Here is a 72,089-nt window from a genome sequence, read left to right as displayed (position 1 = left end):
CAGAAGTTACAAGTATATTCTGTCTGCACTTTTCTTCTCTCTCTCTCTCTGGTCTGCTGCATAACCTCTGTGGCATAGCAGGCAGTGTCCTGCAAAACCTCAATATGCAGGAATATCTCCCACTTTCTTCTAACTCCTGATTCTGCTGCACAGCTCTAGTGATTGTGATATTTAAAACAGCAATGGAGATCTTATTTCTTGCATATCAGAAGTGTATTAAACGGTCTTTTTAAGCACTCTGTTTCCCTAACTTCTAGTAATGTGCAGTCCAAAACACTGAGGGGAGGATGATGTTTTGATGAACTGAGCTGAGTGTTTTTTCTAAAACTGCTGGGTGGCGTGCAAGTGCCTGAAATTCCAAGGTGGGATTAAACCAACCTCCTTGAAAAGTGGCAGGGGAGGTTTCAGGGAAGGTTTTCATCTCCCTGAAACCACACTGTTGTACCTTTACGGTGTTGTTATTTAGGGCAGGAGCTGACCCATAAGTGTAAGAACATTGAGCATCTTGAAGATAGCTGATGGAGTACACATAAATAATGCCTAGGATATGATACAGTGCACAGCAGCACTGCATACACTTCCAAAAATAATGAAGTGATCATTTATTTTTCCAATAAACCTATGCTCTATAGAGGTAAAACTGATTTGTAAACTGCAAAGAGAGTATCATTAAAGAATACCTCTATAATTTTCTGTTTATAGAACATTAAGGCATAAATTCTTATGAGATTCAAAATGAAAGGCTTTTTTCTTACTTACTTGTAGATCAGGCTGCTTTAACCTGCATAAGTACTGTTGGAGGTTGATTTTTTGTTAAAGAACACTTGAGGCCATTGATGCCCAAAGATCCATACTAACATTCCCTGCACGTTGAAATATACCCATTAAAAGACTTCTTATCTTAATTTTTTCTTCACAGTATATACGAGTAGTTATTTGTAAGACACACTAAATTTCTCATCAGCATCAACACTCTGGAGTCAGAACATATTTACAATAATTGTCTCACATTTGTAGCATGTGAGTTGAGCAAGCCAAGCAGGCACTCCAAGGACAAAAGAGCATCTCATACCAATAACTTAACTACTTGACCGCCTTTTATTCAAAGATGATTGCTGGTGAAAAATCAAAATCTTCTGCAGTACCTCATAATAGGCATTCAAAATCAAAATTCCTGACTGCTTTGTAGCTGGCAGCCAAATATTGATCTATTTGATCATTGTATTAGAGGAATGTGTGGACCTATTGAATGGGTCAGGGCACTCCACAGTTTCAATATAGGATGGGGGATGACATAATTGAAAGCAGCCCTGAGGAGAAGGACTTGGGTTGCCGATTGGTGAGAAGCTCGACACGAGCCGGCAATGCATGCTTACAGCCCAGATAGCCAACCATATCCTGGGCTGCATCAAAAGAAGTGTGGCCAGCCGACCAAGGGAAGTGTTCAGGGCTAGGCTGGGTGAGGCCTTGAGCAGCCTGGTCTGGTGTGAGATGTTCCTACCCATGGGAGGGAGATTTGAACTAGATGACCTTTAAGGTCTTTTCCAATCCAAACCATTCTATGATTCTGTGATAACTGAGCAGAATGGCCCCTGGTCCAAAGAATTTAGTGGACCTTACATATTGCCCTAAAAAAGTGTGAAAGTTCCTGAATCTAAATGCAAAAAAAAAGGGGTAAGACTCTGACACCATGTTAGCAACAGTTACACTAGTGAAGTATGTGCATTTAGGCATGGGCTTCTTTTTCCTCTCTTTTTAAATACTTCAGTGTTCTGTAAGATTTCAGAGTTCACTGGAGTAATGCTTCTTTTTCTCCATCAGCAGCATTTATAATTCTGTTATTTCTCTGAGCCAAAGTAGGCAGCCAAGCTTACTCTTGTTCCTATTATTGTAACAACAATACAAAAGTTAGGGCATTTTTCAAAATGAAGCTCATTGGAAATAATCCAGTTTTGCAAGCAGAGAAAGATAAGAACAGGATCAGGCTGATTGCAACCCTGTAGTCAATTCACAGTCCTTAGAAAGCTCTCATACTATGCAGCAGTTTTCAATTAACTTCCTTCTTAGAAGTCAGTCAGCCTTCTTTTGGGGTGTGGTTAATAAACAGAGTGGCCTGTTTAAAAACCTTTAAACTAACAACCAGAACCCCTGGTATATCTACCAAGTCCAGTAAATAGATTAATGGTATCCAGCATCCAAAATCACTTTGCTGCTGTCTTTTCATGAACTGAAGACAGTACTCTGTTCAGCAAAATACAAAGTATTTCCTCTTGATTCAGAACAGAATATTATGAAAACCGAGTTCAAATTTCCAGCTGAGTAGGTGCCTACAGACACAAGCATCTGTCAAAACATTGAAAAACACCTAGATACTCATGCATGTTTTTTTAACATCCTGCCCCAAGGTTTTTTGTAATTTGTTTTTTCAGTATGGAAGTTGGTAGCTACTGAAAGAGTCTGTAATAAGGTAATTAAGGAACATTTATCCCAGACATTCTTTGAATTTTACTGGCTGCTGTTTTATCATTATACTCTTTACCAGAGGTTTAAACAGCGAAAGGTATGGGAAAAGAAGGAGTTTTAAGGTGCATTCACAGACACTAACATTAGCTTCCAGAGATCAATCGTAGAATCATAGAATCGTAGAAGAGTTAGGGTTGGAAGAGACCTTAAAGATCATCCAATTCCAATACCCTTGCCATGGGCAGGGACATCCCACTAGATCAGGCTGCCCAAGGCCTCATACAACATGGCCTTGAACACCTCCAGGGATGGGGCAGCCACAACCTCCCTGGGCAACATCTGCCAATGTCTCACCACTCTCATGGTGAAGAAATTCTTCCTAATTTCCAGTCTAAATCTGCCCCTTTCCAGTTTGTACCCCTTCTCCCTGGTCCTATTACCACAAGCCCCTCTCCAGCTTTCCTGTAGCCCTTTCAGGTACTGGAAGGTCGCTATAAGATCTCCTCAGAGCCTTCTCTTCTTCAGGCTGAACAAGCCCAACTCTCTCAGCCTGTCCTCCTAGGGAAAGTGCTCCAGCCCTCCGATCATCTTTGTAGCCCTCCTCTGGACCCATTCCAACAGTTCCATATCCTCCAATCTACCTCTGTTTCTTTCTGAATGAAGAAACAGGAAAGATAGAAGAGGGAAAAGGCTTGCCAGAACATAAGTCAGAAATGGGGTAGAAATTCAGTTGTTTTGACTTACTCCCTGGAGTAGCCGTGCCTTACTACAGTAATCCTAGGAGGAATTTAGGGAGATTAACTCAGGTCTCTAAATCCAGTTATGAATTTAAATCCTGTAAATCTACATCTCTGTAATTTTTGCTTAGCTTGGGCAATTCACACCTAATATAATTTATTAGAAAAACCTCACACAAACACCTCTGAACAGTGTCACTTGCCATATCCTGAGACAGTGCTCAGTACTTAGGAGCAAAACTTGTGTGTGTCTTACATCAGTTAAACTGTGGATAGAATTAGTCATGCTGGTTGACAGAGATGATTGAAACTCAGCCTTTTTCTCTTTCACTGTGTTACTGATTGATTTTGCTTTTCTCAGTCTAAATTATTCATGGAAGAACCTATGAAAATTAATTTCAGCCTCTTGGTTATTTGTGAAATGTCCACCGTGACAGTGTGCAGGTTATGATTAATTACTCGAATAGCTTTTGTTGCCTCTCTTCTTGAAATGACCATTGCAAACTTATAAGCAGGAGGATAATGCCAAATATAGGTCATTTTCAAACACCACTTAGTCCTGAGGGAAGGAAGAAATAATCACTGACAGGATAGCGTACATGCATATGTACAGCAAAAGAACACTGCATTTCTAGTGGAGATGTATGTACACAGCTTTGAGCTTATTGACCAAATCTTATGTGAGATCTGTTGAAAATTTGATTTACTCTGGACTGAGAGGCAAGAAGGATTTATAAAGAAATGTAAAAAGAATGAAGGATGAGTCTCCTTAAGACAATATGCAGCACAAAAATATTCAGCTGTAATTAAGAACCAATTTGAAACTCAGATCAATTTCTCATTAAGAAAAAGAAGAAAGGAAATGATCTTTTGAGTTCAGATGAGTGGGCTGTTATCACTCAGCCTAGATTAAGGCTGCTAGTAAAGCTTGATCATTTTAAAATAATTATTCACATGCTTGAGAAACATTTCTAGATATGGGAACTGAAGTAAGTTTAAAAAATTGTTAGCTAACTCATATCAGTATACTTTTTCTTCAACATAATGGTGTTTAGTAAATTAGGCTACTTTATCAGAGACAACCTGATAAAGGGTAAAAATCTTGAAATTAATATCAAGCCCTTGAGCTGTACATATACATAAACCAATTTAAACCTTAAATATCTCTAACATCCTTTTATTTGAGACATTTAGATATATCACTTTTCAGTGATGCCATTTACACTTACTGGTACATGTAAATGTAGTGTTTATATTTCTTCCTGTACTGGAGCTACAGAATTTTTGTTGTGATGATATTGTAGGGTATAAAAGACTGGAAAGTACCCATAATGGACCAAGAATCTACAGATATCTTAGCAAGAATTAATTGCCTGGCAAAAATGAATTGCCAAATGCTTTTGAGCCTTAATTGTTTTTCAGCAGATGGCACTGTAAGGACATTTAAACTAAATTCTAGAATATGTTTCATATACTAGATTGTAGACATAAATTAGTCCTTAAAATTGAAAATTGATGTTTCAAGGTAAAAGAATCCTTTTCAATGATTTTTTGAATCAGTGGAAGAGAGGATAGCAACTAAATAATAAAGTAATATATCACTTACTTGGGATATTTCATTTTGGATCACTACACATACATCCAATGACAACATGGTCATTTTAAATTAAACTAAAATGTAATCCAGACCCTTTCCATGTGTCCATAGCATTGATGTATAGAGTAATTTGTCCTGATGCTTAAACGTATGTTATATGCTTCATGGGAAGAGGTAATGTCAAACTGGAGATTGCATTTTCTCTCTGGATATTTGACCAGTCTTGTGTGAAAGTAAGAATAGAGTCGAGCCAGTCTATCTACCATTATCTCTAAGTACATGTTGGAAGCTATTTGCTATACTGTCTAAAGCTTTTATGCACAGGTACAGTGGATATTATCATTGCTTTGGATCAATATTTGTCTTTGTTCTCAATATTTCAAATATTAGTTTAAAGCTGAATACATTTAACTCCACCCTCCAAGCACCAACTCAGCAACCAGTCATGCACTTCTTATTCCTTTATGCCAGGGTCTGATTCCCTCTGTGATTCATCCCTTATACCTCTTCTACCTTTCTCAGCCACAAGCTCCCCAATTGCTTTGCCTTAAACACAGTGCTTTCTCCAGAACTCTTCCATTGTTAATTCTCACCAAGCCCTTCATTTCCACTGGCATCATCTGTTACTTTGCTGTTTTCTTCTTTCAATTTACATAGGAACTGCAGCACTGGATGCTGTTTTGGGATCCTAATGCACTCTGACACTCCTCAGGGCCCCAAAGTGAAAAGCAGACATCTCAGGGTTAAAGGTGAAGTGAAAGAATGATCATGCACAATATTCCAGTCACATAAAAACTGAGAATGGGTTATTTGAAAGAATTAAGGTCTGAGAAAAGCTGAGAAAATGGATGGCCTTTCTGTATCTTTTACTAATGCATTTGTTACAATTTATCACTGTGGAGCAGATCAGTGAATTATCTGGTCTAGATGATAGAGATTTTTGACAAACTAGAATTTGAAAACACTTATTTTCCAGGGGGTAAAGAAATTATTTTTGCATGTTCACAGTAGGTTTTTTTTTTTTTCAAACCTCAAAAACAACCCTAATCTTTCAAAGTTCTCTCTTTCCATATCATTCTTTACGGGAAAAAAAAGGAAGAAAAACTTGAAGCAGCTCAGAATTCTATATATATCATATTAGAAACAGCTCTTGAGAAAGAAGGTAGGTTGTGGCTACTGCTTTGAGTTGTATTTTGTCACCAGCTTCAACTGATAGAACAGTGGAAACTCTTTGAGCAGGAAACCAGACAGATGAAGAGAAAAAAAGAGTGACTCTCAAAGTGCACCTTCATGCTCTTTGAGGAATATGGGAATTAAATACTTTCTTATAAAGTGTTCAGGTTTTCATTTAACTGACATACTATCCATGGCTCTGATCCAGCACTGCACGTGGCTGCTTTCTGTGTGCCTTCACCGAGATCAATAAAACTACAAATATACTTGAAGTTCATTAATCACAGCAGTGATGAATTGCCTTCTGTTTTGCAAGGAGCCCATCACAGTTAAGAATTCAGTGCCTGAGTAGTGAAGCCTGAGTGAGTCTGATGAAATATGAGACTGAGAACTAGACATTTGTGAAGAAAGAAGACAGAGAGTTTAATGTCTAAAAGTCAAGGAACAAATCATGAAACCAAATGAGTGGATAATATACTGGGGGGGGGGTTGGTGTGGGAGAGCTAATAGAAGACTGTGCAAGGTGCCAGAAGAATTACAGCTAGTAACAGCTATATAGACCTGGGTGACGTGACAGGGACAGACCAGCTAACTGTCTAGCTGAATATAGAATGTTGATTGGAGAGTATGTGGAAATAGCTAAGAGCTCTTGGCACAAATAACCAGGAAATGGGAACATATGCTCCTTACAGAGAAGTCATATTTTGAATATTGATCACCAGCTTTTTTGGTTGACTATTTAAAGGTGTATAAAACAGTTATAGTGGAATATTTTACCAGATAAATTACTTATAATTTCATTTGGCTCCTATGAGGCATCTATCACACCTCTCAGGCATCTAAGAATCTGGGAATGACCTCATTCAGTGTGCTTGAATATGTCTCTTTTTAATGCAAAGGAATAAACTACCTTTAAGGTCAGATTTGTGTAACTTTCATTGTATCTATACAATGTCAGGAAAAAGATGCCATCCCTCTCCTTGTCAGGGAAAATTATTATCTGTTATTTAAATCTGTTCACATATTTCAGTTAAATGCATTCATCTTCATGTTACAGACACCAGAAGTACAACAAAAGATCAGTCCAGAATTCTATCTCTGGTCAGGTATCTAAATCTACTTCTGAGAAAGACATCTTGAATATAAGCAAACTGGATATGGTTTTGTGCTGGGGTGGAAAAGGATGAATCATATAGGAACTAGGAAGGCTGTAATGCTCTGTTTTCCAGAAGTCATTAAATGTACAATATTGCTTTGGCTTTTCCCACAGGAAACAGTAAGCACACAGTCATGCTACATAACTGTCTACTGGTCTTAAACCTTTTATTCCTGAATTTTTTGTCTAATTTCAGCTAAATTTGAGCACTATGAAGGGTGGTATGGGGCACAGAGTTGACGTGTTTCACGTGATAAACAGAGGAGTGGAAGGCAAAGAGTCCGGCTCACTGACAGAAGTCTGCAGTGTCAGATTAGTTACACTATTAGACAAAAGAGAACTTGCAACTCACAGTGTCAGGAGTAGGCTTACTTGGAATTTGCCTTTAATTGACTATCGGCTATTACAACCCATAGATGACATAATTATTACATAGATGACAAAACAAGCAAGCTTCAGGCCTCCTGCCCACTGGACTAGGTGCTTTTCAGAAGCTTTTCATTTTTTTCCCCTCTGTATCTGTCCTCCTTTGAAGATATAAGCTTTTTTACACATTTTAGAAACCCAATACTTTGTAACTAAGGTTATCTAAATGTACAATTATAATGGAAAATCTGTGTTTGAAAGGGTCAAAACTGGTCTAAACTCATTGGTTTTTTACAAACAAATTGTATTCCTTTGGCCCATAATTGTATATCAACAGCGTTAAAATTCAAGACTTGCACTTCATTTAGTTATCTCTGTATAAAGCTTTGCAATGAGTTGTCAACAATCACAAATGGCTTATTAGTTACTCCATGTAAGTGAGTGAGATGTTATTACTTGCCCTGATGTTTGTGCACATTTCCTTAAAATTTTAATAAAAATAAAATAAAAATGAATAACTGTGCTGCAGCTCTTATGCAAAAATCTCTGTTCCAGGGCAAGGCTGCAGTGGGATTATGCGGCAGAAGGAATCTCTAGAGACACTGTGACTGACTCACAACAGCAGTAGCTGAAGAGACTATATTTCCCTCTAAACATAAGAGTTTTCTTCAGATTAATAGGAAAAGTAGATGCATTTTTTTACTTGGGAGATTTTATGCACAAGCAGAGATACTGTTTCAATACAACTGTCAAAGTTTTAAGTTTTCTTGTCTGTGAAGTATTTTTCTGACAACAAAATTCCCCCAAATCAGTTCTTTGCCTCTGTTTTACTTATTCTTATGTCCAGAATCTCTTTGAAGGTAATGCGTATTCTCCTTTCTCTGCCTTTAATGTTGTGTCCTTTTCTGGAAACATAAACCTTTCTTCAAATATTTTAAATTACTTGTACTGAGAATAGAATAACCCCCAAACATACATCCCAAACTAGTAGATGTAACTGTAATAGCTCTAACTTAAATTGTTTTCTTATTTGCAGTGCCTTTTAGGCACATTCAGGTCATTTCTCATTGACTGTGTACTTTGCAGACATGCTTGCTTTCAGCAGGGTCATGAACAAAGTTAAGTGCATCATCATCCAGAAAATCTATTAAGTGTTTCTGACATTTATGTGAGGAAACTTATCCCTTTTCTGCAGTAGAACCTTTAGGATTGATTTAAATATTACCATAAAGGAAACTAGAAATCATACAAATCAGAGAATCATTTATGTTGGAAAAGGCCTCTAAGATCATCAAGTCCAATCGTAAATATAAATCTCGCAAATCCACTGCAAAACCATGTCTCACAGTGCCGCACGTTTATGTCTTTCAAACACCTCCAGGGATGGTGACTCAACCACTTCCCTGGGCAGCCTGTTCCAATGCTCAATAGCCGTTTCAGTGTAGACATTTTTCCCAATATCCAATCTAAATTTCCCCTGGCTCAGCTTGAGGTCACTGGCTCTCATCCTGTCACTTACTTTGGAAAAGAGGCTGACACTCACCTCACTATAATGTCCTTTCAGGTAATTGTAGAGAGTGTCAAAGTCTCCCCTGAGAGTAATTTCAGTTCAATACTCTTGCCTGTTTTTTTCAGCCACTCACTTCTTCCCCTATAAGTGAAATCAAATAGCATTCTTCTCTAAAAGGAGAGGACAATTGGAACACCACTAGATATCAGAACATGTCAGAGCAGGAAGCTTGGAATATGTGTATCTGCAGAGTTGGGGTTTTAAATGTTAGCTGTAAAATGTCCCAGGGTAGTCTTTGACACTCAATCCTTCTTACTCCTGACACTGTTTAGGTGGTCTGTCTACGCCTATTAGACATTAATTAATTAAGCTTCACATTTGTCCAGCATCCAGACTTTTTTACTGTGAATTAGCCCGTTTCCAAATGCAGCAAAGATTTCGGAATTAGCAGTTCTCTGCCTCTACTACTTACCAGCAGGTCTCCTGTGCAGAAGAAGAGGGGCTATATACAGACAAATACATATCACAAATTGCAGGAAAACAAAGAGAGGCTCACTGTGTACAAATACATATTACACACCATAAGAAACTAAATGCAGAGGAGGGAAAAAAAGTATGAAGGGACTGTAATGTTCTGGCAGAGCAGTGATTCACCACTAGAAAACTGTGCACGAATCCTCACCCACTCCCAGCAAGAGAGAGACCAGCATGATGGGAAACTTGAGAGTGTAACCCACAGGCACTGGCTCACAGCTCGGCTATGTATCAAATTCTGCACTAGGAAAAGGGGTAGGAAAGGAGAGGGAAAACCATCTCTTCTCCTGACTGGCTTAGGTGTAAACAGCCAGGCTGCTGGCAAGGCTGCAACCAAGGTGTTTCCACTGCTGCTGTGATTGCTGCTGGGAGGCTGGAAAACAAATATTGCCATTGATTTTTAGGCCAGCTAGAGACCTTTTTTTCTGTGAGGACATGGCATTTTAAGGAAGGATGTCAAGTCTGACAAAAGGTCATGCTACGTGTGTTTATGTAACCTGTAAATTATAGCAGTTTCTCTCACGCACTGCCTGGGAACTCTTCTCCAAAATGCCTGTCTTCCTCATCCTGTCTGTTTTTTCAGGACATTTTGTAAGCTACATATGAGTATGAGAACTTCGAAGGTTTCTCTTACAACTGCCTCCTACAATGTCTAGTAATGTTTTGTCTCCAGCTAAACAGATACTATAAATACTGCTTTAATCCTTTAATCCAGAAGCAGTGTAAGAACAACCTTTTACTGTACCTATGACGGGGAATAGAGACCTTATCCAAGATGTGCAAAGCTCAGCAGTTTCAGTTCACAGAAATGTAGAAGCCAATTTTCTTTTATTGCAAACTATATGGATATGTAGACAGAAATCTTAGATCATTCAAAATTTCAAAGTAAAACTCAGTTTCATGTATGCACCTTTCAAACTCATTTAAAAACAATTTAAAGCTCCACTTCTCATTTTTTTAAAAAGAGAGTATCTTGAAAAAACAAACAAGGCTTTGCCATAACAAAGACTTTATACATGTGCTTAACTATACACACAGCATTTAATCTCAATTTCAATAAAATACACAGTGGTGTGTAAAGATATACATAAATCTGCCGGCTTGAGGTTTGTTTAAATTTCAACTTTGTAAGGGAACTGTAAACTAGAGAATTTCTGCAAGTCACAGAACTTTCTGAAGCTCTTTTTTGAGCAGTGTAGTAGGGGGGTTGTGTGTATATGGGAAGGATTCTACCTGTAATGAACAGGTAGACTCCTTATGACCAGTATGCTTGTAGGAGGTAGGGTCAATTACCTTTAGCACATACATGGTTTTTATTTCCCTTATCCCCACTAACAATACTTGCCATGGTGTCTAGTCATGTAATGTCAAAGAAGTTGCATCACTACAGACTTGTCACGTGCTTTTCATACTTTGCTGACCTGGCAAACCAGGGTGGGTCATTGCGGATAGTTTGTTCCTTAAACCAGAATCATATGGAAGTGTAGCTTTTCATATGAGAGAAATGCCGAAAAAGCTATTCTTATCACGTTGAAGACAAATTTGATCTGAAAGTGAGCTGGAATATTAAATTTAAGTACCTTCCAATTTTTCTAGGGATCTGATGTCATTTGAGACAAGGAACAAACTTGTAAAAGGTTTGTAAGCCCAAGTCAAGCTTAAGAATACTTAAAAGTGTGCTTATAAAATTAAACATGGACTGTTTTGCATGCTCATTCTTTCTTTAATAAATGCCATTTAATTCTTAGAGGCAGTATCTCTCAGAGTACATTCAATACCAGTCTGCTTCAGGACTCCTTTTTTTTTACTCCTTTTCTGTACTTTGGTCTTTTCCCAAATGCATGGACCTCTCCCTCTCAGGCTCCACTGTCATGTATCTATGTTTACTGCCAGAAACTTCTTGACAACTTTTATTTTAACAAGGTAATTTTATTTTGCAGTCAGTGATGTTTTTCTTGACCTTTTCTTCTTTCTTTAGCCTGGATTAATATGTTGCTTTACAAAATAAAAAAGAGTGAATGGAAGATGGATACAAATAACTGTAGAGCATGTAATGCATCATATGATTTATTCAGCACAATTCAAAATTAATTATCCCTAACAAGCAACTAAGACTGACGGGGTTCATGTGTGGGACTGAAGCTAACAGTTTTAAAAGCAATGGTTTCTCAATGACCTGAAATTTTAGTACAATGACTTATTTGAAAGTAAGATCTAAAACCCCCCACAAGGAAAGAAGTTGAATACCATTCATTTGAAGAAATTATGCCTTTGGCTGATTTTTCTGGAATGTTTTTGTCAGAGTGCTATTATTTCACTGTTTTCTTTCTGAAGTGGGCCGGGGGAACATAGGATTTTTATTTGCTCTTTGTGTGGGTTTTATATGGAAAATTTCAATATGAACTGTGATTGACATAATTAAGTCCCTTTTGTATCTAAGATACCAGTACGACGTGAATATTTATGATTGAAAGTACCCCCTATCCTGAACAAAGTTCAGTTAATAACATATGTGGGTAGACATATTGACTCCAATTAGCTAAATTGGACTTTTTCAAATCCAACCTGCAAGTTGTGAGTGTAGTGTATGTATGTAGGAAGGAAGTGCCAGAAACATTAATACCACATGCAAAATAACACATTGCCTTAGAGCTGCATCAACGCTAACATACTCAGGATGTTTAAAGATGTATCTGTCTCAGCAATGGTTAATTTGTGTGCTGTATGCTGAAGACCACTGTAAAGTAGTGAAGAGAAATACTTTTTAAAGTAGGCAGTCTAAATCATTATATTGCTTAACTGAGAAAAGCCAGCTGTACCTTCTTTGTAAACTACAGTGACTTAGAGGAGATGAGACCAACCATTAAGAATTAAGTTAATACAAAGATAGCATTCTTTGCTTACAGGCTGTGATAAGCACTCCTGACTCCAAGATTCACAGTCCACTCTCCAACTTGCCAAGGTCAGTGAAGCCAACCAAACTAGCAGAGGTTGCTGAAGATCCGATGTTTTGTCTTCAGACAACCTTGACAAGCCTGGGACATTTTATTCACCTGCAAATTCATGACATGAAATAGAGTACAATAAACCAAAAACAGATGGAGAGAGAAAAGTTGAGAGTGAGTTTAAATATTTGGGCCCAGATAAAACCTCATACGTGTCTTAAATACATCTCAGCTGAATGCTGGAGTAATCTGTGCTCCACTTTCTGTGAGGCTACAAGTCTGTTCCAAGCATTCCCATCTGAGTACCTCAGTTCCAGCTCGCTTTCAAACCAAATCCTCCTTGTTTATTTCACGTCTTAGTTCTTCAGATGATTTCCAAATACTCTTTGCATGGAGTGGCAGGATCAAGGTCTGCTGTGAAAATGGCAGCAGATTGGTTTTTTTCTTTTAAAACTGACGAATGAGATAAAACTCATCATTTATATCATAACCCTACCCAAGCAGCAGAATACTTGCGTTAAAATTATAATTTAGTTAATAAATTCAAAACTACTCTTTTGAACATCAAAATATATGAAAGGTAGCTTGAGTTGCACCCTAATAGTTTGAGCACTCAACTGGAAGTGAAAAGCACTGGATTTCATTTTTCTGATCGCTTTCTACATTACAAATTATAGCACAACCATATTATTAAAAAATGGAGAATGAGTGGTATGTTCCATGCTCACAAGTTTGTACTTGTGCTAGAACTAAGGAAAAATGAAATTGACTGAAAAAAAACCCATCCAAACCATCAATGCTCTTGAACTTCCGTTTACCAGAGGTTTAACTGCTTGGGGAACAAACCCTTGTCCTGTGTGGACAAAACTGTATTCCACTAAAGAATTGCCCACTCATTCGGACAACACAGAGGACGGATCCAGTCTGCAAGAGTACTAAATGAACCCCTTTTTTCCTTTTGCTCTCTTACTAAAATCATGTCCTAAGATGACACAAAATTCCTGCATGTTATCAGAGGAAAACAGAGGCTTCATACAAAGTAGCGTCTATTGTCTTAGCAGCTGAAGCTGCAGAAAAAAAAAAAAAACCCAACCCCCACATTAAAAGAACAAGATTAAAATCACAAAGACAAATGTTCAAAAGCAGTGAAGAGACAGAATGAAGACCACCAGAATTTTCTTTAAACAATTTTAACTTTGAGTATATGACTGCGTATTATTTAAAGGTCACCACTCTTCATTTCTTGCACAAGACTGAATAGTTACCATATTCAAATTAATGAGTAGTTATACTTATTTTCTTCTTATTGTTGTGTAGATAGTTCTGTGCCTCAATACAATACATTTTGAAAATTCCAGAGTAGTAAGAGGTGATATTAACCTCAGTTTTATGGCTCTGGAACCAAGGTATGAAGAAAATGAGATGCAATGTTTTCACTAACTTCAAATGACAATTTCAAAATAATTAGAAGCTCATTTTTTTAGAGCATATGAGCTTGCACACATTATATATGCAACATGACTTCATTTGCAGTTGCCATTGACTTACTCTATCTAAAAATCAGACCTTAGTGTCCTACATTAGATATACATAAAATGGGAAATATGCAGTTTGTAGTTTTCCATTAATAGATTTCATGAAATGACTTGCCCAGAATGTCTCATGCACTTTTTGGAAAAGCCAAGGGTGATACCACATTTCAAGAGTAGCAGAAGGAATGGTTGATGCTGGAAGTAATTAAGCCAGAGGATGGATCATTCAGAGATTAAACTACTGAAATAATTTTCTCTTGATCAAGTGAGAGCTGTGATTTTCAAACACCCAGTCCCGAAAAAAATAACCTTCATGACTGATATGCATCAAAGTTTTCTGGTAAAATTTTTATTTTATGCTCATAGTGTGTGAATTTATGCTAATTATACACAGAGAGAGCTGCATCCAACAGAAAAGAATGGCTACAGGTCTTCTTTTTTCTTAAGGAGGGAAACTTCTTTCTCACTACTTTTCAAATACTGAAAGTGAAGCTTAAAATAATGTGTTTTGTTACATAAAATAGAAATTGCCTTTCTCTATATATTTATATATTATTTTTTTTAAATGACCATGTTGCATGCACTAATTCCATCTCAAGATAAGAAGCTGGAATCCTTTGTGGCAAAGCACACATGAGAGGTACAGAAAGCAAATGCACACAGGGCTGGACGCTTCTGGCCTCCTTATGTTGTTCCCACTTTATACTACTGCAGCTGCACTTGATTTGAATGTGGAGCTATTCCATGATGACATATGTGAAAGTAAGAGAAGAACTGGCTCCTGCATCATGGTTTAATTCTGTGTGGCCAGAAGATAATGGATGCAAATTTTATATTAACTGTAAAAGTCAGTTTACAGAGAAAATATTAAATAATTTAAATCAAGACTTTTTTTGTCACACCAAACAGCTATTAGCGTAGTCAGATCACTCATGCAGACCCAAGAGTGTGCATGTGCTCTCTGGTAATGGTAAGTGCATTATTAATGTATATAACTTGCCTGAGTACATAATAGCTGTCACCTTATATTCAACCTGTGTCATCGGTTGACAAAAACATACACTGCTTTAGAAATAGATAATTCAGGTTAGCTATTACTATGGAAAACTTTAGTCAAGGCAAAAGAAAATAAATTTTACCTCTATGTCAGTAAATATAGTAAAGCTCAGATTCTTCCCTGATATGCTCCCACAGCTCCTTGAGTAGCCAGTGATGCAGAACTACCCAGCGTGCTAGTTTCATCTCCAGATTTACAGTAATTCAGGAGCACCTGCTACGGACTTTTGTTTAAACAAAGGAAATGACCTTTTGTCTTGACAGGTGAGCATCTTGGTCCTGAAAGAGAATCAGGAAATCACATATATGTTGACTGAATTCCTGAAATACTACGCTATCTTCCAACATGCTGAAGTTTCCCTAAAGTTTCCCTCTCATTCTAGTCCTAGTTTGGATGTGCCTTATTAGCATAAAAAAGTCTTAGAAGTTTACCATGTAGATGACTATATCAAAGCTAGTCACTACAAAGTCCTATAATAAAGGAAAATAAAAATATACTTCTGTAAGTGTAGAATTTTTTCCTCCACTCACAATGGTAACCTAGGGAAAATAACTCAGTTGTTATTAGTAGAAGATGGCTGAAGTTAGAGAAGATGAACCCCACCCACAGTGATGAGATTATAAACAGTTTATATCTGACAAAAGTTTTCTTGTTCCAATTACCTGAAGAACACGGGAAAGGATTTACTCTGCTAATAATGTTACCCAAGATGAGAAAAAGCACCATTAAAAGCCAGCTGTAGATTTAATGAGCACACAACTTTCTCTTATTTTCCCTATACATATATATGGAAAATAAAATAGGTACATGTCTTGAATATTTCAATTATGAACCTCTTTCCTAATACTAAAGTAGATAAAAGCATTTTATTATGCTGATGATTCCTGCATTTACATATCCTTGTAAATAGTGTCTACCTGGACAGTATTATGACATACATTCAATCTTGAAAGCAGTTAAGTCCTTCTTCATTTTCTAAAAATATCTGAGACCATTTTTCATTTGAATTTGAAGGCAGAGAATATTGCCAGAATATTCTAAAACTAAGATTTCTGTTGTACACATCTGGGCTCTGACTGTAGATACACTGCTCATTGAGCTTTTCATGTACCATTTTTCGTAGTACATTCTTCTGTTGCGTTTGTATAACTGAAGGTGAATAGCCACAATTTAAGTATGGTGTCTATATAATCAGTGGAGATCTAGGGCAGAATTTAGCTGCATAAGCATAGGCATCTGACATCATTTGAGGTACTACAGGGAATTTTATCATGCTTCTAGCTGCAAAAACTCTCCCGTACTCCTAAATATTTAACCCATACGGCCAGCAGAGCTCAGTCAGTGACTAAAATCATAGTAAATTGACCTATATTTAGTGAGCTGACATGTTCCCCAGCCAATTATAGGCATAAATATTCACCATAGCTACAACAAATCTGGGTAATGGGTAAGAGGAGGCTGAGGAACAATCTCCTACAATGGTGTGGCTGACCACTCTAGTCACTAACTCTAAAGCCACATTCCAGGCTTTCACATTAGTACTTTTTCATTGACGTCTGAGTTAGGCACCTGATGTACTTAGGGCTCGGTTAAACTACCAGCGTGGAGATGCTTAATGCAATGGCTTGTGATTTGCGTCAATAGATAGATGAATGAATCAAAACACTTTGGCACCAGATACTAGCTACCATACCTTCACTAGATGAAACAGTAATTATGTTATCAAAGCTAGTGTCTTAGAAGAGTGGAAAGGTTAAAAGCTTTCAAACTCCTCTGAAAAACCCACAGTCCTCTGCTTATCGATAAATGATAAAACAAATTATAAGATGAAGCAGAATAAAGTATTGAAAGAAATATTCTATTAACTACAAAGTAATCATGTATTGTAACAGAACTATGTTTGGTATATGAAAATAAATGTACGAAAACAAAAGCCTTACTGAACTCAGTGGATTTTTCAACTAACTCTTAAAATTTCTGGTTTGTTTTTTTCTACTAGCTGGTGTTTTATTGCATAATATAAACAAAGAAAGATTACTTTTCCGTTCTGTTCTTCTTTGTGTGTTGTCACAGAACAAAGAGTAGTTTTGTAGGATATGGATGTGAAAATGCTTTGGGGAGTGAGGCAAAATGATAGCCAAGCTTTGAAAAGTGCTACACCTGAGCCCAGCTGAGCAGGTCTATATCCATAGGTCATTATAAGCAACAGGTCTGTTTCTCTTTCCCATGTGCAAACTGTCTCCTCTTCTGTGGTTGGTGTGCTTGTATGATACTTATATCACATTTCAGAAATATCACTGGATGGGCAGCTGGAAGCAGACTTCTGTCATTATCTTATTTGTGAGGTTTCTATTGAACAGAATGTATAAAATTAGTCCCAAATTACACAAACTAAAGCAGAAATCAAGTAATTCTGAATCACTAAAAGTGACCGCTGAAGAATGTCTAAATAACATTTCCTTGAAATCAGCCCTATCATAGCCCCATAGACTGATGTCTATGGAGCAATCTCCTCCAAAAAATTATTAGAATCCTTGTTTGGGATATTTAATACCAGGTTAGGAGAAACCTCAAAATCCTTTAAAACCAGTCTTACATTTGCAGTAGAATGAAACTGGTAATTTTTCAAGGTTATATAAGTCTCCTCCTCTACACAAGAAAAGCCGATCCTAGGTGCAACCCTTTGATGTTGAGTGTTTCTCTCATTACTTGCATTTTACTCTGCCCACTTACATACTGCTTTTATTCTACTTATGTTCAGATGTATCTTGATTATTTTAAAGCATACTGTGTTGATCATCATTCACTCTTTTCCTCCAAGAACTAAAGACTTCTGCAGTTCTTATTTTCATCTCCTTGCTCTTTAGTCTTCATTCTGAAAGGTAACTGGTTTCATAATCAAACTCTGACTTTTCATTTTAAGGTTTACAATAATTAATTTTAAGGGGAGGTCTACTTTTCCTATTTTTTCCTCTCAGGAGTAAATAATACAAGACAGATATTGGTAACATGACAGCAGCTCTGACAGCTTGTTTTAAAAGGCATGATTTTGTAGCTGAATATAAGATACTGGTTATATATGTAATTCTTACCTACTGATTTTAAAGCACTTTACAAAGAAAGGATAATTTCCATATTATATTTTAAAGTGTCCAATTATTTTTTCCTCTCACTTCTAGCACAAGTCTGCTTCTTTAAGGAAATGTTTGTGCAGCTCTGATCTCCAGATCTCCTCAAACTCATAGATAAGGAACATTACTTTTTTTTGATGGTGTACATATGTCTGGCCTTCCAGATACTTTTGTAAAGACTCATATTAACATACATCATTGCAAAATTACTCCAAGGAGACCATTGCACAGGATGCAATAATTCATAGTACATAGTATCACAGTATCATAGCATAGTTAGGGTTGGAAGGGACCTTAAAGATCATCTAGTTCCAACCCCCCTGACACGGGCAGGGACATCCCACTAAAGCAGGCTGCCCAAGGCCCCATCCAACATGGCTTTGAACATCTCCAGGGATGGGGAACACAGAACCTCCCTGGGTAACCTGTGCCAGTGTCTCACCACTCTCATGGTGAAGAAATTCTTCCTAATTTCCAGTCTAAATCTGCCCCTTTCCAGTTTGTACCCCTTCCCCCTGGTCCTATCACCACAAGCCTTTATGAATAGCCCCTCTCCAGCTTTCCTGTAGGCCCCCTTCAGGTACTGGAAGGTTGCTATAAGATCTCCTCAGAGCCTTCTCTTCTCCAGGCTGAACAAGCCCAACTCTCTCAGCCTGTCCTTGTAGGGAAGGTGCTTCAGCCTTCCAATCATCTTTGTAGCCCTCCTCTGGACCCGTTCCAACAGTTACATATCCTTCTTACGTTGAGGATTCCAGAACTGGACACGGCATTCCAGATGAGGTCTCCCAAGACAGGAATAGAGGGGCAGAATCACTTCCCTCGCCCTGCTGGCCACGCTTCTTTTGATGCAGCCCAGGACACGGTTGGCCTTCTGGGCTGCGAGCGTACATTGCCGGCTCCTGTCCAGCTTCTCATCGACCAGCACCCCCAAGTCCTTCTCTGCAGGGCTGCTCTCAAGCACGTCATCCCCCATCATGCACTGAAAATGGGGATTTCCCCAACCCAGGTGCAGGCCCTTACATTTGGCCTTGTTGAAACACATGAGGTTCTTACAGGCCCATTTCTCCAGCCTATCCAGGTCTCTCTGGATGACATCCCATCCTTCTGGAGTGGCAACTATACCACTCAGCTTGGTGTCACCTGCAAATTTGCTGAAGGTGCACTCAATCTCACTGACGGTATCATTGACAAAGATATTAAACAGCACCAGTCCCAGTACAGACCCCTGAAGGACACCACTTGCCAGGGATCTCCATTTGGAATTTGAGCCATTGACCACTACTCTCTGAATACGACCATCCAACCAGTTTCTTGTCCACCTTACTGTCCACTCATCAAATACATATCTTTCCAGTTTAGAGAAAGGGATGTTGTGGGAGAGAGTGTCAAAGGCTTTACAGAAGTCCAGATAGATCACATCTGTCTGTTTACTCGTGTCCGCTGCTGCAGTTACCCCATTATAGAAAGTCACCAAGTTGGTCAGACAGGACTTGCCCCTGGTGAAGCCATGCTGCCCTCCATGTGCTTTAGTGTAGCTTCTAGGAGGATCTGTTCCATGATCTTCCCAGGCACAGAGGTGAGGCTGACAGGTCGGTAGTTCCCATTGTAATATTTTCTACCCTTTTTAAAAATGGGCACAACATTACTCTTCTTCCAGTCACCAGGGACTTCTCCTGATTGCCATGACTTTTCAAATATCATGGAGAGTGGCTTGGCAACCACATCTGTCAATTCCCTCAGGACTCTGGGATGCATCTCATCTGGTCCCACGGACTTATATATGTTCAGGTTCCTCAGGTGTTGGTGAAACTGATCCTCCTCTAAAATTCTCCCAGCTGTCCCTAGAACATCCCTTTCATTATCATCAGCACACTTACATTGCAATACCTACTAAGGTGGCAACATCTTATAGGTTTTTCCTTATTGTTCAGTTCCCAAGATTTGATCCAGAGCTACTCCACATCCCTTGAAGAAAGAGGAAAGCACCTCCAGCCTCAGGGTCCTCCAATAGCAGATACAGTGCCCTGGAAAGCTTACAGCTCACTCAATTGCTCCAACCCTCTGCCTGGCACTGGGGTAAAGGAAAGCATGAAGAGATGATAGATAAGAGGGAAGGCAGAGCAAGGCAGGTAGGACAGTCAGTGTGGGTTAGGGAAGCCATGGGATGCGGGATGGAAAAGGGGATGATGGAGGAGCTATGAACAGCTGTGAACAATTTCACAGGACTAGCTAACCAGGTAACTAACTCTCCTCTTCATTTTTTCTTCAATAATTACAATATGAATTGTTCTCTTCATGTTTTTTTCTTATTCTTTTGGCCTCCTTCTGGGACATTCAACTGATCTGTCTTGGTTTTAATTTCAGTAGTAAAGCCAGGCAGTGACAATTCTATCATTTTAGTGATTTACTAATATTATATATGAATATAAACCGCCCGGGTGTCAATTCTCCCTACAGGTCTTTATCACAGAATTTCTCTTTTTATTAATAGTCTTTAAAAAATAGTGAAAAATATTACTTTTCCATTCACTCATCTCTAATCTTTCCCCCAGTATACATAAATAAATAAATCACCCCCAAAATATAGGTAAGGACCACATAGGAGATCAAGGAAGAAACATTGTTTGGAACATGGCTCAAGGCGTCCTCTTGGAAGGAGGCACTGAATGCGAGAGGACATATGGAAGTTCACCCACTCTGAGACGACAGCAGTTGTGGCAACACATGGTAGGGTAGGGACACCCCTGAGGAGCAGAAGCTCTAGGGCAACCTGTGTAAAGGTGGGGAAATCCCCAAAGAGACTGCAGTATATGGAAGAACTCATGCCAGAGCAGAGGAAAACAAACCAGAAGAAAGTAGTGGAGACAGGCTACTGTTGTGCATATGAAGTCCAACCTCCTTTGCTACCTGTGCCTGTCACCTCACCAAAGGGATTAAGAGAGTGTGGGTGAAAAGTGCTGCAAAAATAAGAGAGGTTGAGACCAGAAAGGGCAGAGAGAAGATTTTTCAGCAATTCTTGCCAGCAACAACAGGCGAACAGGTAAGGACAGTAAAGAATGTAAAGGAAGCATGAAGAAAAGAAATGTTGCACAACAGTTGTGTTAAGCTCTTGATCTTCTGTTAAAACTCCTTGTTTCTTCTTTCTTTTCTGAGGCAGCACAGAGTGTATTGTCCAATGAGCAGAAAGGTCTAGAAAGGACTGAAATTTTGACTCCAGCATAAATGAGTTCTTACTTAAACATCACATCAGTTTCCATGTATGTCACCATGCAGACAAACTCCAATATATAATACTAGACACTATAGCATCATAGCATCAGCATGGCTCTCTGGTATACTGGACACAACAAAACCATAAATTTGGTCTTTCCCTTCTCAGATCACTCACATGAAGGCAAGAATTACTAATGATGGATGGGAAAATGTAATCATACCCCTATTCGCAAATACTTTATCAATTCTAGGAACAAGTGTCATAACAAACAATAGGAATATAAAAGAAAATGAGCAACACTGATATGAGTCTTTTGGGGGACTCAAATTAAATAAGATATTAAAATTTTCGGTAAATGTTTCAACATCGTACATCTTGGATATAACATTGAGAATTGTCCAGTTCAGGTGCAGCAGTGAATACAGTTGGCCTGTGGAGACTCATATGTAGCCCAGAAAAATAAAAACCTCTGAGTGACATAGATATAAACCCATGACATTTCCCAAGAGCTTGGACTTGCAAAGGGCAAGAAATTGTTTGGGGAATGACTGGTTGCAAATTACAGTTGTTGCTTTGAAACTTTAGATCTACTGAGAGAGAGAAAAGAAAATTTCTCTGAATCTGTGGTGACTTCTAACCTGCATTTCCCTATAACTTTACATTCTTTTTTCTCTCCTGATTGTAGAAATATATCAGGTGGCTATAGTGCTGCTCCTATATCACAGTACAAAAAGAAATGTGGCTGAATTTAGTTTTGTGGTTAAATAGACTTTCTTTCCGAAGAAAATTGAAGCAGGGTTCTAAAAGTATGGCGTTATTTGTCTATTTATTGCCAAGCAGTCTGTGCGCAGTATAAAACCCAACTGTGTGAGGAGTCATATTCATCTACAGTGATCAAGAAACATGCTCCATTTTAGGAGCTTCAAAACAGACTGCAGAAAACAGGAGGCTCTAACCCATCTCGTGTGACTATTATGCAAGGCCTAACTAGTAATGATTTCCCGGCTCCAGGACCTACCATGAAGATTATCAAAACCGGAACATAAGACTTATTCTTGATTTTCCCCTTAATCATACAATTACATCATGACATGAAACACATAGTTATATGCATGATCAGCAATATGTTCTAGAAATTATAGCCCTCATATTGGGTATAAATGAAAGTATAGTAGCTGGTTTGGAACTAGCTTGCTGGTGTTCTTGATCAAAATAACAGTGAATGTGAGACTGTACTCTTTCTTTCCAAAATACTTTGCATTTCTTGTTGTTGAACCTGATAAGGTTCTGGGTAGCCCATTTCTCCAGCCTCTAGAGGTCTCTCTGGATGACTGCACAACCCTCTGGTGTATCGGCCACTCCTCCCAGTTTGGTGCTGTCTTCAACCTTGCTGAGATCACACTCTGTCCCATCATCCAGATGAAGATATTAAACAGGACTGGATCCAGTACTGACCCCTGGGGTACAGCACTAGTCACTGGTGCACAATTAGACTTCATGTCACTGAACATCACCCTCTGGGCATGGCCACTCAGCCACGTTTCAGTCTACATCACCGCTCATCAGTTTCTCTAAAAGGATCTTCCAGGAGACAATATATAGAAAGCCTTGCTGTAATCATGGTAGACAATACCCACTACTCTCCCCTCATCTACCAAGACAGTCACTTCACTGTGGAAGATTAGCAGGACTTCACAGACCCTAAAACTAAATGGAAATTTGTTTGCTCATTATTACTGTTTGGCACATTTAAAAAACATTAGGGACACTGAAAAACTAAAAATAACTAAAAAGAACACAAATCAAATACTGGATCATTTTGAAAGATTGATTTGTAAATATTTTAAACACTAATTAAAAATACTGACCAGCATAACAAATATAGTTACATGTGGATTCATATTTAATTACGGTACTTCCTGCACTGACTAGATATCCACCAGGAAATTAATTGAACTAATGTTTACAATGAATCTATACAATATACAACATTTGGAATTACTCTAGTGCTGTATGAGAAATACTAAATGTGTATTCATTTAAATTCCTTGCTGTTAACAGCTTAAATTACAAATCTAGAGTCTGACCTAAGAATTATGACAACTCAACAGGATTCTATGAAAGTTTAAACTTATTTAAGTATGAATGTATATTTAATAACAGAAAAAAAAAGTAATATTTGACAGAGATGTCAGTCTGTGGAGTAGACTTGATCCCACACAGATTTTATCAAGTAGCAGTGAAGGCCAGTGGCTTCCTAATGGATGAGAAGCCAGGAACTGGGGATGGCTCTCTCAGGGCAGGTGGGTAGGGTATGGCACCCAGGTCCCATCCCATCACTCCATCCAGAAGCAGAGCAGGCCTGTCTTTAACACACAAGGTACTTCCACCTACTTCTAACCTGTGTTTATTCATGGCAATTTCGCATCCATTTGTTCTTGTGCCAATACTGACTTTTAGTATTAATAGCTGCTTTCTTCCTTAATGTTCACTGCTTTTGTGTATTTATAAAAAGAAATTATGTCCACTCTTATCCTTCATTTTGCAAGAGTGAACAAGCCCTGGTTTAAAATTTCTGTTTATAAAACAAGCCAGCCATTTCCCTTATCAATTTAACAGTTGTCTCAGTTGTCTTTACCTTCAAGCCATTAAGATTTATCTTCCTCAACTGCCAAAATCTGCAGTTGTGGGGAGTGTTCTCACGCAAAGTCTCATTAGTGCCTGTTATTTAATCTAGACTTTCTGATTCTACATGCTAGATGACATTTGTTTCCTCACATGATAGTCCACGATCCAGATGTTTTGTGATGGAGTGCAAAATTCATGTCTTTCTCTGTAGTATTTCAGCCTTTTTAGAATGTGTGTCTTGTATAGGGAAGATAAGTCTGAAATCTGCCCTGGGGTCAGATGCCCAAACCAGTGTGGAGATGGCTCAGTCTTTTATCAGGTTTGCATCCTGAGACTACTACTTCCACATCCCTAGAAGACTTAGTAACTCCCTTAAAGTCAATCTCTCACACCCAAATACAGGTATTCAGACAAGCAATACATTACTTTTTATTTATCTCTACACTTTGCTAAATGCATGAGGAATTTGTAAACACATTTTTGTTCAAAAGAAATGCGGGTAGTGGGAAAAATATATAGTTTAGTCAAAAAGGGTGGGATTTACATTCCCCTCTTCGTAGAATCACCAGGTTGGAAAGGACCCACCGGAACCTTTGCCATCCTGGATGACGTCCCATCACAAACAGGGGACTTGCTTTTTCCCTGCTTTCTCCGGTTTTGCCTGGATTCCACTATACATCTAGGACAGTCTCATCTGTTTAGGGCAGTTTCTCAGAAGGAATGGATACCAGGAAGGTCTCATGGGCTGCATGAATGCATCATGTAATGTAACAAATTAGACAGAAAAGGTTTGCCATCACTTATCTCATGGACTATCACATAGCAGACGTACAAGATGAGTCCTTGATCAAACAGTGATGCCATCCTGTTGCCCATGGATGCTGGCAGAAAGCTCCGTCCACAGTTTTAAGAAAACTATTTTCCATGTTTAATGCTTCTGCCAGCAAGAGTCTGTGTTGAGCCCTGTGATTTTAACAACTTCAGGAATTAATTTCAATAAACAGGAATTCATTGTGACTTTCTAGATAGTAATCAAATTTCCCAGGCAGCTATAATTAATAATAACATACTGTATCAGAAAGTTTTGCCTAGTGCTTACATAGGAACATTTTATAACTCTTGCTATGTCTGTCTTGCTTAGAATTGTTATTTTACATAGTGCCAAAATGTAAAATTTAAGAGACAAATGAAACAGCAGAGGTGTACTGAGTTTCTCGCCATTTAAGGCATTTTCCTTCACAGAAATCTAAAGCACGAAGAATTCGTTCAAACTCTCACCTGTCCTCTGCTACATGAAGAACTGTACTTAAGAAGCAGGCTTAATAAATGGATAAAGTTTGATTAATTAAATTCTTCTGTCTTGCCTTTTTTTATTTTTAGGAATGTAGTGAATGTACTTTTATCCCCTTCTGGAGTCATAGAGCTATACAAATAAATTCTAATACTTCCAGAAGAAACCTGTTCTTCCTCAACCACTTTCCATGTCATGTTAACATAACATACCTTCCATACAAGTGAGAGCAGACACATCAGTTTTTGTCATTTGAAATATTTTATTCTCCGGGGTAATTTTACTTTTTTTTTTTTTTTCCCCCTCTATCATGAGATTTTAAGAAAAAGGTCCTTCCATTTCATCAACTTTGTGCTTTTTCTGATGAAAAAAAAATTACCAAAACAAAGACTGCTCCTAAATATTACCTTAAAAATGTATGAGCTGACAGGAAGTGGTCACTGAGGAATTAGAAGCTGAATATTACTGTAGTCTTGTTGACTGATGTACGCATCGCACTAGAAAGGCAATTTATATCAGCTTCATACACATACTGTTCTGTTTGATTTCTCGTCTGTATACAAATTACGTTTACGTTATTGCGGGCTCTCATACTTGATACTATTACCTACTTTCTGCAGTTATATCTCCTGATATAACAACTTCTTAGGGCTTACACTACTGACGATAGAAACATTGCCAAAAAAATCTGACTCTCATTTCTCAAAAATATCTGTCTGTAGCTCAGTTCAGTCCTTGAAGGGAAACATACCAAGAAAAAACAGGGGAAGTCTTACAGTATTATCACATCTTTAGAGTCAGAGAGCCCTTATATCACATTTACCCCGTTTTTGGGGCAACACATATTCTCTTGGAGGTGGAGGGAATTTTACAGTTTACAGTCCTTCCTCTGTGATGTGCAGAAGGGACCTGCATTTGGAATATCAGAGCTGAAAGGAACAGAGCCATAGAAGAACCAGCTCTAATGTCTCCTTCTGTCTTTCCTTATCTGATCTTATGCATGTTTGTTTATGCATGAGACAAGGGCAGATATTCTAAGTGCACCAGAAGGAAAGCAACCATAACCAAAGAGAAGACTTGTGTATTAATTCACTCTCCTATAAGCTGGATCAAAATGTTAAGTTAGCATTTCTTAGTGACAGACGGTTTATTTGTTAGGGAATTTCCTGCAGCACTCTCAGTTTGAGCTATTCAGCCACAAAGCTGAAAGTTAATACTGTCACAGGTTGCTTTCCACAGCCCACCCGTAACAGGAATTCTGCTATTCAACAGAATACACAGCTTTGCAAAATGTTTTGTTTAATAATAACACGAGTGTGCTGCAAAGTGGCAATATCAAATACAGTGAGAATCCAGCAAATTTGCGTACCCCTGCAAAGCCCACACTGAATGAAATGGGTGGGCTGTACTCTCCAGCAATACTAATCCTGCATTAGCTTCTACAGTTTCGAAGGGAAGGCAAATTTGCACTGTATTTGAGGTGTGCTGGTGCCAAACTAATAGGCTCTGCTCCCCTTCTTCAAGATTGGTGGAACTTTTCTCAGCAATTAGTAGGTGGAGATGCTAATTAGCAGAAGGGAAAGCAGTGTATGGGGGTGAGGACATAGAAGCAAGAATGTCAGGAGTTCATACATACGTGTTTAGAGATACCAGTAACCTATTTCAATACATGCAGGCTCTTGGAAGGTTAGACCCCTTGTATTTTTACTTTCTCCTTTTTCCTAGATTAGATACTTTACCCAGCCCATGTCACACTTACAATCAGTAAAAAACATTCATCTGATCCTTTCCCTGTTCTTAGAAGGTGGCAGTTCCATGCATCTCCGGAGAGAAGTACCTCAGCACTCCAGATCATTTTTGTAGCTTCCACTAGGGATTAACAAAAAATCCTGTTACTTAATTCAGTAAAGACTTTTTTTTTAATATGATTCTCCAAATACCCTAAGTTTTATAGTCTCTTACTGCAATTAGGCTTATTTTAAAATCCTGAGACATTTTCTCATGCTCTGTTTATTGTGTTTTCATCACTCTGCATGAGAGCCGGTCATACTAATTATCAGCCGCTGTAGTTAGCAAGGAAATAATAGCATATGGTGATTTTGTAGGATAATAGGATTAAAGTATAAACTATTCCAGAAAAAGAAAAAAAGAAAAAGTAAAAATGAGAGAAAGATAAGCAAACCAAAAAGTTAAAACCAAAGAACTAGAGGAAAAATAAAGAGGAAAAATAAGGCACAAAAGCAATTTATGGCTTGCTTAGAGTCACTGAAAGCAGCTTAAGTTTACCAGTTTATGGTTTGCTCAAAGTTCTGCGAAAGCAGATTCAAGAATTGGAGAATTCTTGAATCCCTCCAGTGTTAGTGCTCTAACCAAAAGAGACTATTATGCCTTTGTCTTCCTGTCAATTACCTGCGGCACTCTTGGTCTATACCATAAAAATGCCTAATCCAAAGCTCACCCAGCTCAACAAAAGCATCTATCCTTGGTCTTCTGTAAGCAGTAAACAGATGTGACTGGATATATATCTATTTTTCAGAAAAAATTTCATTATGGAAGTGAAAAGAACCAATGTTTAGAAGCATATACTACTACCAAACCTCTGGTATAATATGAACAGAGGTAATCAATGCCTGAAACAATAGGATTCTCAAGAAAAAAACATTAAACCATCCTGCAATGGGATGGAAAGCTCACTTTGGGTTAAGATGTTTGCCAGGTGCTCAAAGGTGTTCTTCTACCTCAGAGTGCTTTCCTACATCACACAATTTCTTCCAGTTCTGAATCTTTTGAGTAACACAAACTTACTTCTACTGAAGGACCGTAGAGAATGTTAAAAAGCATCAAGAACAAAAGTAAAGGGACAAAGCTGATTTCATTATTGAATTGTTCAGACTGATACATTATGTTTCCAGAAAGCTGGAGCTTGTGTTCTGCATGCCTGATGTTTAATAATTATTATTTTTCTTTTTTTGGTGAATTTGTATTTGTATAAAGGAGACTTTTCCAGGTATATACACTAACATTCCAGCACCTCCTCGCACATCAAATTAGCCCTGGGGCTGGGAAGAGTTAAAAAAACACAGACAAGGCATCAGCTAAACTGGAGCTTAAGAAAGGAAAACAGGCAGGAAGGTTGTTCAAGAATTCATAACAAGTCAGCAACATGGACCACTTTAATTGTGCTACATTAAGTAAGAGAAATGAAGACTCTGGAAAGGTCTCAGGAAAAGGAGGGAAAAATGGAACTCAAAGAGCTAGGGTGAAACAAGGCTCAAACTAATGAAGATGTCTGAACTGGATTAAAACAAAGGAAGAAGGGATTTATAAAAAGGTAGATGGGAAAAAAAATTCTGGAAAAAAAAGAACAAATTGTGAAAATGACAGCATTAACTAAAGCGAAAAAAGCATCTTAGTAAAGAGAGATTAACAACTTCAAATCTATGATGCAAGAAATTAATTAAATTGATAGAGCAATTTATAAGATTCCAAATTAATTTATTGCCTGAATACCTCTGACAGGAGTTTAATTAAAGCAGAATCTACAGGGATTTTTCAGCTTAGTTTCCAACAGTTTTTTAGGCTGCCAAAGTTTATGACCAGCAATACTGTGGATAGCCAGGAAGCTAATTAAATCAATGATCTGTAGAGAACAGGAAACATCTCCCACATCTGTGCTGCTCATTAGATGCATTAAGGACATGTTTGTTTTATATAAGTGCCTCCCTGACTGATACCCATCTTACCTGTGCTAGTAGACCATTTAGCCTAAATAAACTAGGCTTCTCTTATACCCTATAGAAATAGAAGCCTGCAGTTATTGGTCCCATCAGTTGTTCTACTTATACATTGGGAAAAGAGAAAGAAGAAGCAGGCTTAGTTATGATAAAATGGAGTTTGGGAACTTTCTAAATTTAAGTGCAGTAAAGCACTGGACTGGATGTTTTCAGAAATATTTTCTAGTACAGTTAGAATTATTCTTGTCTTATTGTTTAACTGTTGTGGGACCAATAGTTAAACCAGATTAATTTTATTCAGCCATTTTCAACTTTAAACCCCTAACAATTTTCCAGAACAGTTGTAGATTCTTTTGGACATTTCACCTGTGTTGAAAGTATAGAGTTCATGTAAACCTGTTGACAACAGAAATAGCTGAATAAATGTATTTAAAATAATGTTACAATTCTTTGTACTCAGTCTTCTGCACTAAATCAAATAGAATGGTGCTGACACTGCTTTTGGCAAACCAAAACGAAGCAGAGTCAGTGCATTTCATTTCAGTTGCAAATATTCCCTATCCAGCTTATAACAATAATTCATTTTTTTAATACCAATAAAGTTCATATGAACTTAACTAGATGATCATACATACTATCGATACAATAATTTCTTGTTTGCCACCTCACAGTATGCTGTTCTTCCTTGTATTTGGACAGAATTGATGTTCCAGTCCACCACCATTGGATGATGGAAGTCATTATTCATCGTCATTTAGCATTTACATGGAACATGAATCGCGGTAGAATGTGAAAGATATAGTATGCAGTGTTATCCTTCAAATCAGGGAAGCATTACTAAAACTAATATTTGAGCACTAACAAGCAAGAATTTATTTTACATTTAGCATCATATAATGTCAAATCTTCAGACAAAAGCTGTCAAGGGTTTAATTAAAATAACTTCCTCTAACTAGACAAACTCTGAGTTAAAACATCTTCACAAACATATTGATTTTGTGATGAACAATGGAAGCTGTTACAGCTTTTCCTTGCCATTCTAATTTGAGGTCATCAAGTAATGCAAGCATATCATAGTAGCAATTTGATAGAGCTTTCTTTTCCAGGTGAACTTACCATTCAAACTGAAAATAACATTTGCATTTAATACACAATATGAAAAAAATGAATGCATACTTCACTTTGATAGCTGCCACTTTCAGTACAAAGTAGTAAAGTTACAGGTTTTCTTCTAATTTTATTTCGCTAAGTTAAAAATACCTGATAATTTTCATAGACTCATCGAATCATTAGGTTGGAAAGGACCTTAGAGACCAACTCCAACCACAGCCGTCTACTACTAAATCATGTCCCCAAGCACCTCATCTACCCGCTTTTTAAACACCTCTAAGGATGGTGACTCAACCACCTCCCTGGGCAGCTGCTCCAGTCCTTGATAAGCCCTTCTGTCAAGAAATTTTTCCTAATGTCCAATCTAAACTTCCCCTGATGCAGCTTGATGCCATTCCCTCTTGTCCTATCACCTATCACTTGGGAGAAGAGACCAACACTCACCTCTCCACAACCTCCTTTCAGGTAGTTGTAGAGAGCAATAAGGTCTCCCCTCAGCCTCCTCTTCTCCAGGCTAAACAACCCTAGTTCCCTCAGCTGTTCCTCATAAGACTTGTTCTCCAGCCCTTTCATCAGCTTCATAGCTCTCCAGGACCTCAATGTCTTTCTTGTAGTGAGGGGCCCAAAATATTGAACACAATCTTTGAGGCGCGGCCTCACCAATGCCAGGTACAGGGGCAGAATGACTGCCCTGGTCCTGCTGACCATGCTGTTTCTGATCCAAGCCAAGATGCTACTTTCCTTCTTGGCCACCTGGGCACACTGCTGGCTCATGTTCAGTCGCAGTCAACCAACACACCCAGGTCCTTCTCCTCCAGGCAGCTTTCCAGCCACTCTTCCCCTAGTCTGTAGCGTTGCGCGGGTCTCCCACATACAGGACCCAGTATTTGGCCTTGATAAACCTCATCACATCAGCCGCAGCCCATCGATCCAGCCTGTTCAGATCCCTCTGTAGAGCCTCCCTGCCCTCAAGCAGATTGACGCTTCCTCACAGCTTATTGTCATCCACAAACTTCCTAAGTGTGCATTCAATCCTTTCATCCAGGGGATCCCTGACATTGAACAGGACTGGACCCAACACTGAGCCCTGGGGGACACCATTTGTGACCGGTCTCCAGATGGATTTAGCTCCATGTACGACCATTCTTTGGTCCCAGCCATCCAGCCAAATTTTTACCCAGCAGTGGCTGTGCCTGTCCAGGCCAGCAGAAGCCAGTTTCTCAAGTAGAATACTGTGAGAAATGGTGTCAAAGGCTCTACTAAAGTCCAGGTACACTATGTCCACAGCCTTTCCCTCATCCATCAACTGGGTCACTTTATTTATAGAATAGGGCCCAAGACACTTTCCGTATTTGCTATGTTTCCTTGGCTAGGAGGGCTTCCCAGTGTAAACTGCACTATTTTAACTAGAGCCATAAGAATCTACACTACTTCGATGACACATGACACAATCACTGATATCAGAGAGAAAACTGCCCTGAATGTTCAGAACCAAAAGAATTAGAGTGTTTTTTAAGAGAGTTGCTGTTTCAGTTCACATTTGGAAGTGTTTGGAATCAGAGCAATGGAATAACCACAGTAGTCAGCAATTGGGAGAGAACTGCAACAATGAAACAGGATGTCAAGTCTCATCAGTCCCTGAAACACCAAAGTGCTCTCATTTTTATGATCCTCTAGAGATTTATTTTAACCCTATCTAAGCATTTTCCATGGCTGCAGATTTTTCTGGCATTGTTATATTCCACTGGCATATCAGTAAGACAGAAGAAATTTAAAAGCCACATGGTAAATCACTGCTTTCCTCTGTCATTTGCAGATGTTCAGATATGGTGCTTAAATCTTCAGCAATCCCTGATCCTAAAGGCTGAAAATCAATGGAAGATCTCCATCTTAAGTTTCTATGGCCACAAGATTATAAATAAAAATTGAATCAGTAAACTTCAGACCAGCTTTTAAATGACAGATTCCTGGACCCAAGACTACAGTGCACTGACTGTCCTGCAATCTCTCTCTGGAATAAGTCTGTCTTGCAAACAGTTGGAGGTTGTGCAAAACAGAGCCATGAAATAAGAATAACCAGTACCTGAGCTCAACCTGACCACTCTTTGTGCTACAGATGCATTGATCTGGAACAGTATTTAGTCAAGAAGTGGGAATTAAATGAATCTGACATAAATAATTGGACTGGTTTGATTTCATTTTCACCCATAAAGGATAACATCAACTACTGTACAGTTGGCAAGACGTGCTGTGCCCTTGTTCATGTACTAACAATCTGCCCTGCATGGATGGTGTTTACTGACATTGAGTGCTGGTATGATCTTTCACTATTCATGCTGGGGGAAAAGATGCCTAGCTGCTGTTATTGTTAGCCAGTATTATTTGTACCCTCCTCAACAGCCCATAGCAATAGAACAGAACCCCGTCACCAGTTAATGGGTCTCTACTGCTAAATAACTACTGCTAACTGGAAACGTCAATGTAAAAATAAATTGAAAGATGTTAATTTTTCAAGCAACATGGATCTCTCTGACAGCATTTTATTACAGTAATGCTATTTACATTCCCTCCCCCGCCCACATGAGGAAAAAGTGGTTTAGAAAGCTACTGCAATGAACGTTACCTGATCAGCTACACTCAATGTTGTCTTTTTGTTTTCAATTTAAATGTAAAAAAATTAATTTACAAAATGTTCAATATTAACATCAAAATGAATGATGTGCATCCATATTTCACCTATCAGACTCCAGACTTCTCATGTAACTGTCACAGCATCACAGCTTCCACGTAACAGTACAGCATATTAAGATTTTGACTGTTTCCTCTGGTCAAACTTACTGCCACACCAGCAGGAGGTCAAAGACTAAGTCTTTATAGGTATTCTGAGAAAGTACAGGTATGTAGAGCAAAAAGTGCTCTACTAGGAAGAGCTGGGGCTCCGTCATGTTTCCACTACCTGGATCAATACCTAAGGTAATGCAAGATATATCTACTTCTCTAAAGAAAAAGTAGGAAGAGAGGGATCAAGGAAATAAATGGCCAGGGACTCTTAGGTTGGAAAGCACCCCTAGGGTTTATCTGGTTGACATGGGTCAGCCTCAGCTATATCAGTTCTCAGAGCCTTGTACAATCACCTTCTGAGTATCAGCAAAGATGAAGACTCCACAGCCTCTGTTCACAACCATTTCCACTGTCCAAGCACACTATGAATACTTCTTTCCTTAGAATTAATGAGAAATTTCCATTTGACAATCTACGTCCATTGCTTTCACCATCTACTTCCAAATCAATTTTGTCTTCATCTTCTATACAACCACCCCTTAGACATTTGAAAGATTCCCCCTTACCTTTCCCTGCTTCAGGCCAAAAAAAGCCAGGTCTGCCACTCTCTCCTCCTCCATTACGTGCTTCAGTTCCCAAACTATTCTGGTAGCCCAGTTTGCCAATGCTCTTCATTTGTACTGTACGCCCTCCAAAACTCTGCTAACCACAAAGATGTGTATTGAGATTATGTGGCAAGGTTTTGGTCATGGGAAGGGGGGTGTGCAGCTACAGTGGTGGCTTTAGTAAGAGGCTTCTAGAAGCTTTCCCTTTGTCTGATAGAACCAATGGCAGCTGGCTACAAGACAGACCCACCATTGCCCAAGGCCAAGCCCATCAACAACAGTGGTAGCACCTCTGGGATAATCTAGTTAAGAAGGAGGCCAAAAATGCACAACTGCAGACAGAAAGAGAAGTGAGAACGACAAGCTTTCCCTACACTCCCACCAAGGCTGCTGAACTTGCTGTATAAAGAAGAAAAACAATACGCATTCAACTAGTTATATCACATAAAAAAGCAAGGTTTCACGCAAATAAGTTCTTGTAATTTTGGCTATGAACATGTCCCTGGGAGGTTTGTATCACATGCTAAACATCAAGATCAAACAACAGCAAGTAGGCAGTACAATGCTGTAACATAATATTGACAGGAGGCAAAAGTGCCTGTCCGGAAAGGTATTCACAAACGTTAACTTTAGCCCCCGCAGGTTAATGCTTCAATGGCTTATTCCTAGTCAATACAAGAGAAAGGCTCCTCCAGAGGGCTACTCAGATCTGAAGATTCATTTAGCCACTCAGTCTCTGAGAAGGAACCTCACTTCCATTAAATTCAGAAACAGCATGAAGAGATTAGCCTCAAACACATCACGATACCCTTGTGAAGATATTTACCTTCCATCAGTAGGAACAGTGGCTGAAATTCACTAGTGAGAGGTACAATTGAGTACACTGTTTTTAAATCTGAATACTATGGACTGATTTTACTCAGCTAGAGCTTAGTGCCCTGCCAGTAGCACTGAAACTCAGTCTTCACAGTGCTACTAGGATGATTTATTTTTTTCTACTGCCAGTAAAAGTGATCCTTTGACGGCCAGCCACATCCTGCCACACAAACAACTGTTGTGCCCCCAGCACCTTCAGAATCCACTAACATTCTGCAGTCATGCTGGCAAAGCTCCTTTTCTCACTCTGCTCATTGTATCACTGAAGCAGCAGTAGAAGCTGGCTTTTCACCATCAACGTAAACACAAAGAAGCAATATTTTCAATTTCTGACACCTGCTATCAACAATGGTTATTATTTAGTAGCAGCATGAGAGAAAAATTGTCGTTTAATCTCAAACACAGAAAAAAGTTGTATTTTGTGGCTTGCGAACGTAACCCATAGCACTGACAAGACTATCATCAGGGGCATTTCCTAACTCTTCCAGTTCTTCTACACTTTATCAGATCATTATGTCTCCCGTCCTGAAGAATTTCCATGATATCTTCAAATTCTGTCATATAATAGATTTGAGAAAAGAATAAGACTTGTATAATACTGTATAAAGCAAAAGAATGACTACAGCTCTGTAAAAGTCTTGGTGTGGTGGGACTTTTCAGATCAATGCTTTTTGATTCTGTCAAAATTTATCTTCACAGAGTATCTTTGTATAAACCAGCCAACTTTTTACAAATGTAAAATACAGAAAAAAACAAAGACCTTTTAAATTGACTTCAGCCAAGGTGTGACACAGTTAATCACAAAAAACAGAAGTCTTTTAATTTAACATCCATCAAGTTATAACCAGATTCAGAGACAATACAAACTGTAGGTAGAGTCAGTTTTCAAAGTATGACTTTTAAAGTATGGTCAGACAAACCCATACAAGTCAGAGTACAGGACTTTTCACAATCTTACGACAACTCCCAAGTTCTAGAACGCCTGGTCCTAAACTTTCATTTTTCCTGTAAAACCATGTCAGACATGACTTAGACATAACAAAATGAACTTGCAAATGTCAAATCAATTTGCAAACATCTGCTACGTATATTTTACCACCAAAATCAAACGTCTTTACCAAACAGAAAAGTTATGTTCAGATTTTAGAGACCACACACAGGTAAAGGTGTAATGAACACAGAACATACTACAAAGACCAGTTATTGTTCCAAATGAATAAATATTTTGCACATTGCATAAACTACTTGCAATGCAGCATATCAAACAAATACTTTATTCTGTGTTATTACCTAATTAAGTGTAAGAAATGTTATCCCCCATTCGAAATTATTTTTACATAACCATCTTTTGCATGACACCAGAGCATCTCAGTTTCAAAATGCATTTAACCACGATGGTCTTTACAAAACAATTTTGCACCCTCAGACTGGAGGAAAAAAACCTTCATTTGTTATATTTGGGTGTATACATTATATTGAATATTCAAGTGTATATATCAGGTGTTTTTTCAGATATTCAGTCAAGAGATTTTCAGACAAAAAGTACAAGTAATTAATTTGGTTAATCCTAAATATATTGTGGCATTAGATTAATAGAAACTATGCACTCTGCCCTTTAGGGGCAGTTTTCTGTATAATTCTGCATAATAAGAATCTTTTGGCTTGAAATGAAACTTAAAGGATGTTGATTAAAAGGTGAAAGGACAGAGTTGTTCATTACTGTTAAAATTTTATTAAGAATATGAGAGAAGAACAAAGTTTGCACTTTTATCATATAATCAATTATTAAAATAAAGAAAAATCCAGAATTTTACAATTCATCTTAGAGCTGGAAAACGTCTATGGTCAAATATCACTTTCAAGAGTTTTCCTCTATATACTGAATTTATACCGGTTCAGACAGCATTTAGTACTTCTGCACTATCTGACATATTAGCTGAACACCTTTCTAGAGCACTATTATTGCACGGGACAGTTGTATTACTGACAATACTATTTAACCAAGCACTACATTGCCTATTGTTCTTTCCGTTAAATTCAGCAGGGCAGAAAAAAATTGAATAAGGATAAGATTCTGCCAAATATATTAAATCACAAAACAGATTACCAGTTCAAGAAAAGCAGCAATTTCTCTAATTAAAATACACAACTGGTACTTTACCCCAGCAATTTATAAACAAGAAGCATATAATCTGAACACAAACATTTCAGAATTCTAGTCTGTTTCCGATCCAACAAACAGTATCAAAACAAGACTTTTAGAAAGAATGAATACTAGATTGCTGAAAAAGGAATGACATATTTGACCAGTACCTACACAAGCCCAAATCACACTGCAGTCCTTCTCAGCTGATGGCACTTCATGTCAGGATGCTAGGTCTCAAATTAAATGCAGTTTCAGGGAATTTAACTTCACAACATGTCAAATGAAGTTTTGACATATAGATAGCTCAGTTTTCTCCTTTGGCAGTTATTTACTTATTTGAGTAACAAACCCCTGGAATAAGCTTAATACTTTAACCATGGGAAAACTGTTCCTCTAAACATGGATGTAAACTTAGAAAAAACAATAAAGGAAAAAATTTAAAAGTTTTAGCACTCAGTAGGAAAAATTTCTTTGTAGCAAACCCACAACACAGTTCCCCCTTCCACAATGTAGGCTCAGCAACATCCAATATTTTAAATATCTATTGATAGTGATTGTGTTTACCCTTGTAGCGTCAGTAACACCAATAGAGAAGCCCATGTTTCTTTCAGGAACATAATATGGAATCAGCCCATTCTTCTACTAGTCAGGGAAGAATCGGTGTATGAGTTCATATATTTGAACACAAAATGAAACCTTATCTCTGTTTCAAAGAAAAAAAATCAAATCCAGGAAGTATTTTTTGCTAGCTTTAATAAAAGCCAATTCATTAGTTGCATTTTTGAGTTCTGAAAAGGCCTTTGCTGCATGGCAATGTCACTTATTTCGAAGCTTTCAGTAGATGTTAAGATCTCCCAACTCGATCTCTAGGAATAATCCGCAGATCTGAACCGTGCTTTAGAAATACATTTCCTAAAAGAACAAACAAAATAGAATGTGTTACCCACTGATCAAATAAAATCTTCAACAAGCACACACATTTAAAGGATAATAATGCTAGGCCACTGGTTAACATCTTTGTAGCAATTCCTCTAATATACTAGAAATGCATTGTTTATGTTCCCATGGATTTTCATCTTATTCCTCTTACTCCACAGAGCTCTCGTTTTTAAATAAAAATATCAGACCCAATTACAGTAAGACTTGCAAGCTATGGCCTTTCAAACTTTGCAGTTCCATACCTGCATATCTGATTTCATTTATATACCATAATAATTTCAAAATAAGGAAGTTTTACTTCTCTGTAATTATTTTTTTTTTTAATCTTGAAGTCATTCATGCATATACTTAATTTTAATTTTCCCCATGGTTCAGTACTTATCTGCTTCTAACTTCAGAACCTTAACTGTACTTTTCTTTTAGGAAGACCTTCCACACATCCAAGCATAAGTCAGTCTCATTTTAGCATAAAAGAATCTTGAACTTCATACTTATTACTATGTAGCTTAAATTATGATAGTCTTTTCAAAAGGTCATAGTACAAAAATCAGACATTTCTAATACTTCAACATCTAGAATATTTTCTGTATGTATTCAGGTTAATATTCTTCTATTAAATGTAACATTTGAAAATGAAAGCACATTGCTAAAAGCGATGTGTTATTTAATAGGGAACTTTTCTTTTAACTTCATACTGCTACTCCATGAAACAGACTACATGTAACTCTACAATATCAGGTTTTAAACAGGTCTTATTCATTTTCACACTGACTTGCAAGAACAGAATAATTGCATATCTCTCCCAAGCACCCCATTTCAAGAAAGCAGAGTGCTTTCTTAAAAAAAGATCAAGATATTTAACATTTGTTCAGGTTATTAGCCTATCGGAACAAAGCTACTCTTTTTCAAACTTCATTTTTCCAGCATGTGGATCAGGATCCAAACCGTTCTGCTTATTCAATACAACAAGTATTAGAAAACCAGCTCAAAAGAATATATTATCAGAAGATAGTCTGTATTTAGAGAACTGCCAAGATCACATACTGAAGAGGTCTACAAAAATCACTAAACACAAACGTGTCACACCAGCAAACTAGAGAACTAAGCTTACTAACCTAGATTAAAGGTATTCGTATTGCAATGGCCATCATAGAACTCAAATTTTAAACCAGGCCACAGCTGCATTTCATGCAGACAGCAGTTCACTCCACCTCTCAGCCTGTTTCCATCACTAATATTACAGTGGTTTTATTAAAGTTACAGCATACTATTCCCTGAACTATCAAGGATTTAAAATTCAATACCGGAATTAAGTGCTAAGCCAAGACTTGTCAGCTTTCATTTCCCCTGCTCTATAGAATCATGTAGGAAGAATGAAAGTCATACTTGAAAGTACTTTTATTCAGAAAGGTGGGGAAATCGTGAAACAGTACAAAGACTCAGAAATCCCCAAGGATTACTAAGATTTTATTCCTGGATCACCTTAGTTTAGGAAGTTTCTGAAGCCTAAAGTAATTGTTCGATCTATAGGAACTTTAATGTATGCAAAAAAAAGAAGGGAAAAAATAGTTCATTTTACTCTTATCAAGTTTCTAAGATACCAATTAATAAAGCTGAACACAAAGTTATATCTAAGCCGTATGTGTTAACTTCTAAACTGAGGAAAGAACTTGGCCTGGGTCTTTGGTTTGATGTAGGTTTTGTTTGGTTGTGGTTCTTTTGGGCGGAGTTGGGTTTGAGGGCAGTTTCCATACTCCCGCACCCCACTTAAAGGCAACACCACATAGCAGTGTCAGGGCAACAGTGCCTTCTATGTTACAAAAAATAATCCATGCACAATCCATGTGCTTAAACCTACATTTGCAGATAAGATTAAGCCTGTGATGAAAACATTTTGCATCAAGATGTTTTTGATTTATCCAATCCTTGATTATGAGATGTTATCTTATATTGATACTGAATAATTCTTCAATGTTTATAAGAATTTAGGAGATGTAAAGCAAATCATCTCAATATGCACAGTTGCAAGCATGATGAACCACCATATGGACATTTTCATTCAGGAGTCAAGAAGTTCTAAGTACATTTACTTTGCAGGATTAAACTACAACTAAGTTGAGCTACATAATACAAAATGAAAGTTTACTTTTGAGGAAGAGAAACAGCGTTGAGTATACCTTAACTTAAGCAACTGACTTTATCTGTTTTGCCTAAGTATTTCTGAAATCATAGAATTCCTAGGTTGGACTTGATCTCAAAGGTTGCTTCCAACTGTACCTGTCCACTACTAAGTCATACCCCTCAGCATTCATCTACCTATCTTTTAAATACTACCAGGGATAGTGACTCAATTACCTCCCTGGGTAGCCTACTCCAGTGCCTGATAAACCTTTCAGTGAAGAAGTTTTTCCTAATGTCCAATCTGAACCTCCCCTGGCACAGGCTGAGGCCATTCCCTCTCATCCCGTCACCTATCACTTCAGCAAAGAGACAAATACCCTCCTTTCAGGTATTTGTAGACAGTGATAAGTTCTCCCCTCAGCTTCCTCTTCTCCAGGCCAAACAACTCCAGTTCCCTCAGCTGCTCCTCGTAAGATTTGTTCTCCAGACCCTTCATCAGCTCCATTGCCCTTCTCTGGACACACCCCAGGACCTCAATGTCCTTCTTGTAGTGAGGGGCCCAGAACTGAACACAGTATTCGAGGTGTGGCCTCACTAGTGCAGAGTATAGGGGTAGAATAACTGCCTTGGTCCTGCTGGCCACTCTGTTTCTGATAAAGGCCAGGATGCCATAGGCTTTCTTGGCCACCTGGGCACACTGCTGGCTCATGTTCAGTCACTGTCATCCAGCACCTCCAGGTCCTCTCTCTACCAGGCAACTTTCTAGCCACTCTTCCCCAGACTGTAGCACTGCATGAGGTTGTTGTGTCCCAAATGCAGGACTCAGCACTCGGCCTTGTTAAACCTCATCCCACTGACCTCAGCCCATCGGTCCGGCCTGTTCAGAGCCCTTTTCAAAGCCTCCCTAACCTCAAGGAGATCGACACTTCCTCCCAGCTCAGTGTCATCCACAAACTTACTAAGGGTACATTCAATCCCCTCAGACAGGTCATTGATAAAGATATTGAACAGAAGAGCCCTGGGAGACACCACTTGTGACCAGCCTCCAACTGGATTTAGCTTTGTTTACCACAACTCTTTGGTCCCAGCCATACAGACAGATTTTTACCCAGCAGAAAGTGTGCCTGTCCAGGCTAGTGGAAGGCAGTTTCTCAAGTAGAATACTGTGAGAAATGGTGTCAAAGGCTTTACTGAAGTCCAAGTACACTACATCCACAGCCTTTCCCTCTTCCATTAAGCAGGTCACCTTGTCATAGAAGGTGATCAAGCTAGTTTGGCAGGACCTGCCTTTCATAAACCCATGTGGACTGGGCCTGATCACCCGATTGTCTTGCATGTGCTGTGTGATAGTACTCAAGACCTGCTCCATGATCTTCCCCAGCACTGAGGTCAAACTGACAGACCTGTAGTTTCTCAAATCCTCCCTCTGGCCCTTCTTGTAAATTGGTATAACATCTGCCAGTCTCCAGTCAAGTGGAACTTCCCCAGTCAGCCAGGACTGCTGGCAGGAAAGGGGTTTGGCAAGCACTTCTGCCAGCTCCCTTAACTCCCTCAAGGTAGATCCCATCTGGGCCCACAGACTTTTGAATGTCTAATTGGCTGAGCAGGTCTTTAACCACTTCCTCATGGATCATAGGAGCTTTGTCTCCTGGCTCATGAAGTTGAGTACTCAGAGAGCATCCTACCTTACCATTAAAGACTGAGGCAAAGAAGGTATTAAGTACCCCAGCCTTATCCTCATCCTTTGTCACTAATGCCTCCCCTGCATCCAGTAAATGAAGGAGATTCTCCTTGGCCCTCCTTTTGCTGTTGATATATTTGTAGAAAGATTTTTTTTATTATCTTTCACAGAATTGACCAATTTAAGTTCTAGCTGGGCTTTAGCTCTTCTGATTTTCTCTCTACATAATTTCACTTCATCCCTGCAGTGTTCCCAAGATGCCTGCCTCTTCTTCCAAAGCTCATATACTTTCCTCTTTTTTCTGATATCCACCCAGATCTCTCTGCTGGTTTTCTCCCCCCCAGCTCTTTTTCCAGCACACGGGGATGGCCTGCTCTTGTGCTGCCAGGATTTCCTTCTTAGAAAGCACTCAGCCCTTAAAGACTGCCTCCCATATAGAACTTTATCAAACAAATGCTGTTAATACCTTCCTTTCTTATTCTCTCTTTAGATCTGAAAAAAAATAATATGATATGTTCAATAATGACTGGCAGACGGAGAGGACAAATGAATGAGACCTGGCAGAGATTTAATGCAAAAAACGGAGAAGTGGCAATTCTCCATCAACTGTTCATCATATTTGCAAGTAGGAGTAAAATTAGATTCACAGCTTTCATGGATGACTGGGTTCCACAAGCACTTCTGTCATTTTTATCGTATTTTAGTAGAAAGTTAAGAACATTTCTTCCCTAACAAGATACTCCACTCCACCATAACTCTTGTCTCAAATGGATTGAGAGTAGATCACCGTAATAATTTCCAAATTAACTTAAAAGCACAACTATTCAAGAATGGGTCCACAAAAGCCTACTTCCAGACAAATGACAATTCAGAATCTGTACTACATTTACACGTATTTCAGGAGGCGATGGGGAAAAGCTTTACACTTTCCTGTGACAAGGGTAAACTCATGTCTCATAGCAAGCTTCCACAGTTGAAATTAGAAATACCTCACGTGGAGTCCATTGATGATAACAAGAGGGCTAGTGCCAAGAAGATCCTATCCTCTTGAAAACGTGCTTTCCAGAGCACCTAGAGTTCCCGCTTTAAAACCGAGTACTATTTTTTAAACAAATCTCATCAGAAGTGCTGCTAAAATAGCAGATACTTCTACGTTAGATAGTGGGGGGAAAAATATAGCTATTACTTGTTATTTCAGTAACATGTAATACAGTATTGCTCTTTTAAACTGCACACAAAATAGCTAACTGAAAATTAGAAGAGCCTCATTTGTTCACAGACCTAAGTGAACAAATGTTGAACAATAGTTCCGTGTATTTAACTTTTTAGACACTACAGTGATGGCAGTTTCCAACTAATTTCTCCCATTTAAGAAATCAAAATTTAAAATATAAAACAATCCTGAGTGCTATGCATTAGTTTAAAAGAAAAATAACTGAAGTTTTTAACACTGAACTTAATAAGTAATAACTTACCTGCTGTCTGGGCAGGGTTTATTCCTATACCATCTAGGAAAAAAAAAAGAAAGAAGAGCGGAAGACAAAACAGACATATTACATAAACTTACAGGTCAAAAAAATATAACAGACAAACAAGATATAATTATTACAAGATAGAATTATTATGTCATGTCTATATGCAGCTATTTCCTATAACCAAAACTAGCAACGACAGGAGCTAACAAGAGACCTTAGTACAGAAAATCCAAGTTATATATTTGGACAAAACCAAATTAATAATATTAGTGGTTTAATACCTTCATCCCATTCATAAGCCATTTAAACAACCCCGCAACATTATTAAACTCAGTTTGCAATCTGTAGAGGTTGAGAAAGAAAAGACACTTTTGCCATTATCAATACTCCTTCACTGGAGCTAAAATAAAAAAACTATTAAAAAATATATACAAACTATATTCTTACCATTTGTTATAATGGCACTTGTTGCTGCAGGAACTTTGAACTAAGGGAAATAAGAGTAGCACAAATAACATAAAAGCCATAGTTAAAACAGAAAATACATGGGGAATAGCCAAAGCAATTATAATTTTAGCTGTTCAAGGTACACAAAAATTATGAGAAAAGATGCCTGTCAGATTTATAGATATAGTAAAATAAACATTTAAAGTCAAAGTTGATTAGAGACCTCAATACAGAATAAGACATTTGCAAGAGTCAACAACTAATTAAATCAATTATTATTGATTAGATAAAATATAAAAGTTAAGCCTCTGCTCAGTTAAGAAATATTAGTTCTTACTGTACTAAACAAAACAATACCTGAAACATATAGAAATGAACTTCTAAGAAGCATATCTGTTATGTCTAACAGGAGTTAAACAAGAATCAGCTTGAGCTAATGTTGGTTAATTTTGACCAATTTCCTAGCTTTCTCCCTGGCTTTATCGGGACCTCTCCAACTGCACTGCTTCAAGAGAAGAGTTCACTCCAGGATTTGTTTACAAAGATAAGCTCCAAGAGCACTGCATCAAAACTGGCTCCTTACTCATATGTCTATCACTAACCTAAGCAGTCTTTGCACCCCCTGTCACCACTGCGTGCCTCCGCAGTGCCCCACTTCCATGCACATGGTAAGCAGTCATACAGAGCCTCCAAAACACCTCTACCATAATTCTATAAAACCGTGCTGATCCAGAGTGGTCTGAGGTCAAACTGCAAAACTCACATGGATGCTCAAAATACTCACATCAGCTTAAAGAACGGTTTGCTAAATGTGGATATTTAAGTAATTCATTCTTTTCTAAATCTATTTCACAGAGGATCCTATCACCAACTAACATTGTGGTTACTTGAGTAGTTGAAGTTAACAGGTTTCATGGCAACCCTCCCACAAGATGTGGCCCCTCTCTCCTGACACTCCCAACTCTTCAGGCCAACTTCCACCTTTTCTAGTCCCACATACTAGTCTTTTAGACTTTCAGTCCAGGTCTCTATGTATGGATTGTATGGACACAGCTGTATTAGTGCAGATTAAAATAAGCAAAAATAAAACACAGTAAGAAAAAGGCAACTAGATCAGCAAGTATCTTCAACAGAATTTGTTATTCTATATATTTGTTCTGTTCAAGTAAACTTACAACAGACAAACAATCCACTGCCTCCCTTCACAAGCCGTGTTTCCACTAAGAACTTCTGTCACATAGTGGTATAACACTAACAATATAAGAAGATTCAAGACACTCAGTCCATTATCCTTCCTAATTATTTATTTTATTACAATCCCAATGCTTGAATAAATGAAATTTTCAGCAACCCCAAATTTCCCAATTTTTCCTAAAAAGACAGAAGGGGAATCTCAAGAACAGACTCTCAGCTGAATCTTTTTTCCTCACTAGATGAAAAACCCATTATGTTTTGAGCACCGTATTTTGCTGTTGACACTCAGATGGATGCCTCTTAACTTGAAACAAATAGGACGTATCTCTTCAATCACATGACACAAGCATTTATTGGTTTTGGATTCCATGTGAAACATCAAACACTAAGAAACCAAATAACACATTAACCAAGCATTAGTCACTTGAGTCTGTTTTTTTAATTTACCCCATACACTCAATCTCAATACCTTCTACTACAAAAAATTATGGTTACCAAAGTCAGAGATTACTGGGACCAAATGCGAGAAAAGTTAAGAAATTCCTGAATAATTCCAAAGAATTTTCTGGATATTCTACATAAGCAATTACGAGTATTAACTATTCAACAGCAGCATCTTTTAGTTATGTTCCCTGTCATAAACTTGTGAATGATAATAAAAACTTGTGAATAATAAATGATTTAATTTAATTGAAGAAAAGAACAAGAAGTGTGTCAATATCTGCCGCTGAAGTGTGAACTGTGCAAGAATTCCTAAGTTTCAGATTCTGAAAGTTTCAGCAGGCCCCCGCTGACACCAGTAAAGCTTTACATATCCAACAACAGCATTCTGAGTACTGAATTAACCATTTCATTTTACAATTAAAAAGCTTTTGCTTTCATGAATGTACAAAAAGTCAAAACCCAATGTCAGAACTTTCTACTTACTTCTTCTGCAGCAAACTTCAAGACAGCTGTGAAAGGCGTGCTTTCAGGTACACTTAACCTGCAATTACAACATAAATAAATACGTGACTGCTAAGACAAATTAAAAAGCAACTTTATTTACTATTGAACTAATAAAAACTTTACTTTTACCAATGGTAGTACCCTTAGCAAAGGCATGTATGTACTACTTAAGGCCTGGATCAAATCCTAAAAGGATACACATAGCAGTAGAACAAGGTAGCAAAGCCCTGACAGGCGAGTTCCCCACCAAAATCCGCCTCCCATTTCACATGGAGGGAGAAAAATGCCTTTTCCACCAGTGCAACAGCCCCCTCAGGACAGCCATTCAAAGCCACACAACCCATGAGCACCCGTTTGCACTGCTGCCAGTTTCACAGCCTCCTCACATAGAATCACAGAATACTTTGGGTTGGAAAGGATCTTAAAAATCATCTAGTTCCAACTCCCCTGCCATGGGCAGGGACATCCCACTAGATCAGGCTACCCAGGGCCCCATCCAACCTGGCACTGAACACCTCCAGGGATGGGGCATCCACAACTTCCCTGGGCAGCCCTTTCCAGTGCCTCACCACTCTCATCGTGAAAAAATTGTTTTTTATGTCTAGTCTAAACCTGCTCTGCTCCAGTTTATACCCACTACCCTGAGTTCTATCACTACAAGCCTTTGTGAATAGTCCCTCCCCAGCTTTCTTTTAGGCCCCTTCAGATACTGGAAGATCGCTATAAGATCTCCTCTGAGCCTTCTCTTCTCCAGGCTGAACAAGCCCAGTTCTCTCAGCCTGTCCTCGTATGGGAATTGTTCCAGCCCTCCGATCATCTTTGTAGCCCTCCTCTGGACCTGTTCCAACAGCTTCATACGCTTCTTATGCTGAAGATTCCAGAAATGGACACAATACTCCAGATGGGGTCTCACAAAAGAGGCATAGAGGGGCAGAATCCCATCCCTTGCCCTGCTGGCCACTTTTGATGCAGCCCAGGATACAGTTGGCCTTCTGGGCTGCAAGTGCACATCGCCAGCCCGCATAGAGCTTCTCATCAACCAGCACCCCCAAGTCCTTCTCTGCAGGGCTACTCTCAAGCACATCATCCCCCATCCTGTATTGAAACTGTGGATTGCCCCGACACAAGTGCAGGCCCTTGCACTTGGCCTTGTTGAACCTCATGAGGCTCTCACAGGCCAACTTCTCCAGTCTGTCCAGGGCCCTCTGGATGACATCCCGTTCTTCTGGTGTGGCAACTGCACCACTCAGCTTGGTATCATCTGGAAACTTGCTCAGGGTGCACATCACGCAACGACACCAGCAGCGACGTGTCCCTGCCCATGCCAGGGGGTTGGAACTGAATGATATTTAAGGTCCCTTCTAACTCAAATTACGATTCTATGACACCGGCAGCGACAGCCCGGCCCCAGCCTCACCACTCACACTTTGTAGGGCAGCCGCGGGTCCGAGGTGAGCGTTACTTTAAAGGTGACCTTCGACCTGGGGGCAAGAAGGAGAGAGCACAGGTTAAGTCTGTAGGGAAGACAACCAGGACAGTGAGACCGCTCCCTGCCTCCCTCCCTTACATGATGCCGCGGCCCCGCTCCACTCCGACACGTCAAACACCGCCCGGAGCCCCAGGGGGCCTTCGCGGCCCCTGCCGCCTCCTGGGCTGCCCGCGGCGAGCCTGATTGACAAAGGGAAACTAAACGCACCCCGCCGGCAGCTGCGAGGGAAGGACCTGGGGGTGTTCTGCCTCAGAACCCGTCTGAAGCGGGGAGGATAGAGGCTGAAGGGTGGACGAGTGCATCGGAGAACGGCGGTGAGGATTTTTGATAAGGCAGCAGCTCCAGCTGTCCCGCTGTTGAGCTATGACCTCGGTACTAGGACCCCGAGGTTTCCGTAGGCGGTGTGGAGCGGCGAGTGGGCGGACCCGGAGGAGTGGGAGAGAGGACGGGGCGAGGACTTGATGTGTCTCCCCTGGGCCCCGTCCCGTGCTCCGTGTCCCCCCTTTGCCCCTCCACCCCGCCTCCCCTCTTGCCCCTGTCCCGTGCCCAGCACAGTTAAGGGACAGCGTGTGGTATGCTGCCCGCCCCACACCAGGCCGGCGGGGTCGGGTGTGCGGGGCCGTGAAACAAGGATGAGTCCCCAGCAGAGGCCTGGTGGATTTCATTGCGTGTTCGTATATACCCGCGTGTGTGTGTATGTGTGTGTGTGTATTTATTTATATGCGTGTGAGTATATGTAAATGTGTGTGTGAGTACGTGGCGGTGGTTCATCCTTGGGTTTGGATACCAGAGGTTTCGGGTCCGTGTGTTCTAAAACCAAAATGTTCCACAGGTGCCTGTTGCAGCTGTGTAGGGAAAGATGGATGCAAATACAAACCAATTCTCACAGCCTTAATACTCGAAATCCTTCACGTCTTTCTTGTGATGGAAGCTAGAGGGTGGAATTTTGGTTGGAGTAGTTTGCAGGAGCTTTTATGGCAGAAAAGCAGCAGTTTCTGTGTTTGTAGCTTTTGGCAAGCTAATTTCTTTTAAAGGCTTGCATGGAAATGCAAAGTAGTTTGGTTTTTGTTGTTTTTTTGGGTTTATAGTTCCCCCCCCCCCCCATGCTTGTTCATCTGTTAATGCAAGTGATGACCAAGTTTCCAACTCTGAATATGTTACTGTTACCGCTGTAGAAAACATTTGGCAGACTGTTTTTGTATTTTCCACTCACTGCCTTCTGCAGGAAGGACAGCCTTCACTGTAGGCTGAGGTACTTGTGGTCACACACTGCTGCCAGGCTGGTCATGGCAAAGCACTTTGTGTTCACTTTAATTGGGGTCTCATTAGGCTTAAGGTTGAAGAGATGCCACACAAAAGGCAATTGACACATTGGAGTTACTGATTTTTTATGTAAGGATTGGCTCAGTGCCCAGCCATGGAATTCAGCTTTTCACCCTTGTATTGCTCTTATTTAAACATAAGCAAAACTGAATAATAATAATAATAATAATAATCATTAAAATAGAATAATTTCACTAGCAGCTTGTACAACAGGATCAATATTTCGCTATATCTCCTGTGTTTGCCATTATATTGCAAATGTCTCTTTCACAACTGTATTCCATTGGTGGCTTGTGCTTATTTTGTAATCCATTAGTGATCTTTTGGCTTTTTCATCCTCTAGCTTCTAAGAGATCAAACCTTAAGTTAGAAATAATTAATAGTAGTCTGTGAGCATGTAACCTTGCATTTTGTGTAGCTAAATGTCATCCCATATTTATTCTTGCTCTCTTCAAAATCTGTCACTTTTGTATACTGTTATATCTGTGGTTTATACAGCTCTGTCATCTGCAGCTTTCATTAATGAATTGCTGTTTTCTGTGCTAAGGTCGTTAATGTAGATATGAAATAAAAGACTAATCATTTTACAACTTCATTTCTTGCCTTTTACTCTAAGGACTTGTTCTCGGAGCAAATAAGTACACCCAAATCTTCGTGCTGTTAAAGCTGGGCTACTCTTGGTATGCAAATTTGCTTGGATAATCTGAATTGAGCATATGTGTTCTATAATGCTGTTAAGGACAGTCTGAATCCAGGCAGGGGTAGTCCAATGTTCTGGCCACATGGTCTTGTCCTTTACCAGGCAGAGTAACCACCACTAATGACCAGGTAGAGAATCAGTTTGGGTAACTTGATTAGGCAAGACCCTGCATTTTTCCTTTTAGGTGGTTTTTATCTGGTTAGCTTTCTGTACTAGCAGAGAGAAGGGCATGGCAAAGCACGTCTGGCTGACAGTGAAATTGCACTGCACACTAGGTCAGCTTAAGATGTGTGTGGAGCTGTATGCTGAACAGGTATTAAGAGTGCGATGGTATCCTTATTTGCTGGTAACGTCAGCATCAGGATCTTTGAATTCTGATTGAGGAATCCAAGGGATTTCATAAAAATAAGACTTCTCCAGTGCTGGAAATGTATAATTTGACTATGCTGTCTAAACCTGTTAAAAGCTGGCAGGGCTGTTTTTCTTTTTCCCGAGGGTTTAGAACACGTAAAGAAAAGAGGATGTGTATGATTTTTCTCTTTCTGGTGGAAGAGCTGATGAGACTTGGGATGCCATCTGCAAACTAGCCAGGGATGGATTAGAGGTCACTCTATGTAATGGGTTTATACACAACGTTTTCCTCAACTCCAGAAAAACTGGTCCATTCCCAATGAAATCTGCCCTCCTTTCCCCATGACTGAAACCAGAGGAGAAACAGGAGTTCTTTATCCAATTTGTTCTCCCTACAGATCTTACTTACCCACGTTTAAATATGTTTTTTGATAGCAATGATATGTAGTGATCTGACAATGGTATGACATTTCTAGCTGTGTAGATGGCAAAAGGGATGACAATTTCAGCAATTAAAACAATTGAGCTCTCTGGCAATTTGTAAACATGTTAGTACAACAGAAAGCTTTTATGTCAGGAAAATCTAAAAAAAAAAACCCAAACTAACAGAAAATAACAAAATTCCCTTTGGATGCTAAGAAGTGATATGTGAATTTAAATAGCTCTGACAGCACTTCAGAGAAATGCCTCTAGTTGTAAATCGCATTGCAAGAGAGAAAAGTGCTGCAATACATGGGAGCTATTCATACCACATGCTTGTATCATATAGGTAGCCACCTGGCTGGACCTATTTTGTGTGAGAGGGGAAGTAAACAGAACAATAAGAAAGGAAATAGAATTTTAAAATTACAAAAAATTTACCTTGCCAGGATCTACTGATCAGTATTTAACTGCCTGAGCAAGGTGATCACTTCTCATAACCAGGTTAAAAGTGTTTCAGAAGGTGCAGCTGTTTCTTGAAATAAGATGGCACATGTAAAATTATAGTGGGAGATGGAAGGAGATGTTTGTTTCTGAAGTGGTTGCATCCTATATAGAGGCATTTCCTTACTTGTAGCCTGAATACAATTTCCTAATAAACATTTTCTGAGTTGCCATAATTAATTACAATAATTATTTTACCTATGTGCAACATGGGGATAAAAAAGTGGACATTCGACTAGAGTAGCACCACAATACAGAACTGGGAATTGCAGTTTCCTGCTCATCCAGCAGGAACTAAACATGGCCACAGTTCAGAGTCTGACCATAAAAGTAGGCTACAATATTTGTGTGTTCAAATGATTTCTTGTTTGATTCTGAGGCACGCAGTGTGTTTTAAAATCTTTTAGCATAGTAATCTTTTATCTAACATTCATAAGTGTGTCATTTGAAGAACACCAATTTTTATGCTACAGAACAAGTGCCCATTTGGAGGAAGGTTGCTTTTACCCTTGTTGGTTTTGGACTGAATGAGGAACGTTTAACTTCCAAGAATCTTTACTAAAAAAGTGCTGAATTAGGCCTTTTAGCAGGTACCCAGAAAATTAAATCTTGGCACTTGGCAAACTTTTCTTCTGTGCTCACAAAGAATGAATTAAATAAATGAGCATTGCCAAGCAATGTCTTATAGGAGGGAGAGAAGGCGGCAAAGGAAACACGGTGTTTCTCCCACCAACCACTTCCCTGCTGAACACATGGGTAACAGTCCAATTCCTTCTGCTCTTAGCGAGGCTTTGGTTTCAGCAGATGGATCTAGCAGTGCTAATGCCTCGGAAAAGGAGAGGTCCTGCTTTTCTCCACACTTCTGCCTCACTCTCTGTTCCTAGCCTCCTGCCTGCTTGCTGCTTCTTGCTCTGGCTTTGTTACTCACTGGATCCACTTGTGAATAAATTCAAATCAGCAGAAGATAGGGATGTTTCCCTGCTGGCTCAGAGCATTGAATCAGCTCAGGGAAAGGTCTGAGCTGACGCAGCAGAGGACTGTACAAGCTCTTCCTCTTTTGTCAGCAGAGGAACGTGGATAAGACTTTATAGCATTTCCTGTCGTCAGAGGGCTGGGGTTCTCTGGTGGGTACATCCCGTTAACACTTCTTTGTCTCAGGGTTATGGTGTGTCTCTTTGCTCTCCTCCTGATCCAGTTCAAGCTTGCCAATGATAACCCCATGACTCTTTCCAGTGTATAGAGGCCTCTTCTTGGCTGCAGAGTCCTGCTATGTTGGCAGAAGCCAGCTGCTTTTCTCGGTCTGCTTCTGGTTGCTGTGGTGGGATCTTTCTGTAGAAGATTTAGCTCTCCAGAAAGGAAGCAATGGCACTGCATGATCTCTAGGGTTTTTGGGTATTTTTGTTGCAGAACCTGTAAAGCTGATTTTGTGCACCTTTCTTTGCCAAAGTTTCTGTACTTGAAGGGTACGAGGTGCAGTATTTAGGCTAGACTGACTGCTGTGTCTGAGTACATAGGCTGTAGGTGCTTTGCCCTGACTTTTTACTCCCCAAAAATTACAGATGCTAGGTTTTCTCAATTTTTAGAAATAGTGGTGTAACATAAAACTTAAATTTAGGTTGTTTAAACTAGCCTGTTGGTACCTAGCAGTAAGAAAAACTTTAACCTCCTTTGAACAGGGATCTATATTCATTAGCCTGCAGCATGTGTGAGACAAAAGCGTTTTTCTATTACTGATTATAACAATTCAGCAATGCAATGCAAACAATCAGACAAGTTAGCTCACCTTCATAATCTTTCTTCAACAAAATAATTACTAAAAAGCTATTACAATTCTCATGTCACAAACATTTTACAAAAATAGTCTCTCAAAATTAGAAGATTGCATACAGATGTCATATTAGTTGTATAAAAATAATAATGCTAGGCTCTAGACTTCAGAAATTTTATTGTTTATGTGAATTAGTTAGTACAGATTACTGTATAGCATAACCTGTATAGCAACCCAAGGATTAGTCTTCTGAGGCACCAGCACTGAACGTATTTGTCAGCTGTAGATAGTGTTCCTTTTTCCACATGTGGAAGTCTGGTGGTTTGGTAGGGGGGTTTCTTCAATTGCTTTGAAAAACATTACTAAAAAATCTTTAAATCAAAGATTAATAAGCATTAAACAGGAAAAAGTATCTGGAAGAAGCAAAAGTGGGTCTTCTTTCTTCTTCTAGCTGACTTTTTTGGTCATGGAATTTTATTTAAGAAATAACACTATTTTTTATTTATATATATATATATATATGTACTATGTCCTGTTTTCCAGAATTTATTTGAAACCGCTTTACCTGTGAATAATTTTCCGTGTTTTAAAGGCAATTTGATTTATGTATCTTTTGTCATGATAACAATTATGACGTTTTTGTTACTGATATTTTGGTTTTATGTGCAGGAAACATTTTTAAAGTACTTTCTGTATGATTCATATGCATCATATTTATATTTTAATTGGGCACTAAGAAACAAAATACTATCTTTTGATTTGAGATTGTCTAATAAACTGTAGTTCTCTGACTCTAAAGGGCACCCATCCCTCTGGTGAGGAAAGGAAGACATTCTTAGGAAAGTATGGCTACAAAGAAAGCATATCCAGATCTACAGATTTAACTTTTCCCAGAACTGTTAACTATATCAAAATTCTTCTTGCTTGTACAGACAGTGAACGTAGTCAGCTTAGCGTTTCATAGAATATTTAAAAAACTACGTTTTGGTGAACTGTGAAGATTATATTTTGTCAGCTAGTCACCAGTTTCAGGAAAAATGTCTGTCTGCCTTTATTAACTGTCTGCTGCAAATTCTGTGACCTGATCATACCACTCTGAGACGGCCCAAGATGTATTTTCATCTAATTATGCAGATTCTTTTATCCAGAAAGCTTTCCTGTGCATTGATTTCCTTTCACCCATGATCAGACTGAGCAATTTTATTATCTATTTTTGCTACCGTTATGTACTACAGCGGGTGAGCTTCCTACTGGAGATAAAATCACCTTGTTTACAAGATGATTCAGAGAATTGGACGATATAGTCAGATATATTGCAGACTCCTATAGTGAAACATAAAGAGGCATAAGTTAGGGCTTCCAACTGAGATGCTTTTCTAATACTAACGAGAGTAGTTTTCTTATGTTTCACATCTTGTGCTTTATCTGCAGAATTAAATCATATCTAAGTCCATGAAAATTCAGTGAGAGACCAAAATTTCATCTTTTACGTACAGCCATGACAAAAGAACCAGCAAGAGTCTTGATTCATTTCCTGCTGTAATTTAGTTATAATTGAGGTTTGCTTTTTTTTTTTTTTTTTTCCTTTTTACTTTAAATAAATGAGGTTGTTCTGGTGACTTCACAGTTAACATTTAATTAAAAAAAAAAAAAACCAAAAAAACCTGCACAGATTCTTGCTGAAGTGAAGCAAGAAACTAAGCCAAATTATGTTTCCCTTTTTAAATGTGAAGACTGGCAATGAAAAGGAGACTAAAGAAGAAATTAATTTCAGGTCCAGGAAGTTGTGATTCTGATGGGCTTAGTACAAGATGTCAACTGTGATATCCCTCACAGTTTTCTGAACATGGTGGTCTTGTACATATTTTTTTGTTGTTGTTCAGTCATTTGTTATGAAGATACCTCTTGAGTTTGTCTTCCTTTCCTTTTTTCTTCTGTTTGATGGCAAGCCCAGAAAATTTTATATAGTCTGCAAGTATTACTGCAGCAGGACAGTTTCCACTGACGTGGAGATGAGGTTACACAGATCACTAGTTTAGTGTTTGAAGGGATCAGAGGAGAGATTTACTGAGATGGCAGAAGGTGATGCATCTCTGTGGAAATGAAAGAAATGAAAACCTGTGTTGTGTTTTCAAAGTCTGGACTTCTAAATTGCAAAAGCTTTGTTTGTCAAAACGATAAACATGACCTTTAATTTTCTTCGTCTAGAACAGGCCTTTCTAACCTGCTGTGGTTCAGGACACCAGCCTTCATAACTTGACTCTGTTTATCAGGCTTTGCCTTCTAATTTCTTTGGATACAAAGCCAAGAATTTCTCTGCATGTCGCCTTCCTGTGGGCTTCTTAATGGATCAGGGTTTAGCTGGAATGTTCTGACCTGGGAAATAGACCTCCTCGTTCACTGCTTGCTGTAGCACAATCCTGAAGATTTGCCTCAACATTTAACATGCTTTTGTGTTAGACGTGGTGAGAAACTTCTTATTTCTGGGCCATTACCCGTAAAGCAAAATTAATTCTAGTAAATGCAAAATTATATTGGCACAAGGGATTTTTAAGCTTTGAAGTGTAACACTATTGGAAACAAAGAAACAAGGAGGGAACAGAAAATAGCAGATGAAGACTTGAGCTATGTTGTGCTAAATGAGTTTGTGCAATTCGTTTCAGTACCTTATGGTTTGCTTTCCGTTGCAGTGTTTTTTGTGTAGTGTATTATCTTATTAAGATATCTTTATGCCATTTCCTAAATGTTACTGTTTAGCAAGACTTAATATTAAGTATATAAATATACGAAGAACAAGGTTTGGAGAGCTGAATCCCAGCCCATGTTCATGTCCCTGTGCTGTTCTGGAGCTTTATATACCAGAACCCCTGTTCAACTATTCTTCTTATATAACTTTAGGCACCTGGTTGAACTCAACTTGATTTTGTATGGTTCTCTAATTAGAATGTGGGGAGAGACAGGTAACTTCAGGGTGTAAACTAGCCACCTAGCCAATGTATGAATTGCTCTTTTGAGTGGTTCTGATTTTTGTAGGTCCAAAAAGAAATTATTTTTGGGATCTTTGCTTTGTACGGTATTCTTGAAGTGAAAAGAATACAAAGCGTAACGTATTATATCGGTCTTTAATTTAGAAAAAAAAAATAAATCTCAGTTAACAGTCATGCCATGCATGAAAGTAAAATCAGATTAGGATCTGGAAGAAGAAGAAATTGAAATAGGATATCAGTGGGTAAATACAGTAATGGTTAACATACTGCATACATACGCAAAAGCAAAAGAATAACTAAATTTCAGATTTTGCAATCAACGTGGTTGAGGCTAATGTGGTGTCTTCACAGATAAGGGAATCTTCTATCTATCAAAAGTTTGCATAATTAAACCTCTAAGGTTTTCCTGCTGTGAAAAAAAGAAACTAAAACAGTTGCTTTAGTGATGATTCAAATATTCACTTGGATGTCTGTCCTTCATGCCCTCTATCCTGCAGTTCTCATCACTCGTACCGGGATCAGTTTTGTCACCCCATGGAGTCAGTTTGGGCTATTATACCTCTAGCTTTAGCAGATAATTCTCTTTTTCTGGAAGCTCCATTGCTCCTATTCACTTCAGTATTGCTCTGGGAACACTCACAAAGAGAAATCAGGGTTATATATGTTAGAAGGGCGGTGCGATATACAGAAAATATAAAACAGAATCGTAAATGGCAGCATAGAACTGAATAAAAGAAAGAAAATGGAAAAAAATGTGAAAGGAAGATTGAATACATTAATTGGAAAGAAGACATCACAAAGCCACAGAATGGTTGGAGTGGAAGGGACTTTTGGAGGAAATCTGGTCCAACCTCATGCTCAAGCATGGGTCACCTAGAGTAGGTGGCCTAGGACTGTGGGCTTCTGTGTATCTCCAAGGATAGAGACTGGGCAACCTGTGCCATTGTTTGGGCTGCTTCACAGTGAAAAAGCATTTCCTGCTATTCAGGAGAAACCTCTAGTGTTTCAGTTTGTGCTTATTGCTTCTTGTCCTAGTTCAATGCGCTAATTCAAAGGAAAGGAGCTGTATAGGAAAGTGATGACAGAAAAATGAAATATAAAGTAGATTGGAAAAGAATGGAGAAAATATGTGGGCATCATCTGTCTGCTGCCCAGATGGAAGGAATGAAAATAATAAAAGGACTTTTAATGAAGTAGCCAGATAATTGAAACTACGTATGATGGGAAAATGAAATGGAGAACTGTGAGATAACATAAAACACATCATTAACTGGCAAAATCTACCCAAAACTCAAATGACAGAGCAAAATAATTCTCTGAATTTTACTTCTTTCCATAGTTTCATTCTTGGCTACATGTGAACTGTCTCCATTTGGACACCTTTTATTTTTGTAGAGTGGCAAAATACTGGCACTATGCTGTTAGGTATTTTTCTTCCTCTTCTACATGAGACTAAAGGTTTTCAGCCTGTATAATTCCAGCACTATTTACACTTTCTCTTTGCTTTCTAGTTTCTTTTGCTGATCCCTACGTTATTTGCACTCGGTGCATCTTTTCCCCTCTTATCCCTCTGCCTTCCTCATGCTGTGCTCCCTGTACTCGATCACGTTGTTTGTACTGCACAAATTTCCATGTTTGACCTACTGCAAAAATCAGCGGATTCCCCAATACAGGAAACCTAATAAAAAAGAATTAAAAAATACCACAACCTCCCAAACCTATACATTACATAATAAAATATTATATTTTTGAAGAGTAGTCATAGATAGTAAATTAATTCCATGCCATATTCTGCAAACTCAGATTGTCTACCAGATCCCAGGATACTTGGCGGCCTTTTCTGCAAAATTGCTTTCCAGCCATCCACTCCAGGCCCTTACTGGTGCATGAATTGACATAATCGGAGTTTATATCCTGGAATGATGTGCAGAAATATGGATTATACATTTGATTTTATTGCAGATGTGTATAGAGGAACAAAAATAGTCTGAAAGTATTTTGCTGGCTGAAGGCAGCAGTGAAATCCACTCCATTAGTCTTCTCATGCTTGAACAAAATCATGCTATTCAGCCTTTCTTTGTATTTTGTTTGCTTCAGCTCTCTAATCATCTTGGTGGCCCTAGGGTAAGCTTGCTTGATTTCTCAAAATCTTCCTTTTATTAGGGATCCCAAAGCTGCACAGAATACTCTGGATGTAGTCTCAGGTGCTGAACATAGAAGAATCGTTTCCCTTAACCCTTCGGTTTCATTCTTTCTATCCTAGGCCAATAATGTACTTGATCTTCATTGCTCAACTTGTCTACAAGGCCCTCCAGGTCCTTTTCTCCACAACTGACCTTCTGAACCAGTTTTGTTTTCTGACTTTATTCCCTTCCAGGTGCAGGAATTTACATTTGCCCTTGTTGGACTTTGTGAGGTTCCAGTCTGGGGGTCTCAGCAACTTGATGTCCTGCTGAACAGCAGCCCTGCCCTCAAACATACTGATTTTACTGTTTTCCACAGGCTTCCTCGTGGTGAATTCTTTCTCATTATCCAGATTGTTAATAAAGTTATTTTCCCCAATAGTGACCCACAAGGGGTACCACTGCCAGCTGGACTTCATACTGTTGATCACAACCCTTTAACTGTAGAAATCCAGCTAATTTTGTGTCTGCATTATAGCACACGTATTGGAACCCTGTCACGTCTTTACTTAAAGGTTACTATGGGAGATGATCGTGAGAACTGTACCTAAAACAGAATAAATAACACCCACTGCTTTCCCATCTGCTTCTTGGCTGATTATTTCTTTACAGAACAATATCAAGTAGCTCGAGCAGGGTTTGCCCTTTGTAAATCTGTGCTGATGGCTTACAGTCACCTCCGTCATCTGCCCTAGATATCCGGAAGGATATGCTCCATAACCTTCCCAGGGACTGATGTGAGAATGACTGGCCTCTAGATCCCCAAAGCCTCCTTCTTACCCTTCCTGAAGATCAGTTTGTTGTTTATGATTTAACTAGTCATCAGGAACCTCCCATGATTGCCGCAACCTTTCAAAGATGGTATGGTGTAGGCTTGAAGTGACACTGTCCAGTTCCCTCAGTATCACCTTTATCTCAGAAGTTCTTTACTAAAAAAAAAAATCTTAATCTTTGACAGTTTGCATTAACATACATTTCAACTTCTCTCTCCCTCCCTATATGCATATATATAAAGAAAGAGGAAAATGTATAGGTTAAAGTTTAGGTAGCGAGATTCCAAGCCAGTAGTTAGGAATATAGATTTTCAAGAAAATGTTAGAATGGAGCTTAGATTCCTGAACTCTTTGAAGTCAAAAGGAGTTTTGCAATTTACATCAGTGGATCCAAAATTTCACTCACAGTATTTATGACTTTATAAAATTTGGAACATTAACTGCCCTTGAGTCAAATGCAGGAATTTCTTTGAAACTGGTTCTAAAGTTTTAGAAAGAAAAATAAATAGGAATTGGAATTTTTTAAAAAAAGAACTCAAAAGTTAGACCATTCACAGTTTTTTCTATAAACTCCTGGTAGATTCTATGAAAAAATAGAACATTAATGAAAATTAATTTCCATTTTTTGATTGATGGCAGATTTTTGTACTTTATATTGGGTCAATGTTAACTTATTCATGTCACTCCATTCATACAAATACTGTACATAGAATCCCATTTGACTGAGAATGTGTATTTTGCATTTGGTAGACAAGAGGCTCACTAAAAGAGATGATTCTGTGAAAATGGAGTTTCTCCTCACAGTTGCTTAGTGGCTGTAAGCATTTTATTTGGTCAGACTTATGCGATCGGAAGTGTACAAAGAGTCCATGATGATAAAATTACAGACTTACATTAAAGAATATAAACACGATTAAGCAGTAAACTTTCTTTTAAGAAAGAGAAAATCAGACATTTTAAGGCAGTTTTTTAATGTGAGTCTACACCTAAACTGTCTTGTAGGAGACAAAGGGATTGCAGAGAATAGTGTCCAGCAGATACGATAACCTTCAACACATTAGAATAGGGAGTAAAATGAGATGTGAGAGTCTTCACTGCCTCAGTATGATGGAAGTGGAAGAGCAAGCAAATTGGTGGAAAATTTAATTAAGGGAGATAACGATTTTCTCACTGGTGTATAATGACAGCTCGCAGAGCCAAAGACTGTTGCAGGAGAAAATTCCTTTAGTTAATAATCAATCTAGAGACAATATTAAGTTTCCACAAAAATAAAGAAAAACATTTTCTAAATGTATACTCCGCTAGTCGTGTTTCCTGAACTATATGACATGCTTCTACAAGCCCTTAGAAAAAGGAGAGGATTAGTTTTGATCCACGTGAAATAGTGAATTCAGCTAAAAAGACAGAAATTATTAAGCTTGAGGAACTAGACTCTTCATCCAGTCTGTTTAACAGAAACTGAAAATGAGCACATCCTGTTTCTAATATTTGCAGATTTCTTAGTTGGGAAGAGTTATTTTTGCTGTTGGCAACATTTCAGTTAGAGATTTTTTGTTTTTCTTTTAAAAGTCAGTTCTTCAACACATTTCAGAACTGATTTGCTAACACTTACTTTGCTTGTTCAAATAATGTTTGTTTCACTGTGTGAACTTCACATGCTTGCCTGAATGCTTGCCTGATCAATCAAGGGATTTTTTTTTCCACCTTGTGCCCCGGGAACATAAAAAGTACTTTCTCCAGGAAGCAATAGCTCCTGCTTTCTTAACTAATGTGGAGATTCTAGGCAACAAGAGTGAGGCAAAGGGCCTTTTAGTATGGAGTAGTATGGCATGTGCCGTCATCATGCCATCTCGCGTCTGCATAGATTTCCTTCTAGTGGATTTTACCTATGTCTGGTCAGTCAGTCTGAAACCCATGGTAAAGATCCAGCTTGGCAAGCCAAGTTTATTAGCTATATTTGATTTTATGGAAGTGGCTCCAGATCTTTTCCACAGTCTCAAAGAATTCCTCAGAATAGTCCAGCATGCACACTTCTTTCTTGTTGTAAAAAGGGTGCGAAAACTATTGAAGCATCTAATTTTGCTATGATATCCTTTGTCCTTTGTTCTTTGCTATCCTGTTCTTTGATTTTGTAATTAGATCATTGCAGGGCAGTGACATTTGGGCAGGATGGGATTCAGTTTCCTAAAAGTATTTTTGCTAGTAACATTTAAAACACTCTTTGTTGATCTTAGCCAGCTACATGGAACTGGTGAATATAACACATTTCAGAGAGATTTGCTTCCTTCTTGCTTCTCAATGTGATATGCAGAATACCTAATGGAAACTAAAATGGACCTAGCTGCCACTACTGCACATCTGAATCCTGTATCTAGCAGCTGGTCTGCTGGATCACTCTTCAGGCTTCTGGCATACTATCACAACAGGTTAACCACCTATATTTTGAGGGTCATAACGTCAGGCTGTATCCTGCTCTGGTTGCCTAGACTCCTGTTGTAGTTAACAGAGAAAAGACAACTCTTTTAAACAGAGATTCATTTGCACTATTTGAACTGGTTTTTAAATTGAGATTCATTTGCACTATTTGAACTGTTACTTAAGTTACATCATTAAAATGCCTGTTTCTCATTACTCACTACAGAGGGCTGCTATATGCAGATATCCCGATCTGATTTCTGTGCAATTCATTCCATTTGTATTTGGTGACTCAGCAATGCAACTTAACAATGCAGACTGGTTTTGGCATAGAAAGTATTGAAACTTGTTGTCAAATTCTTCTCGTATGATACATCAAATTAATTGTCTTCCAAATAATAAGTAAAAAAGAGTCTGTCATAACTTACTTGCGTGTTTTTTAGATTGAAAAGCTTTCCAATTATTTTTGATTATAGCTATTGTTACTTATTGCACCTTAATTATGTCTACTTCTATTCCAGTTTCTGTCTCTCCAGTAATATTTTGCATATATTCTTCTTCCCTAGGTATTACTGATATTTTACAGCATAATAATAAAGTAAATTCCCTCTAACTAAAGGGAACTGAAAAAGAAGAATACAAATTGAGAATTGAAAAGTTCTTGCTCAAACACTAAAGCTTAAGAACCGGAATCTGCACTGTTAATTTTTGAGATCCAGAGAACTGAGTGTAAGATACCAGCATTTAAAAAATAAAAACACCTTAATAATCTAGAGGTGTAAGAGGAATCAGTTTCCCAAATTTTCTTGTTCTTTATAAGACAATGTTAATGTTAATTTCTTGATGACCAAATGGATTCTGATTGAGATATGTATGTGTGTGTGTGTATATATATATATATATATATATATATAAAACTGCTGTAGGTTTTATTCAGTTTAGTAATCGTACTCTGAAGTAAAAGCTTTTCTTTCTTATTATGAGTAAGGACTTACATTCCCCAGGTGGAAAGCCTGAGAAATATATTCTTTCTCATTAACTTGATTTTATATGAAACCAAATTATATTAATCACCCTGGAGATATTCTCAGCATGTGAAAAAAATAATTAAAATAGGTATGTACCCTGTGATATGAAGTTTATTCACAAGTTTTGATTTAGCAAGTTTGCCAGTAGTCAAAGGAGCATAACATTGATACAAAGCTGAAGAAGAAAATGCTGTGTGAAGAAACGCATCCTACCCTATTGGAAATGGAAAACAAATAAGAGTGAAGACAGAAAACACAGGTGTGTGTTCAGGCCTAATTAATTTCCCTTGCCCATTTGCAAAACCAATCTTCCTCGCTTTCCAATGCTAAGAATCATTTAACTAATACATGTTTAATTGCTCAGACCATTTAAATCAGTTAGCATAACAGTTTTTGGCAGAATTTTGCTTGGGTGCTGCGTATTTTTCTTTTCTTAAGAATTCTAATGTAAAGCAGTATCTTATCTAAATAAAATCAGAACAAAAGAGACTTATCATGCATAATGTCCTATATCTGCTATAAAAATGGAAAATTCTCATCCAGAACTTACTACAGGAGTGGAAAATGATACAGTGCAATTATTCATTCAGAAAATAAGCAAAGACCTACAATATTGAGTATTTTAAAAGCATAATCAGGCTTTTAATCATAAGCTACAGTGGTGAACATGTAACAAAGGAGTTCTGCTGCTACCTTTCTATTCTGTAGTCAGAGTTGGAAAAGTTTCTCCCTCTCCCAAGGCGCTGTTTCACTGGCTGCTTTCCTAAGGACTCAGTGACCTTGGCAAGAATGTGATGCAATATTTCTGTAACTGCAAAGGAATGGGACATCAGGTTGTCGGAGCCACACACACATGGTTTATTTTACTGTTGACATCTAAAGAAACTAAGTACCTAGCTCTAAAAATCAAACCTAAAATTCTAATTTACAATGAGACATTGAAAGGCTTATATGGAAAATGCTCTAATGCAACGTGCCTGAAAATAAGCTACTGAGATCCATTCTTTCAGGTTTGACAAAGTGGTCTTCAGAGATAAACTGGATGTTCTAATGATAATGCAACTAGAAGCATCAGATATGCAGATTCCATTTTGTTGTCCAAGCAAAGGTAGGCTAACGGGAAAAGCACGTTGTCTCGCTGTGACTTTGGCCTGATCATACTAGCAGCAAAGAAATCCAAGAGGATGTTCGGACCATGGATCATAGCAGCCCTCCCATCTACATATTTCCTTGAATTGTCAAATGTCTCTGTCTTGTATAAACTGCAGATAATAGGCAGCCAGCCTTGTCTGTGTCCCAGATTTTTTTAAATTTGGTTATGGACAACCCAGGTAGGAAGCTAGAAAACATCGAAGTGTAGTTGTTATAGTGATGTGGCCAGACCTTTCTCCTCTCTAACTGTATCTGGAATTACAAGAGAGAAAAACATTTTGAGTATCCGTGGAAGCCCTTAGATAATAAAAGTATTTTCCTCAACCTTGTTTTCTTGCATTGTTTACAAATGGCATCTCTGCTACTCCTCTCTCAGCTGATCTTACTAAGGCTCCTCACAATCATGGGCTGATGTCCCACTGCTTGGCCTTTCAGAAATCCAGTAGCAGCTCATATTTTTTCTCTGCATGCAGGAAGTTAAATAACTGTATCTTTTTTTGCACTGACAACTTATTGATCAAGAAAATATCAAAACAGAGAACAAGATGTCAAGTTTTAGTATGAGATTCAATAATCCTTTTTGTGCTATTTCCCTGAGCTGGGGAATACTAATATGGAGTGACAGTAGAGGACAGAAACTGATATATGCCAGTTGAGTATAACAGATCTGCTGGAAGGGCTTCATTTTGCTAAAATTCATTTATTATATCTGCAGCCATTCTATGCAAAGTCACCTAAGGAATACAGTTGACACAACAACATAACTGCTCATTATGAATCAGAAAATTGTTCTGAGTCAAGACTTAGGTTTGTTCCAAAAGTCTGAGACTGGCAGTCCTAGAAGTGGTAGTTTTGTATGGCCTTTCTTTTCTTACTACTTTTTTTTAATGGCAGAGAAATTCAACACACCTTTGAAATCAGCTTCTTACTCCAGTTTAACACAGAAAGCATGTCACCAAATATCAGGTGCTGTGCTCTTGAGTGGGATTCTGTGATGCAAAGAGAAAAAGAGAGTGTATGAGCTGTGTTAGCCAGGCATGTACAGAGCTCTCGAAGGCAGAGAATCCTGCAGCCTTCAGGTACTGCTAGGTCAGTGACTCTGCAGATTATATTTCTGTAGCTAAGCATGTCCCTCACTGAACCTCTTAAAGTTGGAGATGTCCAGCTAATTAGTTCTGATGGGGCCTCCAGGCGCTGTTCTAATGTATTAAAAGTAGAAAAGATCTTCCCAGCTTTTGTCTCATTGCCTTATTCTAATTTTGATGCTTTAAGCATACATAGTTCCAAGGAAAACTCTGGGCTGAGCGGTACATCATTCTCTGCATAGGTTTTAAAAAATCTCCCTATTTGCAAATTGCAGAGACTGTTCCTCATTTTTCATTTCTTCATTCCCGTTGGCAATAGTGAGTTTGTTATGTTAAATGAAAAGCTTCATGTTTTTGTAGTGGTTTATTTTTTCCAAATTATCTGCATAACGGGGACTATAATTTCTTTGAAATCTGCAGCAACATATTTATTTGTTCACATATATATAGCTGTGACCGAGTAGAAGTGCATATCAATTAATTCAACTGCATTTAAATCCTGCATTCCTGTTGAAATATTTATTCAAATAGAAGTGAAGAAAATTCAGAGGTCATTCAAATTAGAAGTTTTATTTATCTGTCATCTGAGTAGCAATTAACAGGGTAAGGAGCTGAGAACAAAGGTAGTCTATTATCATAATGAAATTAAAATGACCTTATTAATTTTGATCATATAACACCTGAAGTTATATGTGAGATACTATATTTTGAAACTAGTTTTTCTAGACAATTCATAATCTATCTTTTGGTAACTTTTTTTGAATCCAGAAAGTCAGACTTTTTGCTAGAACATGCTATGCAAAGTTTTACACTGCTGTCATGTCTTTGTTTCCTTAAGTTCACAGGCATTAGCAAATCAGGCTGAATATCATTGTATCATAGTATCATAGTATTATAGTATCATAGTATAGTTTGGGTTGGAAGGAACCTTAAAGACCATTTAGTTCCAACCCCCTGCCATGGGCAGGGACATCCCACTAGATCAGGCTGCCCAAGGCCCCATCCAACCTGGCCTTGAACACCTCCAGGGATGAGGCATCCACAGCCTTCCTGAGCAACTTGTTTCACTGTCTCACCACTCTCATGGTGAAGAACTTCTTCCTAATGTCCAGTCTAAATCTGCCCCTCTCCAGTTTATGCCCATTTCCTCTGGTCCTTTCCCTACAATCCTTTCTGAATAGCTCCTCTCCAGCTTCCCTGTAGGCCCCCTTTCAGGTACTGGAAGGTCGCTATAAGATGTCCTCTGAGCCTTCTCTTCTCCAGGCTGAACAACCCCAACTGTCTCAGCCTGTCCTTGTACGGGAGGTGCTCCAGCCCTCCGATCATCTTTGTAGCCCTCCTCTGGACCCATTCCAACAGCTCCATATCCTTCTTATGTTGAGGATTCTAGAACTGGACACAGTATTCCAAATGAGGTCTAACAAGAGAGCCACAGAGGGGCAGAATCCCCTCCCTTGCCCTGCTGGCCACGCTTCTTTTGATGCAGCCCAGGATACGTTTGGCCTTCTGGGCTGCGAGTGCACATTGCCGGCTCATGTCCAGCTTCTCATCGACCAGCACCCCCAAGTCCTTCTCTGCAGGGCTGCTCTCAAGCACGTCACTCCCATCATGTACTGAAAATGGGGATTGCCCCAACCCAGGTGCAGGACCTTACACTTGGCCTTATTGAACGTCATGAGGCTCTCACAGGCCCACTTCTCCAGCCTGTCCAGGTCTCTCTGGATGACATCCTGTCCTTCCGGTGTGGCAACTACACCACTCAGCTTTGTGTCACCTGCAAACTTGCTGAGAGTGCACTCAATCTCTCTGTCAATATCATTGATAAATATATTAAACAGCACTGGTCCCAGTACAGACCTCTGAGGGACACCACTTGTCACAGATCTCCATCTGGACTTTGGGCCATTGACCACTACTCTCTGAATACAACCATCCAACCAGTTTCTTCTCCACCGTACTGTCCACCCATCAAATCTATATCTCTCCAATTTAGAGAGAAGGATTTTGTGGGGGACTGTGTCAAAGGCTTTACAGAAGTCCAGATAGATCACGTCCATCGGTTTACCCGTGTCTGCTGCTGCAGTTACCCCATCATAGAAAGCCACCAAGTTGGTCAGACTTCACTTGCCTGGCAAAGCCATGCTGGCTGCCATTAATCACCTCCCTGTCCTCCATGTGCTTTAGCATAGCTTCTAGGAGGATCTGTTCCATGATCTTCCCAGGCACAGAGATGAGGCTGACAGGTTGGTAGTTCCCAGGGTCATCTTTTCTACCCTTTTTAAAAATGGGCACAAGGTTACCCTTCTTCCAGTCACCAGGGACTTCTTCTGATTGCCATGACTTTTCAAATATCACGGAGAATGCCTTGGCAACCACATCTGCCAATTGCCTCAGGACTCTGGGATGCATCTCATCAGGTCCCATGAACTTATATATGTTCAGGTTCCTCAGGTGTTCGTGAACCTGATCCTCCTCTCCTGTGGGAGGGGGTCCAACCAATATGTCCTGAACGATTAATTATAGCAAATGATAATTTTGTTGCATTATGGAGAGTGCACACAAACGCTCTGTCTCTGCAGTGCAATGTAACTTAATTTGTGTTACAACCACTTTCTATGAAGTATTTCAATTTCACAAATTGTTTCACAGTCCTTGTAGCAATAAGCATGAACACTGTTCTTCTGTTACTTTACTCATTTACTTGTTGATTTTACCACTGGAACTCTGTTTTTAAATTCTATGCTACTATAAAACTATTATAACAAAAAGTCTTTGATTTGGTGCTCTATCCATCAAAGCTCCTCTTCCATTGTCATTCTCTCAGTTTCACCTCTCAAATATCTACTCTGATATAAAAAAACTAAGATATAAATGAAACTAGTCCAGATCCATCTTGAACACATTAGCTCTGAGAAATGGTTTCAAGAATTCCATTTCTTGTCTCGGTTTTCTGAATTTTACATTTTGAAACGTATAGCTAATCACAAAGACCTGAAAATTGCCATCAAACACTTTATTTTTTCTGCAGACACATATGGGTCATTTACTTATCATATCCAGGTATTTTTATATAAAACTATATCCCATTCTTAAAATCATGAAACAACTGTTACTTACAACATTTTTTTTGAAATCTGGAATGGAAAATCACTAGATCATTTTTATAGAAAGGAAAGAAGGAAGTGTTAGGACTGTATGACTTATCCAAGGCTAAGGCAAACCTATAATCTTTTGTTTACTGTCTTATCTGACCTTTTTTGTTTTGTTTTTGGTTTTGTTTTACAGTCTAGTCAAAATAACATACCTAAAGTTTACACACAACTCTTGTGCTTCTTTTTCCAGCCTGAAATTCAAGCTTTTGGTCTCCATTGTTAAATGTCTCCAAGGTGTTATCCTGTTTATATCATTGTCTTTGTCAAGAATTAATGCAGTCTGTCATCTCTGACCAAATCCACTGTATTTATCGCATTTGAAGTACAACTAAAAAAAAAATAAGATCTCTCTGTTCAAAGCAACTAAACTCTGTTGCATTTATTTCAAAGAAAGCCTTTGATCTAAGTGAACTGAACTCTCTGAAAAAGTTTGCATAGGCAAGAACTTCCAAGCATGAGTGGGATAGTTTTGGTTTATTGCAAATGAATGAGTCATCATGAAGAAACGACAACAGAGAGATCCATAGAACCTGTTTTTGCCACTGGTGTTAACAACACACGGAACCAACTATGCTAATAACAGAACTGGAGTATTTTTTATATGAATATCACAATATATTGCACTGACAACCTTTTGTGAAAATCAAGAAAATCTAGCAGATCATAGTAAAATCTAAGATTCATTGTGATAAATTCATGATGTTGCATATAATAAAAAAAATCATAGAATGTATTATGCATGTTGAAATTACAGCTGAATGGCAGGAGGGAATAAAAGACTTGACGATTAGAGTGACTGAAAAAAAAATAAAATCGCCTGTGCATCAAAATGGATCATTCATTTTCTGTCTGGCTTCTTGGAAACAACTGCTGTAAAGAATATAGGCTAAGGGAGAGCAGCTTGAGTATGTGTATTTCAGACAGGCATATCTTAGCAACCATGATTTTTAGGGGAGAAGCATTAAACTGGATCAAAGGAGCAGTGATTTTTGAGTACTTAAAAACTTTTTTTATGACAGCAGATTTAAATCACTTGTTTCAAAAAGTCACGCAGTGGGGAAGTTTGTTAAGGACTGAATCAGTATGAAAAAAAAGTGGTTTGTTAAAATGTCATCTTCCAAAACATGCTGCTGAAGGTCAGATAGGCAAATCTATTAAAAACTGAGGGAATGCATTCAAAGTCATATTTCAAGGGACAGCAAATTTCCTCCCTTGCCATTAATCTTGTTGTGTTGGTAGGACCTGGGAAGAGAGCTAGCCTCTACGAATACATTCTATGAGGAATACTGCTTATCTAACAGACACTAGAATTGTCTGTCCAAGTGAAAATGAAAATTTGTGACATAGTTGTTTCTAGGAGTAAGAATAACAACATCCAAAATGATCGTTATAAAATTGTTCTTTGTAGTTCAATAGAGATTACATATAAATGTAACCATTTTATAAAAGAAGCCTGGTTTTGTTTGGTTTTGTTATCATCTAGAACGCTACATTAAAAATCATTTTATGTGAAAAAAAAAAAAAAAAAGCAAGGGAATGATCAACCATGCAGCTAGTTGGGAGGAAAGTAGCCTAAATGCTCAAATGGTAGCAGACCTCTCTGTAACAGGTCAGTGTACTGAAAAATCCTGCTAGGTTCCCTGTAGTGCTACAAATCATATTAAGAAATCTTACACATATATGTGAGTCATCCTAGCACACCAAACTAAGTTACTGAACTTTGTGGGAGAGTACCCATGGTCAAGCCTTGAAAATAGTGTCAGTAACTAGCAACACCACCCCCTCATTTTAATTATCCATTTTTTTACAGTGCTATATAAAATCACCAACAGTGTCTTCACTTAAGTGATTAGTCCAGCTTTCCTGCTGCTGTTAAATGTGACAGTGGAATTTCAAATAGCAATTAATACTCAACTGCTAAAGTATGTGCAAGTACAGTGTGTACTAATAAACTGTTTTTAGTGGTCAGTTCAATATCTACCCTATATACATATACCCAGGCTCAGGCTTAAAACATTTCAACTACATTTTATTTCTTTGCAAGAGATTGTGGGGAGGAGAGCGTAGCTGAATAAGACGTTATCTACCATTTCAGATTTCTACAGGGTTAGCTTTCTTGAAGGTCATAAAGATACTGCTTCCAGCTTTTTGAAAATTACCACCTCCCAAATTCCACCATTGTCAGGGGATTTATTGAAAGCATGCTGACGTGCTGTTGTTCACAAACCTGTGGTACCTTTCATAATTAAATGTACCTTTTTGTGCTATAGTGTAGCTTTTCCAACTCTGTGGTTTTGCAAAGGGACAATACTTCAGGGCAAATAATCTGGAAGATCTAAGGAAGGAGGTCAGTGTCTGGATAGCATTATCTTTTAACTTTTCTTCTCTTGAAATAGTTTTGCCCTTTTCCAGATCTGATCACAGATCCCCAGTACGTAACAGCCCTTTGAAAAAGGTCGCATTTGGAAAGGAACATATCCAGGGCACAGTCAGGCGGTTTCTTCGTCAGGTGGTTCTCTGAAAAGGATAAATTACCAAAGAAGGCAACTGCCTCAATGAGAGGCATTTTAGTGATGATTGGTTTTAACCAAGTTTTGGAAGACAAATACAGCATTTGTCAATCTGTTTAAAGAGCTTCCCAGGAAGAAGTTTAGAGTAAGTGTTCACGGGAATTTAGTTTCTGTTTTCACAAGTAAATACCATAAATCCTGGACACAAAGCCACAGAGAATGAGAAATAAATAGGTACATTTCACTTTAAATCATTAGGTTGAAGGTTCCACATCACTTAGAAAATAATAATTTTATTTCATAGGCATATTACTGGACATACTTGAAGAATGTTTTATGCTACAGTTATTACTTTGATCATTGGTACGTATGAACATTGCAAGCATCTTTCAAATGTTAATCCTTCTGCTTTTCTCCAGAAAAATTACTGGTCCTCTCAAGGTGAAGTGAAGATAAAACCTTGAGACGGGATTTTCTTAGACTTTTTTTTAAGAATATTTGCTCTCTGTGGTTTGTATCTTCAGCTGCTTCCTCAAGAAGGACCCCCTCAGGAGCATTGGGCCTGAGTCTACTTAAAACAAATTGGACAGAAATCATTAAATATCATGTAGCTACTTTGGAAGAAATTATTTCCCCTGCAATAGGTCCAGCAGCTGACCTGGGGATCTTGTATGTGCTTGAACTAGTGCAGTAGTCATCAAAAAAAGAATTTCTGTGTCTTTCTCCCTATTTTGCTGGCATTTAAATGCTGCCTCTTCCCTCCTCATTTTCCTCAGAAATCCTCCTGGGTTGCAGGAGGTTTGGCTTTTTCCTGCATCTCTGCTAAGAAATGTGAAAAACACGAAGAAAAGATGATCTGTTCTGCACTTTCAGGCTTCTGGGGAGGCTGTGGGTTATTATTTATCTTTCTAGCCAGAAAGGCCAGAAAAAAGGACCCCAAAATCTCCAGGCTTCTGTGTGCAGCCAGCTGGGTGATACAGGCTGTCTGGGAAGGAAAGGGTGGTAGGTGTAGGCGGTGGGAGAAGGGCAGCCGTGGTGTTGAGTAGGTTGAGCTGTTTCACAGCTAGAGCCGCAGCTGTTTTCAACAGGAGAGAGCTCTAACTGCATTCGTGAGCCATTTGGTTCAGAGAGAATAAAAGATGTGAAGAAATTGAAAGAGAAAAACCACACCCCCTTCTTTCACATTTGAACACACTGGATTTTCAATATAATCCATTAACCTACACACAGCCTTTCATTAGAGCCCTTGGGAGGCTGTAATATTTTTGGCAATGTACTGTTATGAAAAATACAAGTGAAAAGCCCACATAACTGCAATTGAAATGGCCATAGGGAAATTCAAATCTTTTCTTTGAGCATAACAAGATGTATGTGAAATTATGTGCACATCAGATATGTTTCACTCCATGCTTACGCAATTTTTGTGAAGAAATAAAAAAATCATCCATAATTTTACTGTAATTTGTCTACTTACTACTCAGTATATGAAGCATATAGAAAGTCTTTTAAATATGTATAATTAGGGAAAAATAGTCATAGGGTGGGAGAAATGGTGTGGGTTTAGTTTGGAAGACAGTTGGGAAAATAGTCAGGATTAAACACTACTTGAACCAGTAAATTATTTTGATTCATCACAGAACTCTTAGTTTCGCTGGAGGCATTTGGGGTGTAGTACAAGAACTTGCTGGTCATTCTAGCTGACAGGATAACATATTATTTTCCACTTTTGGCATGAGTCTCCATTATGATACCCTATAACATTTATTTTAGTGTCTTTTAAAGTGCCTTCGAGATGCTCATTTTATTACCTTAACAACTATCTTCATAACTTTTGTCGGGGATGGCATCAAGGGTGCTTGCAGTTAACCATGTGACAAATAAAGTGACCAATATTGCACCAAGAAATAGTTCAAAGAGCTTTTGAAATATAAAGTCCTAATGTCTCTGATCAAAACCTCTTTGAAAACTGGATAATAATTTTTCATGTATTTTTGCCAGACTTTTTTTACTATCAGCATTATTCCATACACCTTCTAAAATTAGGAAATTCTATTAAATATTCCTATTCCCATTTCTGTGCATTAATCTAATTAAAGAAAAAAAGGCATAATAATCCTGCTGTAGTTTGGGGGTTTTTTTTAACAAAATGCACCTTCCCAGATACCTATTTGAAGGCCATACAGTTCACTTGGAGAAGCTGCCACAAATTTGTGGAAACATTTTCGATTTTATATGTAACAGATGAGATTTTGCCTCTGCTGAAATCATTCCTGTTCCTCTTGTGGAACCTGGATTTTCATACAGTCAATACTTTTAATTTTAGTACTGAGATTTTTGCATTATTTAACATGTAAACTATGTATGTTCTATGTTTTAACAGCAGATTATCTTTGAGGACTAACCAGATATTGCAGAGGAGCTACACAAGTATAATAGAAGATATCAGAGAGGTGGGAATGCTGCTACTGTAATTATGGCTTTTAAATACTGTATTCAAAGCTTTATTTTTACTTGAAAGCCACCTCTTATTAACTCAATAAACACATTTTCCTTTATGGCCATTGGTTAAAAATCACACCTTTTAACTGTTTCACCTCTGGTGCATTTTGTCCACATTTAAAGAAATCCATGGTGAAAATATCCAGGGAGGAAGCCTTAAGACAAAAGTATATGCTATTTTTTCCATTTGGTTATTTGTTGTAGCTAACAGACAAACATACTATCAGCAGCTATATCTTGTTGCAGCAATATTTTACCCTTCTTTCAAATAGCTATTTTTATGATTTCCAACAGTTCTTTGTAAATTCAGAGTTTTTAGTATCAGCCGCTGGATAAGAAAATTCCATTGATTTTCCACA

At 38.5% G+C, this 72,089-nt stretch overlaps 1 protein-coding gene across 1 annotated transcript; it reads right to left on the bottom strand.

The window, feature by feature from the left end:
• Window positions 1-35,090: 35,090 nt before the first annotated feature.
• UFM1 (ubiquitin fold modifier 1) lies at window positions 35,091-47,053 on the bottom strand. Its single transcript, XM_009568701.2, has 6 exons — window positions 46,959-47,053; window positions 46,816-46,872; window positions 45,371-45,428; window positions 43,250-43,289; window positions 42,803-42,835; window positions 35,091-37,498 (listed from the first exon to the last, which is right to left on the bottom strand). Coding segments are annotated over exons 1-6 (258 nt in total). The 5' UTR covers window positions 46,961-47,053; the 3' UTR covers window positions 35,091-37,430.
• Window positions 47,054-72,089: the final 25,036 nt, after the last annotated feature.

This window comes from Cuculus canorus, chromosome 1, assembly GCF_017976375.1.
Source record: "Cuculus canorus isolate bCucCan1 chromosome 1, bCucCan1.pri, whole genome shotgun sequence".
NCBI classification, from domain to species: domain Eukaryota; kingdom Metazoa; phylum Chordata; class Aves; order Cuculiformes; family Cuculidae; genus Cuculus; species Cuculus canorus.
The sequence above is the reverse complement of the archived record's forward strand: the minus strand, read 5'-3'. Positions and strand labels throughout refer to the sequence as shown.

Coding starts and splice junctions, on each gene's coding strand:
- UFM1 (XM_009568701.2), bottom strand. Junction 45,429..46,815: donor CCGCGGCTGCCCTACAAAGT/GTGAGTGGTGAG, acceptor TTGTAATTGCAG/GTTAAGTGTACCTGAAAGCA. Junction 43,290..45,370: donor TGAAGTTTGCTGCAGAAGAA/GTAAGTAGAAAG, acceptor TATTTCCCTTAG/TTCAAAGTTCCTGCAGCAAC.